General features: G+C 49.6%; 1 protein-coding gene and 1 long non-coding RNA gene across 4 annotated transcripts; one reads left to right on the plus strand and one right to left on the minus strand.

The window, feature by feature from the left end:
• Positions 1-30,474: 30,474 nt before the first annotated feature.
• SINHCAF (SIN3-HDAC complex associated factor) lies at positions 30,475-59,956 on the minus strand. 3 transcript variants are annotated; one of them, XM_008259436.4, is made up of 6 exons: positions 59,825-59,956; positions 45,995-46,140; positions 44,885-44,984; positions 41,785-41,911; positions 36,794-36,944; positions 30,475-32,650 (listed from the first exon to the last, which is right to left on the minus strand). In XM_008259436.4, exons 2-6 carry the CDS (start codon positions 46,120-46,122, stop codon positions 32,488-32,490), a joined length of 669 nt encoding a protein of 222 aa, XP_008257658.1. In that variant the 5' UTR covers positions 46,123-46,140; positions 59,825-59,956; the 3' UTR covers positions 30,475-32,487. The 3 variants fall into 3 exon arrangements, with proteins under 3 accessions (XP_008257658.1, XP_069904615.1, XP_002712726.1); XM_070048514.1 differs by lacking the exon at positions 59,825-59,956 and adding an exon at positions 59,478-59,616; XM_002712680.5 differs by lacking the exon at positions 59,825-59,956 and adding an exon at positions 57,674-58,017.
• Positions 51,670-54,510, plus strand: LOC138843721 (uncharacterized). The gene is made up of 2 exons (XR_011378681.1): positions 51,670-52,486; positions 54,332-54,510. It is a non-coding gene; the product is annotated as an uncharacterized lncRNA (long non-coding RNA).
• Positions 59,957-70,820: the final 10,864 nt, after the last annotated feature.

Below are 70,820 nucleotides of genomic sequence, written 5' to 3' on the forward strand. Positions count from 1 at the left end.
CGGGCAGCCTGTGAGTTCCTTCCTGAGCCGAAGCCGACTCCGACCCACAAGCGGAGACGTGCACGGAAGCTCACAGCAACAGCGTTTCGGGTCCAGTGAGTGGGAGATACTGCTGCATCCTTCACCGGCAGAGCAGGTTAGTGAAACGTGGGTGCACACTAGGTACAGCAGTCAGAATCGACAGATCACGTGCACACCCTGTGACGTGGCTGACTCAAAGCATAGTGCCCGAGAGCAAGGTGCATGAGACGCACATTTTTATTAACATAAATGCATCAGATTAAGCCGCCGCCTGCTACCCTGGCATCCCATAGGAGCACCAGTTCCGGTCCCGGCTGCTCCACTTCCAATCCAGCATCCTGCTGATGTACCTGCAAAGGCAGCAGTAGATGGCCCAAGTGCTTGGGTCCCTACTCCCAACTGGGAGACCTGGATGGAGCTCCAGGCACAGCCATTTGGCTATTTGGGGAGTGAATAAGTGGATGGAAGCATTCTCTCTTTCTAACTCTGCCTTTCAAATAAATAAATAAATCTTAGGAACAAAATAAATAACAAAACAAATAAATCTTAAGGACAAATACATATAAACAAAGACAGCTGTTCTCTAAGAACCACGCACACAAACAAGGAAGCAAAGTCACTTACATAACATCAAATAGATTGGAGTGAATGCTTCTAAGCAGGGAAGGGCATGCATATGGGAAATGGGGTTAATGAGGGATAAATAAAACAGGGGGACCTGGCACTGACGAGTAACGATAATATCCTAGTAATTAAACTCTGTGTTTAGCCCAGTCTTCTGCATCCGAGAGCCGAAATTCAGACAAAACAAAATGAGTGATCCAGAGATCCTAGGAGCTATCATGGGACACCAGCAGCCCAAGGGTGCAGAGTACTGGATTAGATACTGGAGAATGACATTCCCGGAAGTGTCACTACCATCCTTGACTCTGCCTACCCCTCCCCGCCCTTATGGAAACAGACATCCGGCTGCTTCCTCACTGTATCCCAAATGAGTCTCCACTATCTTAGGTGTCCATCATGACACACAGGTGCATTTGTCATGACACCGCTGCTGCACAGGTAGCATGGCCTTGTACTGAGAAGTACGTAACAGGTGGTTGTCCCTCTCTTTGCAATACCACAGCTACACACGCCCGAGGGCACCAGGTTCTTTGTCAGGTTTCTTTGCTCATTTGGATGATCTGAGGCGACTTCTCTATCATGGGAACAGTCCCTGAGCTCTTCAATGTGCATAACAGGGGTGGGCGTTGAGGCACAGCAGCTCAAGCCGCAGGTTTGGATGCCCACATCCCGTCCCAGAGTGCTGGTTTGAGTCCCAGACGCTCTGTTTCTTTCCATTTTTTTTATTTAAAAAAGATTGATTTATTTATTTGAAAGGCAGGGTTACAGAGAGGCAGAGGCAAAGAGAGAGAGAGAGAAAGAGATTCTCCATCCACTGGTTCACTCCCCAAATGGCCACAACATCTGGAGCCGAGCCGATCCAAAGTCAGGAGCCAGGAGTTTCTTCTGGGTCTCCCCTGTGGGTGCAGGGATCTAAGCACTCGGGCCATCCTCCACTGCTTTCCCAGGCCATAGCAGAGAGCTGGATTAGAAGTGGAACAGCTGGGACTCGAACCAGCACCCACATGAGATGCCAGCACTGCAGGTGGCCGTGTTACCAGCTACACTGCAGTGCTAGCCCCTAGATGCTCTGCTTCTGATCCAGCTCCCTGCTGATGCACCTGGAAGCAGCAGCTGATGGCCCAGTGCTTGGGCCCCTGACATTCACCCTAGATCAGAATGCAGCTCCTCATTCCTGGCTTCAGCCTTGCCCAACCCTGGCTGCTGCACGCCTCAGGAGAGTGAACCAGCAGATGGAAGACTTCTCTTCTCTCTCTCTCTGCCTTTCTAATAAACAACCGTTTTTAAAATATTCATAACATGGCCGGCGCTGTGGCATAGTGGGTTAATGCCCTGGCCTGAAGCGCCAGCATCCCATGTGGGTGCTGCATCGAGACGCAGCCTCCACTTCCAATCCAGCTCTCTGCTGTGGCCTGGGAAAGCAGTAGAAGATGGCCCAAGTCCTTGGGCCCCTGCACCCACGTGCGAGACCTGGAAGAAGCTCCTGACTCCTGGCTTCAGATCAGTGCAGCTCCGGCCATTGCGGCAAATTGGGGAGTGAACCAGTGGATGGAAGACCTCTCTCTCTATATATATCTGCCTCTCCTCTCTGTATAACTTTGACTTTCAAATAAAATAAATAAATCTTTTGAAAAAAGAAAAAGAAGAGGAGGTTTAAAAATTGTCAAATGTCTACCTACTTTTCTAGGCAACAAAAGAGACTGGTGTTGGCTGGCACCGCGGCTCACTAGGCTAATCCTCCACCTGCGGCACCGGCACCTCGGGTTCTAGTCCCACTTGGGGCGCCAGATTCTGTCCTGGTTGCCCCTCTTCCAGGCCAGCTCTCTGCTGTGGCCAGGGAGTGCAGTGGAGGATGGCCCAAGTGCTTGGGCCCTGCACCCGCATGGGAGACCAGGAGGAAGCACCTGACTCCTGGCTTCGGATCAGCACAGCGCGCCAGCTGTAGCGGCCATTTCGGGGGTGAACCAATGGAAGGAAGACCTTTCTCTCTGTCTCTCTGTAAAAAAAAAAAAAAAAAAGAGAGAGAGAGAGAGAGAGCTAGATTGGTGAGATTCACTTCATCTTTGGAAAAAGTTTTCAACTGTCCTGTCACCCCCGAACTCTGAGCCTCCATGTGTGAAGCCCTGTGGGCACCACAGGCATTCAGCATCCCAGCCATGCCCTCCCAGGGCTTTCTAAGCTGCTCTTGTCCCAGCGGCTGCCCCCCAGCCATGCTGCTCAGCCGCCCTATGACACTGGCCTTCACCATCTGCCTCGGAATCCATAGCCCCTTTTTCATAATGGTTTCCTGGGGCTGGCATTGTGGAACAGTGGGTAAAGCCATAGCCTGCAGTGCCAGCATCCCATATGTAGATGCTGGTTCCAGTCCAAGCTGCTCCACTTCTGATCCAGCTCCTGGCTAATGCTCATGGGAAGGCAGCAGAGGATGGCCCAAGTGGCTGGGCCTCTGCACCACATGGATCCTGGCTTTGGCCTGGCCCGGCCCCAGCCAGCCATTATGGCCATATGGGGAGTGAACCAGCAGATGGAAGATCGATCTCTCTCTCTCTCTCTCTCTCTCCAACTCTGCCTTCCAAATAAATAAATCTTTGGGAAAAAAAAGGAAGTAAGCATATTGGACTTCCTGCTCTCTGGATCTTATGTTAATCCTTTTCCTGTTAAAAAAATTTTATTTATGTATTTTTTTAAGATTTATTTTATTTATTTGAAAAGACAGAGTTACAGAGAGAGGTTGAGACAGAGAGAGAGGTCTTCCATCTGATGGTTCACTCCCCAGTTGGCCGCAACGGCCGGAGCTGCACCAATCTGAAGCCAGGAGATGGAGCTTCTTCTGGGTCTCCCACATGGGTGCAGGGGCCCAAGGACTTGGGCCATCTTCTACTGCTTTCCCAGGCCATAGCAGAGAGCTGGATCGGAAGAGAAGCAACCAGGACTAGAACCGGCGTCCATATGGGATGCTGACGCTTCAGACCAGGGCGTTAACCCGCTGCGCCACAGCACCGGCCCCTATTTATATATCTTTACATTCCACAAGAGTTTTATACATCTTTTTCAATTAACACACAGTGACTGCGTATTTATGGTGCACAGCATGATATTTGAAGACACTTGTGCAGCCTGCACTCAACAAATCACGGAGACCAGCACCCCAGTGTCACTTCTCCACATCTGAGGTCTTCAGCTCCTCTCTGCTGGTTCTTGAAAAAGTACGTAATGGCTTCTTCTGAGCTGAGCTCACGCCCACTATGCTGTGAACACTCGGGCGCTCGCCTTGGGCCTGTTTTGGTCCCCATTACCCACCTCTGCTCAGCACTGATTTGCGGCCAGCTCAACTTTCTTCTTCTCAGCTCTGACACCTAAGTGAGAACATGCAGGATCTTTGTGTGTGTGGCTTCATTTGGCATAACATCCTCCAGTCCTGCCCATGCCACTGCACTTGGCAGCATGTCATTCCTTTCTTCTGTCTGAATAGTATTGCACACAGTGCGTATGTACATACCACATTCCCTTTCTCCATTCCTCTACAGCGGGCACCAAGGTTGCACCATATCCCAGCTACTGAGAACATGGCTGCTCCAGGATCTCCTTCAGTGTGCGATTTCATGTCCTCCGTCACTCTTTTCTTGAGTTCCTTTTCTGTGACACTTTGAGAAAAGGAACAATAGAGACAAATAATTAGAGATAAAAACTTGCTCTGAACTCACATGTGATCTGTAGAGTGGTCACCGTTTCTCTCTTAGAATCTGTAGGTCCCTGTTTGGTTACTGCCCACTCTCCAGAGACAGGGCTGAGTTATGTGAGCCCCAGTGACTCCAAACCCCTCACATGCTACCAGGAAGTTCCTTGGATTCTCTTTTTATTCCACAGTTCTGACATTGCCAAATGAGTGGCCAGTGTTGTAGTGCAATGGGTAAAGCCACCACCAGCGAAGTTGGCATCCCCATGGGCGCCGGTTCAAGTCCCACGGCTCCACTTCCAATCCAGCTCCCTGAAAATGCACCTAGGAAAGCAGGGAAAGATGGGTCAAGTACTTGGGGCCCTGCCACCCATGTAGGAGACCTAGAAGAAGCTCCTGGCTCCTGGCTACAGCCTGGCCCAGCCCTGGCTGTAGTAGCCATTTGGGGAATGAACCAGTAGATGAAAGATCTATCTCTCCCCATCTCTCTGTAACTCTGCCTTTCAAATAAATAAATCTTTTTTTAAAATATGAGATGCCTTAAAAAATTAGCAGATAAAATGTCAGGTGTTTTCACCAGAAAGAATAGTTAAGTGAGGAGGTAGGTATGACTACTGATGTTGGACATTAAGCAATGTACACATGGATAAAACACCACACAGTACCCTACAAACATGTGCTGTCTTTACATGTTTAAACATTTTTTAATTTAAAAAATGGCATTAAAGAAAAAAGAAAGGTAGTGCCTGGATGTTCTTAGTGGACAGTACCAATCAGAAACTCAATTCTGGGATGAAAAAACAATTCTCTCTCAACAGCTTCCCCCTTGTACTTCTTTTTCTCTTTCTCTTTGGAACCCCTAAAATTCAAATGTTTTATCTTCTGGGCTGATTTTCTAATTTTCTTACCTTTGCTTTCCTATTTTCCTATTGCTGTCTCTTTATCTTTTTCTTCTACATAAAATTTCTTCACTTTTAATTTACAACCCTACATTTTACAAAAGTTTTTCAGATGGATATTTACATATATATTTATACTTATACATTTAAGATGATTTTTTAAAATTAATTTATTTATTTGAAAGAAAGAATTACAGAGAGGCAGAGGCAGAGAGAGAGATCTTCCATCTGCTGATTCAGTCCCCATATGGCCCCAATGGGGAGTGAAGCCCAAGAGCCAGGAGCCTCCTCCGGGTCTCCCACATGGGTGCAGTAGCCCAAGCATTTGGGCCATCTTCTACTGCTTTCTGAGGCCACAACAGAGAGCTGGATCGGAAGTAGAGCAGCTGGAACTTGAACGGGCACCCATATGGGATGCCGGCACTGCAGGTGGCGGCTTTACCCACCATGCCACAGCACTGGCCTGCAAGTCCTCACATTTCTAACAGACAAATTAAAAAGCAATGGCATAACCATGTAAATTGTCAGAATATTTGCATGGCAATAACACAAAATCTTAAAAAAATAAAAAGCCCAAATGAAGATATCATGAGATTCTTTCATATTTATCCCTTCGAAACTAATAGTTGCTATTATCAGAACTTCCTAGCAGTATAACCATATTTGTAGCTCATACACTTACCAAAATTCAGCAGGATAAGGACTGGCATTTAACTTAGTGGTTAAGATGCCCACATGCCACATCAGAACAGCTGGGTTTGATACCTTGCTCTGACGCCTGACTCCCACTTCCTGCAGGCACTGGGAGGCAGCAGTGATGGTTCAAATAGCTGGGTTCCTGAGACCTGGACTGAGTTCCCGACTTCTGCTACAATGGGCATTTGGAGAGCGAACCAGCAGATGAGAGCTCTCTCTGTTTCTCTATCCCCTGCTCAGTGTATATGTGCCTCTCAAGTCCATAAAATTTTTAAAATTTAGTGGGTTAGATTTTTCCAGGCACTATTACTTTCTTTCTTTTTAGATTTTTATTTTATTTATTTGAAATACAGAGTTACAGAGAGAGGTAGAGGCAGAGTGAGAGAGGTCTTCCATCCGCTGGTTCACTCCCAATTGCCCACAATGGCTGGAGCTGCGCTGATCCAAAGCCAGGAGCCGGGAGCTGCTTCCGGTTGTCCCAAGTGGGTGCAAGGGTACAAGGACTCAGGCCATCTTCTACTGCTTTCCCAGGCCACAGCAGAGAGCTGAACAGGAAGTGGAGCAGCCAGGACTAGAACCGGCGGCCATATGGGATGCCGGCACTGCAGGCTGGGGCTTTAACCCGCTGTGCCACAGCACCCGCAGCTACTTTCTTTGCTGATATTCTTCATATGCTGGTTTTTACAGCCACTTCTCTCAGTAACTGATTATTTAGTGAAAACCAGGCACAGAAGAATGTTGCTGTTATTAAGCATTTTGTTGAACAAGGAGGGTTTGGTGCAGGCCTGTGGCATAGTAGTTAGAATGCCCATTGGGGGGCCGGTGCCGTGGCTCACTAGGCTAATCCTCTGCCTTGAAGTGCTGGCACACCAGGTTCTAGTCCCGCCCGGTCAGGGCACTGGATTCTGTCCTGGTTGCCCCTCTTCCAGGCCAGCTCTCTGCTATGGCCCGGGAGTGCAGTGGAGGATGGCCCAAGTGCTTGGGCCCTGCACCCCATGGGAGACCAGGAGAAGCACCTGGCTCCTGCCAGTGGATCAGCGCAGTGCGCCGGCTGCAGCACACTGGCCGCGGCGGCCATTGGAGGGTGAACCAACGGCAAAAGGAAGACCTTTCTCTCTGTCTCTCTCTCTCTCACTGTCCACTCTGTTAAAAAAAAAAATTAAAAAAAATAAATAAATAAAAATAAAAGAAAGAAAAAAAAGAATGCCCATTGGGATGCCCTCATTCCCATATCAGAGTGCCAGGGTTCAAGTCCCTACTTCACTTCCAATCCAGCTTCCTGATAACATGCACCCAGGAAGGCAGTAGTGATGACTCGAATAGTTGGGTCCCTGCCACTGCATAGGAGACCCAGATGGAGTTCCTGCCTCCTGAATTTGGACTGGCTCCAGTCCTAGCTATTGCAGCCATTTCTCTCTCGCTCTCTCGCTCTCTCAATCTCTCTCTCTCTCTCTCTCTCTCTCTCTCTCCCTCTGTTGCTCTGCATTTCAGAGAAATAAAAATAAATTGTGGATTAGACAGTTTGGGTCTGGACTGTATAATTTCATCTTTCCCTCATTCCTGGACACTCCATCATGGTTCTAGAACACATTTCTTGCTAAGGACATCTATGTTCTGGCTAATCTCTTTGGCTGAAGTGCACCATGAAGCTTAGCTTGTTTTAGACTTGCACCAATGGAAAAAAAGCTGCTTGTGAGCTTAATTCGGAGTTGTCGTTCATTTAGAGGAGTTGGTTACTGCGTAATTCGCAGATCGGATACAGTACCCAGTCGCTGAAGTGACTGTGAGCACTTAATGACTCAGATGGAAAAACACAGCCCAGATTCATGAATAAAAGGTAAAGCAGAATTTCATCATTCCTGTGTGATGACAGGACCATCAGGGCAATCTGAAAATTAACTTAATAAGAAACATTGCAAAATTATTTTCAACATCATATGTTAAATTAAGGAACTGCTTTGATTGCTACATGGATAATAGAAAAAGGCAAATTAGTAGGGCTTGTTAAAATTGGGCAAATGCTTTACAAATTGCTTATTGCCTAGTACTATCACAACACAATATTGGCACATTTCACAAGGGTTCAGAGTTCAAGTGGAAATAGATGACAGTTACGTAGACGTTTTGAACAATTTGCTCAAAAATTTCTCTGACTGTGTTTCCTCTTTGTATCTGGAGAGCTAAAAATATGTTGTCCAGAATCCAGTAATTTCCCCAGAACATAACTGGCATTCAGTAAACATGTGTAGAAAGAGGAAAGAAGGAGTGGTGACAGTTTTTTAAAAGACGTTTATTTTAAAGTCAGATTGACAGAGAGAGAGGGAGACAGAGAACAGAGATCTTACAGCCACTGGTTCACCACCCAAAAGGCTGCAATAGTCCATGGTGGGCAGAAGCCAGGAGCCAGAACTCCACCTGGATCTCTCATGTGTGCATATAGGTGGATCCAGCCAACAGTCTAAAACAAAATTCATTTTTGGTTCTTCTTTTCTTCTCAACTCCTCCTCTATATAGATCTGCTTCATGCATATCTGAGTGAGAGTATTTCAGGATTACAACTCCAAGGGGGCTTAAAGCAAAAATAAGCTTGGGTTATTTTAAAATCAGATAGGGGGCCGGCACCACAGCTCACTAGGCTAATCCTCTGCCTGCGGCGCCAGCACACCGGGTTCTAGTCCCAGCTGGGGCGCCGGATTCTGTCCCAGTTGCCCCTCTTCCAGGCCAGCTCTCTGCTGTGGCCAGGGAGTGCAGTGGAGGATGGCCCAAGTGCTTGGGCCCTGCACCCCATGGGAGACCAGGAGGAAGCACCTGGCTCCTGGCTTCAGATCGGCACAGCGCACCAGCCATAGCGACCATTTGTTGGGGGGAACCAACAGAAGGAAGACCTTTCTCTCTGTCTCTCTTTCTCTCTCTGATTGTCTAACTCTGCCTGTCAAAAAAAAAAAAAAAAAAAAAAATCAGGGGGCAGTGGGCATTTGGCACAGCATGTAAGACTCCACATGAGGGCGACATTGTGGTGCAATGGGTTAAGCTGCTTTCTCAGGTACATTGGCAGAGAGCTAGAACAGAAATGGAGCAGCTGGGACTCGGGCCAGTGGCCATATGGGATGCCAAAATCACAGGTGGCAGCTTTACCCACTATGCCACAGTGCCAGGCCCATAGTGATCACTTTCGAAGCTGTACTACTTACACGTCAGAGTCTAAAGAGTGACAGTCATATCCAGTATTAATAGACTAACCAGGAACACGTGTTTGGTGTAGCGGTGAAGTCGCCACTTGGGATACAACATTCCACATCAGAGCGCCTGGATTCAAGTCCTGCCTCTGCTCCTGATTCCAGCTTCCTGCTAACGTGCACCCTGGGAGGCAGCAGTGAAGGCTAAGTGGTCGAGTCCCTGCTGCTCATGTGGAGACCTGGACGGAGTTCTACGGCCCTAGATTTCACTTGGTGCAGCCTCAGCTGTTGTGGCCGTTTGGGGAGTGAACCAGCAGATAGAAAATCTTGATCTGTCTCTATGACTTTCAAGTAAAATGAAATTTGAAAAAAAAAAAATTGTATGGAAAACAATTACATGCAATGTTACATGTACACAACTAGCCAGATTCTTTCTGTGTCTTTACACAAATATCAAGAAGGAAGGAACAGAAAGAACAGGAACGTGGACAAGGAGGGAAAGCCTCCATCCAACCCCAACAAGAGAAGACGGTGCCAGAGACTGGGTCCTTCTGACCCTAAAGGGGGCAAGACTGTTGGCCTTCGGGTGAGAGAACAGAGGGGAAAGCGATCAAGAGGACAGCCGCTCAGCTGAGAGCGTGAGAGGCAGAGGCAGATGAGGATGGGGGTGGGGACCCCAGGAAGCCTGCGGGAGCTGACTTCAGAGGACGGGGACTTCCTGGTTGCTGGGAACAGTGAAGGATACAGGTGGGCTGCGGCCTTGTCCACAGGGGCTCCTCCCCGTCTGACCAGCACAATCCCACACTAGCACCTGCTGCACCGGGAGCCTCCAGAATCCAGAGTGTGCAGCACTCCGGGGGGAAGTGGTGATGAACTCCACACCGGAGGCACAGGGGCTTAGTGGCTCTCAGCATCCCTGTTGCAAACAGCCTCCTGTGCAGACGTGGGCATGGATAAAACGCGGTCTCGGTAACAGAAAACAGGCGGTTGTGCGATACATTTCAAATAAAAACAGAGAACTTGCCCAGAGAAACATGAGACCTTGCTGAGCTGATGCAGTGACCCCTGAGCCAGACACCCAGTCCTTGCATGCCCACAGCCCCGAGATCTCGGCTGCTCATGCCCATGACGGGGCCCACCTGGCCTCCACTGCGAGCAAGTCACCGCCAACAGGAGTCCAGCTCTGCATCAGCGCCTCCTGCCATCACCCCAGCCCCTGAGGCCTCTCGCAGCCACCACAGAGCTTCCCGGTGACCCGGCCACCAGCACAGCCTCTGGGCCTCCTACGGCGCCCCCCTGACGCTGACTGTGGTGTGGCGTTTGCAGCCCTCTCTGCCCCTTCTCTGCACACGGACTCCTCCCTTCACCCTTGGCCGTGGCACTTCCTCCTGCACCACTTCGCTGGAGGTGGCCGGTGCTTTTTCCAATCCTCTAAGAGGAAACCTTGCAGAGTCCCAGGGCCATGTCCTGGGTTCTCGCTGAGGTGTGAGTCCTGCACCACGGAAGAACATTCTCACAAGGACACTCTGCCCCTTCTCCCGTTTCTGTCCTCTGCGAGTCAGCAGTCTCCAGACCCAGCCACACTCGGCACGGCGAGCTCCTGGCGGCACGGACTGACCCGGGCCCACCGTGCCTGCTGGAGCTCATCCCTGAACTCCCTCTGTGCCTGGACCCGTGACCCCAGCCGAGGGATGGGGGGATCGGGAGGCATCCACAGCAGTGCATGGGTTTCCCTGCAGTGCAGATCCTTTGTAGGATAAGCAAGCACACAGGAGGCCCCAGCCTGCACCAGGGAGCAGCAGTCACCCCGCGAGCCAGGAGGGTCAGTGCAAGCGGCTGATAGAGCGAGGACCCAGATGTCGCCATCCAAAGTCTCTTAGTCTTGCTCCTTCCAAACCAGGACCCTGAGCTGGAACCACAGAACCAGCTGGAGGAGAGAACTCAGTGTTCTCCAGAACTTGGCTGCCTGCGTGATGTGTAACAGCTCAGCTTTGCCAGCTCCCAGCTTCGGGAGAGGACACAGCCAGGAGGACCCCCGGGGCCTCACAAGTCCCCTTAGCTGGGTGATCCCACACCTCAACCTTGCATCGTATTTCTCCCAAGCAACAGCCATCCGACTCCAAACTTCCTTCTATTTACTTCATTTCCCCAGAGCTGAGAGGCCACACTTGCCCTCACAGTGGATGCCATCCAGCCCAGCACCTGTCCCAGTGTGCCACCTGGCTGCCTCAGGGAGCTCTGTAGCTGGGATGGCCACTGCAGGAGCTCCCAACTGGGGGACAGTGGCAAGTCCTGCGAGCCACAGGAGGAAGCCACTGCACATGCACTGACCCTGGGGAGAAGAAAGCCCAGTGTTGGGGCCAGGAGAGCAGCACAGCTGGGGTGCATCGGTCATCAGGCAGTCCCTCGGTCCCGGAGGGGGAAGCCGCACCCAGCAGTGTCCACCATACAGGGTGCACCACCTAACTCTCTGAGGCTGCTCCCCGACTGCAAGAATAAGGATGCACGAGCTGCCGCACAGATGAGAGAGCGCACACGCAAGAGCGAGCAGGTCACGGGCTGTGACCAAGCTCTGCTTCCAGCTGAGCTCTGGAGTGTCCTCACTGCCCCCCTCTTCCTGTGCCCCACCCCCACTTCCCATACAGCGATTTCGCTCTGAAGTTCCGCTTTACGGCTTCTCTGAGAAGCTGCAGTTACAGTGTCGAGACACAGCTCATTTATTATGTGTCTTTGGGTTATTGTTCATCGTAAATTAGCCTCTGAAATAGCACCTATAACAAAAGATCCTTTAGTCTATCATCTAAATTCTACAAAGAACAACATTCAATAATTTGTAGTTTTGTTTTCTTTAAAAGTTTACTTATCTGTTTTTATTATTCAAAAGACAAAGTGGCAGAGAGAGGAGAGAGACATATGGGATGCCAGCATCACAGGTGGCAGCTTTACCTGCTGAGCCCCAGTGCCACCCCCACCCTATTTTTAAGCAATTTTTAATTTTTAAGAAGTACAAATTCTTGGGGGGACGTTGTGATGCAGTGGGATGGGCATGGGACACCTGAATCCCATATCTGGAGTGCCTGGAATCAAGTCCTACCTCCACTTCTGATACGCCTTCTTGCTGGTGTGCATCCTGTGAGCAGCATATGATGGTTTAAGTACTTGGGTCCCTACTATCTGCATGGGAGACCTGGATGGAATTCTGGGCTCCCAGTTTCAGCCTGGCCCAGCCCCAGCTGTTGCAGTCATCTAGGGAATTAACCAGCCCAACTCTCTACATATAGTTCTTTCAAGTAAATAAATCTTTTTATTTTATTTTATTTTATTTTATTTTTTGACAGGCAGAGTGGACAGTGAGAGAGAGAGAGACAGAGAGAAAGGTCTTCCTTTTTGCCGTTGGTTCACCCTCCAATGGCCGCCGCGGCCAGTGCATCGCGCTGATCCGATGGCAGGAGCCAGGAGCCAGGTGCTTTTCCTGGTCTCCCATGGGGTGCAGGGCCCAAGCACCTGGGCCATCCTCCACTGCACTCCCTGGCCACAGCAGAGAGCTGGCCTGGAAGAGGGGCAACCAGGACAGAATTCGGCGCCCCAACCAGGACTAGAACCCGGTGTGCCGGCGCTGCTAGGCGGAGGATTAGCCTAGTGAGCCGCGGCACCGGCCAAAGTAAATAAATCTTTGAAAAATTTTTAAATTGCTCTCAAAAGTTTTTACCAGGGGCCAGTCTCTGGCACAGCAGGTTAAAGCCCCATGCTGCAGCGCCAGCATCCCATATGGACGCCGGTTCATGTCCCAGCTGCTCCACTCCCAATCCAGCTCTCTGCTATGGCCAGGGAAAGCAGTGGAAGATGGCCCAAGTCCTTGGGCCCCTGCACCCACGTGGGAGACCTGGAGGAAGCTTCTGGTTCTTGGCTTTGATCAACTCAGCTCTGGCCTTTGTGATCATCTGGGGGATAAACCATCAGATGGAGGACTTCTCTTTCTCTCTCTCTCTCTCTCTGGCTCTACCTCTCCCTGTAACCTTGTATTTCTAATAAATAAAATAAATCTTTTTTTAAAAAAAAGTTTTGGCCAGTTCAGAGTGGGTGTTGTGGTCTAGTGGTCGGGATACCCAGGTCCTGGAGCTCATGGGTTGCTGCCACAGCACCTCCCCTGGTCCCAGCCTCCCACTAATGCAAACCTGGGGAGGCAGAAGCAACAGCTCAAGCAGTCAAGTCGTCGCTACTCATGCAAGCGTTTACGGAGTGAATCAGTAGAAGGTAGCACACTCTCTGTTTCTGTCTGTCTGTCTCTCTCTCAAATAAAAACTTTTTACTGTCACCTATGGTAGTTTCTAAAACTTTTTTTAAAATTTCACCACTTCAGAGGATATTTGGAAATAGATTATGTGATTTTAAGCAATTCTCACCAGATGGAGCTAAGTTTAAATAAACTGTACCACGTAGCCTCAGTTTCTGAGTTGATCAGACCTGTATACACTGTGTGTCTAAATCTCTCTGCTCAGTATGACCATATGGGGTGGGCATTACAGTACAGTGGAGTTAAGACGCCACTTGGGAGACCTGCATCCCATATCAAACTGCCTGGTTCATGTTCTGGCTCCACTTGCTAATGCACACCTTGGAAGGCAACAGGGGGATGGTTCAAGTACTTGGGTCCCTGTCAGTCACATGGAAGACCAGATCAAGCTCTGCTCCCAGCTTCAGCCTAGCCCATTCCTGGCTGTTGTGAGCATTTGAAGAGAGAAACAGTAGATGGAAGATCTCTCTCTGCATCTCATCCAGACTGCTGGAATACTGTATAGGATTTTTATTTCTTTGGCTTTTGGAAGGTTAAAGTGTTTTTCTACCAGCTCCACAGACCCCCTGATCTGGATAAAATCCTGCATTAATTTATATTTCTCTGTGAAGGCCACTTAATCCTTAAACATCTGTAAATGGCATTTGATGGCATTCTGGAAAACCCTGTGGCATTGAGACATCACGTGGCCCCACTTCTTAAGGTCATACCAGTAAATCATCTTTTCAGTTACTAAAGCATTGTAAAACCAATGCAATTAAAACAGGGTAACACGCAAGAAAAGCCTTTCAATGAAGCAGAGAGCACAAAAACAGTCACTAGATTTTTTTTTCCTAAAATGTATTTTATTCACTTGAAGGACAGAGAGAGAGAGTAATTTGCCATCTCTTGGTTCACTTCCCAGTTGGCTGCAACAGCCAGGTCTGAGCCAGGCTGCAATCAGGAGCCTGGAATTCCATCCAGGTCTCCCACATGGGTAGCAGGGTCCTGAGAACTTGGGTAGTCTTTTGCTGCCCTCCCAGGTGTATTAGCAGGGAGCTGGATGGGAAACAGAGCAGCTGAGACTCGACCCAGTATTCATGTGGGATGCCAGTATCACAGGTGGCATCTCCACCGGCTGCACCACAATGCCAACCCCACTTACTAGATTTTGAAACAATACAATACTTATTAATCAATAGGAAACAGAGAAATTGTTCTTTTCAATGTCTATCTAATATCGTAAAAACTGATTAGCTATCTGATGATACGAGACACTAAATAAGTAATTGCAGGTGACTTAAAGATCCAAATATAAAACTAAACCAAAAACTCTCCAGAAATATTTGTCTTCTCTTTGAATAGAAAAGGACTTTCTATTCTTTTTTTTTTTTTAAGAGAGAGAGTTTTTTTATTTATTTAAGAGGCAGAGAGAGAGAGAGAGAGGTCTTCCATCTGCTGGTTCACTTCCCAGCTGGTCACAATGGCCAGAGCGGTGCTGATCCAAAGACAGGAGCCAGGAGCTTCAGTCCAGGTTTCCCGCATGGGTGCAGGGGCCCAAGCACTTGGCCCATCTTCTTCTACTTTCCCAGGCCAGAGCAGAGAGCTGGATCGGAAGTGGAGCAGCTGGGACTCGAACCAGCGCCCGCCCATATGGGATGCCAGCACTGCAGGCGGCAGCTTTACCCGCTATGCCACAGTGCCGGCCCCAGGACTTTCTATTCTTAAACACAAGAGAAGACATCACATTTCACTGACTGCATATAAGTTTAAGACATATAAATGAAAAAAAAAAAAAAAGCAATAGCTAGAGACACCCCTGCAGTCAGCTGTGAGCCGCCATCTTACCACGTCAAGGTAGGAAAGACTGCCCCGTGCCTCACCCTGCCACTTGCACTATTAGTGAGAGGGAATTCCACAGTCACCCACTCACTGTTACTTCAGCCTGGAGAGCTGACTGGGGTCTAAGCAACTGCCGGACAGGGAAGAGGGAAGCCACCCACAAGAGCGCCATACTTGACAACAAAAAGCCAGGCAGCACGCCTCTATTCTGCTCCTACCAGCATCGGAGTCAGAGTTAGGGCAACGCGTGGGGCAAAGGACAGATCCCCTGCATCCTGCACCTGTGGGGGCTTTGAGCATCAGCCCCAGAGCCATGCTCACACCCTCTACAAGATCTGCCGAAGTTGCTGGGGGCTAATGCTAGAAGCAGCCTATTAAAAAAAAAAAAAAAAAATCTGCTCCATGGGGCCGATGCTGTGGCACAGAGGCTTAAAGTCCTGGCCTGAAGCGCCGGCATCCCATATGGGCGCCGGTTCTAGTCCCGGCTGCTCCTTTTCCGATCCAGCTCTCTGCTATGGCCTGGGAAAGCAGTAGAAGATGGCCCAAGTTCTTGGGCCCCTGCACCCATGTGGGAGACCCAGAGGAAGCTCCTGGCTCCTGGCTTCGGATCGGCACAGCTCCAGCAGTTGCAGCCATCTGGACAGTGAACTAGCGGATGAAAGACCTCTCTCTCTCTCTGCCTCTCCTTCTCTCTCTGAGTAACTCTAACGTCTGACTTGCAATCAAAATAAGTAAATCTTAAAAAAAAAAAAAAAAAAAAAAGATCTAATGGGGACCAGCACTCTGATGTAGTGGTATAGTAAGCCAGAACTGTGGAGTAGTGGGCCCAGCCCTTATGGGCACCAATTCATGTCCTCCTCCAATCCAGCTCTCTGCAATGGCCTGGGAAAGCAGTAAAAGATGGCCCCCTGCACCTGCATGGGAGACACCCTAGCTTCTGGCTCCAAGCCACTGATCAGCTCAGCTCTGGCTGTTGCAGCCAAATGGGGAGTGAATCAGCGGATGAAAGACCTTTCTCTGTGTCTCCATCTCTCTGTCTGTAACTCTGCCTCTCAGATAAATAAATAAATAAAATCTTTAAAAAGAAAAAGATCTAATATGCATCTTGAAGACTTAGAAAAACAAGAACAAACCAAACCAAACCCAGAGTCACCAGACCAGAAATAATAAAAATAAGAGCAGAAATAAATGAAATTGAAACTAAAAAACAATACAAAACATCAACAAAACAAAAAGTTGCATTTTTTGAGAAGATAAAACTCTAGCCAGACTAAAGAGGGGAAAAAGAGAAAAAAGTCAAATAAATAAAATTAGAGATGAAAAAGGATACATTACAACCGACACCACTGAAATACAAAGACCATAAGAAACTCTATAAATAACTATATGCAAATAAACTGGAAAACCTAGAAGAAATGTATAAATTCCTAGATTCATACAACCTACCAAGGTTAACTCAAGAGGATAGACAACATAAACAGACCCATAACAAGCAACGCAGTTGAAGCAGTCATCAAAAGTCTTCTATCAAGGCTAAGTGCAGGACCTAATGGTTTTACTAGTGAATTCTACAAAACATCCAAAGAGAAAATAACTCCAATACTTTTCAAAGTATTCCAAAATATTAAACAGGATGGAACTTTGCCAAACTCTTTCTGACACTGGCATCATTTTGGTAGCAAAACTAGACACAACACAAAAAGGAAACTATAGACCTATATCCTTAATGACCATAGATGCAAAGACTCTCAACTAGCAAATCAAATTCAAAACCACATAAAAAGATCATACATCACGATCAAGTAGGATACATCCCATAAATGCAAGCAAGGATGGGTTAACATTTGCAGATCAATAAACGTCATAAATCACAGGAATTGAATGAAGAACAAAAGCCATATGGCAGTCTCAATAGATGCAGAGAAAGCAGTTGATTCAACATACTTTGTGACAAACTCTCCACAAATTAGGTATAGAAGGAACATACCTCTAAAGTATAAAGAATATATATCACAAACCAACAGCAAATATCATACTGAATGGGGAAAAGCTGAAAGCATTTCCTCTCTGATCTGGATCAAGATAAGGATGTCCACTTTCACTACTCTTATTCAATATAGTACTGGAAGTTTTAACGAGTGATTGGGGGCCGGCGCTGCGGCGTAACAGGTAAAGCCATCCCATATGGGCACTGGTTCGAGTCCCAGCTGCTCTGCCCGACCCAGCTCTCTGCTATGGCCTGGGAAAGCAGTAGTGGATAGCCCAAGCACTCGGGGCCCCTGCACCCATGTGGGAGACTGAAAGAACTTCCTGCCTCCTGGCTTTGGATAGGCCCAGCTCCACCGTTATAGCCATTTGGGGAGTGAACCAGTGGATGGAAGACCTCTCTCTCTCTCTCTCTGCCTCTCTATAACTCTGCCTTTCAAATAAATAAATAAATCTTTAAAAAAAAAAAAAAAAGAGAAATTCACTGATTTTGGAAGAACATTACCAAAATAACTTCATTTTCAGTCCAAAACACTGCAAAATCATCTTGCGGAAGGTATAACGTGTATTATGTACACAGGTGAAAAAGAATGACAACCAATATGTTCAGAGTTTCCTGTTGAGTTTTCAACACACAATCACAGGGCCATCCACGTGAGGAAAGGGAGTACTGTGCAATTACCACCCTTCCCAGGCATTCACACTCCTCTCACTGTGTCTGAAAAACTCAGTTACTTGTAACTGAAGGGACCAAATTCTTGCTCCACCACTGAGAAAAGCTACCAATTGTGTGTGTACACCCCAGGGCAGAATGTGCTCATGAGAACTGAAACACCTTCCAGTTGAATCTTTTCTACTCCAGCTAATGGTTATCACACTCTCACAGGGCTTTAAAAGATCTATGGCAGGCCTGGCGCTGTGGCATGGCAGGTAAAGCCACCGCCTGCAATGCCAACATCCCATACAGGCACTGGTTGAAGTCCCGCCTACTCCACTTCTGATCCAGCTTCCTGCTATGGCCTGGTAGATGATGGCTCAAGTTCTTGGGCCCCTGCACCCGTGTGGGGGACCCAGAAGAAGCTCCTGGCTCCTGGCTTCAGATTGGCTCAGCTGCAGCCATTGCAGCCATCTGGGTGTGAACCAGCGGATGGAAGACCTCTCTCCCTCTCTCTCTTTTTCTCTGCCTCTGCCTCTCTATAGCTCTGCCTTTCAAATAAATAAATCTTAAAAAACAACAACAGCAACAACTCTATGGCACAGGCTGTAAAAAGCCAGAACTTAAGCCTACTGACAGAAGCTGGTAATCTACTCACTCTCTCAAGGTGCACTACCTCCTTCAGGTCAACAGGGGCATTGTAAAACCCTGACAGGGTCAGCACAGCTGGAGTAGAAACCTCACCATAGGATCTGCCCAGCCCCCTCAGTGAGCCAGCAGTCCCCTGAGAGCAGGTGTTCTCCTAAGTTCTTGCTAGATTGCTAAAGTGTGCAGGGGGCACTGCTAAGACTAAGCAGTGCTCCCATGGAGGGTGTGTGTGTGTGTGTGTGTGTGTGACAACTACCATAGCAGTCATTAGGTATCCTCATTTTACTTACTTCAGAAAGCATAAAAGGTACTGCAGATGCATCATACGCTTTATTCTGAATGTAAATGACACAGTGATCTTTCAAAAGGTGTATAGCCAAGAAAAAGAAGGATCCGGTGATTTTCCCAAGGACTGAGGGCACAGGTGCAAGCACAGGGATCAAGGGAGGAGCCAGCCACCTAGGCAGCAGCTTTGCTGTCTGCCTGAGGTCATGGCAACTCTGATAACAATCAGGCTTCCAAGGAGGATTTGTTTCCTCACTTGAATTATCTGGTTTGTCTTAGGAGCTATGTAATCACCAGCTTGCCCCTTCATGTTAAAAAGCAACAAGGTAGGGGCCAGCGCCGTGGCATAGAAGGTAAAGCCACCACCCATGGTACCACTTTAGCCCCAGCTCCCTGCTTCTGCTTCAGCTTGGGAGAACAGTGGAGGATGTTCCAAGCACTTGAGCCCCTGCACCCACGTGGGAGACCCAGAAGCTCCTGGCTCCTGGCTTCAGATAGGCCTAGGCCTAGGCCCAGCCATTGTGGCCACTTGGGGAGTGAATCAGCAGATGGAAGCCCTTTCTTTCTGTCTTTTCCTCTCTGTGTGTCTCTAACTCTGCCTCTCAAATAAATAAATAAAAAAATCCTAAAAAAAAAAAAAAAAGTGAACAGGCATTTGATCCAGAGGTTAAAACCCTACCTGGGATGCCTGCATCCCATATTGGAGCGCCTGGGCCTGAATCCTGGCCCCACTCCCAATTCCAGCTTCCTCCTAACACACACCCTCGGAGGCAGCAGTGATGGCTCAGGTACTTGGGTCCCTGCCACCCATGGAGAACTGGACTGAGTTCCCAGATCCTGGCTTCAGCCCAGGCCCAGCCCCAGTCAAAGTAGGTATTTGAGTAGTGAACCAGGAGACGGAAATGTTCTCACTCTCTGCCTTTCAATTTTAAAAGCAAATACATTCTTTAAAAACAAAACAAAAGAGTACTACAAAGAACAAGAAATGTCAACAATTGGTGAACCTGTGTATAGGGTGCAGATATCCATTGTATTAACACAACAACTTTCTGAAGGTTAAATTTTCTGGTCAAAATCAAAAATGTTTTAAAGACAAGAGGAAGACAAATGGAATAAAAATGTTATTTTCTCACATAATTTAGGAAGTGGTAAAAGTACTTAATTTATATTAAAATTTTAATTAATTGAGGATTCTTGCTATAACCTCGTGGGTAACTATCCGAAGAGTAGAGAAAGAGTGAATGACAAGCTGAGCAGTGAGAGGTGGGTAACAACAAGTAATTAAGAAGGCAAGAGGGGCCATTGCTGTGGTGCCGCAGGTTACGCTACCACTTGAAATACTGGCATCCCACATGGGCACTGGTTTGTGTCCCAGCTGCTCCACTTCCTTTTTTTAAAATATTTATTTTAAAAATTTGAAAGCCAGAGTTACACAGAGAGAGGAGAGGCAGAGAGAGACAGAGAGACAGAGAGAGAGACAGAGGTCTTCCATCCACTGGTTCATTCCCCAATTGGCTGCAATGGCCAGAGCTGCGCTGATCTGAAGCCAGGAGTCAGGAGCTTCCTCTGCGTCTTCCCATGCGGGTGCAGGGGCCCAAGAACTTAGGCCATCTTCTACTGCTTTCCTAGGCCACAGCAGAGAGCCAGATTGGAAGTGGAGCAGCTGGGATTCGAACTGGCGCCCACATGGGATGCCAGCACTGCAGGTGGCAGCTTCACCCGCTAAGCCACAGCACCGGCCCCTGCTCCACTTTCAATCCAGCTCCACACTAATGAGCCTGGAAAAGCAGCAAAAGATGCCCTGAGTACATGGGCCCCTCCCAACTGTGCAGGAGTCCCAGAAGGAGTTCCTGGTTTCTCTTTCTCTCTCTCTCTCACTCTGTGCCTTCATATCTGTGCCTTTCAAATAAATAAATTTTTTCTTTAAAAAATAATAGAGTCCGGCCGGTGCCACGGCTCAATACGCTAATCCTTTGCCTGCAGCACCGGCACCCCAGGTTCTAGTCCCGGTCGGGGCGCCGGATTCTGTCCGGTTGCTCCTCTTCCAGGCCAGCTCTTTGCTGTGGCCCGGGAGTACAGTGGAGGATGGCCCAAGTGCTTGGGCCCTACATCCGCATGGGAGACCAGGAGAAGCACCTGGCTCCTGGCTTCGGATCAGCACGGTATGCCAGCCACAGCAGCCATTGGGGGGTGAACCAACAGAAAAAGGGAAAAAGGAAGACCTTTCTCTCTTTCTCTCTCTCTCTCACTGTCCACTCTGCCTGTCAAAAAAAAAAAAATAATAATAATAATAGAGTCAAGGAAAGTGAGGAAAGAACACCCAACAGGTGGCACATAAGATAAAACAGTATGATAGTAGACTTAAATCCAAATACGTTCATAAGTATGTTAATAAACACACACTTGACTAAAATGAAATGGTGGTCAGACTCGGTAAGACACGATTTGCCTTTTTCACCCCATTGACGTTTGCACTGATGGAGGAAGAAGCAACAGTGGCAAAAACCTGTGGCCTCCTTGGCCACTCCAAGGTGAAGGCACCAAATGGGTCACTTTACTCTCCACTGCCCGGCAGCTACAGCAAAGCAAAACAAAACAGAGCAGTCCCTTATGCTAAAGAATGCCTGTGACGATGCGGGATGAACGCACATCACAGTCCTTGGGCCGTCCTCGCTGCCTGCCAGGTGCATTGGCACGGAGCAGGAGACGTGGATGCTAACACAGGAGCTCCATGCTGTGGCCTGAAAGCACACACTGGCTATGGAAGGTACCTTCTCCAGAACATTCTAACTAATACTGTGGGGAAAGTTGGTCAGCACAAATACAGATTCCATAGAAGTCAGAAACCAGGTCACACCAAAACACCCAGGCATTTACCACATTTAAGACAACCAGGCCCAACGTGTGATCTTACAGTGTATTTAACCACATGACAAACACAGTTCTAGTCTCCAACACACACACACACACACACACACCCTCAGACGCACACTACCTGGTCTGGAAAGTCCTGACTGACACTGTGATACAGATAACAGCATTGCAAGAAGAACCTTCACCACAGCTTCCACTAGACTCAAGTAAGGGAACTACAGCAGGTCTGTGCTGAAGGATATACCTGTCATGGGAGGCCCCTCATACTTAGGGTGGCTCCTGCCATACGCATGCAAGGCAGCAGAAGTCGGGGTGGCCAGAGGCTGTCCCTTACAATTCAGACTACCCTCCACGGAGCACCCTTGTAACTGCAGCATGCAGTTAGGGTGAGTTTTCTCTGGTCCAAGACAGTTTTCCCAGGGTAAGTGATTTGCATCTCTGGGTGGAGCTGGAGAGCTGTATCCCTTTCTTCTCAGGGGACTCCGCCCCCACCCTTACCTGTGCTCTGCTCAGTTTTGTTCTTTGACCAACAAGCAAACTGCACAGAATTTGGCTCACTCTCTTCTCTCTCCCCCCTTGAAAGGCAGGACGAGAGAGAGAGAGAGAGAGAGAGAGAGAGAGAGAGAGAGAGAGAGATCTTCCATATGCTGGCTCACTCCCCAAAGGCCACAACAGCCAGGGCTGGGCCAGGCTGAAGCCAGGAGCCGGGAGATCTATCGGAATCTCCCGTGTCGGCACAAGTGCCCACATACTTGGGCCGTCTTCTGCTGCCTTCCCAGGGGCATTAGCAGGGAGCTGAACTGGAAGCAGAGTAGCCGGATCTCAAGCTCGTGCCGGGACACGGGATGCCGCGTTCCAGGCAGCGACAACCTGCTGCTGGCACACTGCCAGCCCTAAGCTAACATGCTTTTGAAGGCCAGTGCCTGCCCAAAATGCTCAGTAAGTCGGATGCCTCCCCTAACGCAGTGCATCTTGCACTTGTTCTGTCTTGGCATTTCTTGCTGTTTCCCAAGACTGCGCAGCTCTTGAAAGCAAAGATGCCCCTCCTCCCCCTCTCTAGGGACTGCTGGGACTTGTGGGTGCCCAAAGGAAGACAGTAAAAGTCCCGAGGTAACTGGCAGGCGCTTCTGCGTCTGTTTTTGCTTCTTTTCCACCTAATAACAGCCCTGGCCGGGGAGGACACCCCAGGCTGACACACACACCACGGCTCCGCCCCTCCCGAGTTCCCAGGGCAGGGTCTTCCCGGAGTTCCCAGGGACGCACACACGTCTGTCCAAACCTTAATGATCTCTCACCACCCAGCAGGCTCCCCTCCCGTGACTTAAGTTTCTGTAGATGTCATGGTAAAACACGCACTACACGGATAGGCGAGGGCCTGCGTTGTGGCTCAGCCAGTTGAGCTGCAGCCTGGGACACCTGCGTCCCACATCGCAGTGCTGGTGCACGTCCTGGCGCCTCTGCATCCGACCCAGCTCCCTGCTGGTGTGCACCCTGGGAAACAGCGAAGGACGGCTCAAGGACCCAAGTCCTTATCCCCCACATGGGACACCCAGATGGAGGTCCTGGCTCCTGGCTTCATCCTGGCCCAGCCCTAGCTGGTGCGGGCGTCTGGGGAGTGAACCACCAGATAGGTCTGTGTGTGTCTCCCTCTCGGTGTGTGTGTCATTCCGCCTTTCACATAAATAAAAGGTTCTTTTCTTTTTAGCAAAGAAAAAGGAGGGTCCCAACCAACCAAAGCCTGCAGTGCCAGCATCCCATATGGATGCTGGTTCGAGTCCTGGCCGCTCCGTTTTCCTTCCGGCTCCCTGCTAATGCGCCTGGGCAAGCAGCAGAACATGGCGGCATTCACAGCCAGATCAATGGGCACGCCGTGGAGGCAGCGCGGGAAACCCTTCGGCCCCAGTCGTTTAACAACGACCCAATCTCCAAATGGTCTGGACAGAAATCCAGGCTTCTGGGAGGGTTCGGAACTGGGGTCGCAGCATCTGTGACATCCCAGAGCTGCAGTCACACTGTGCCCTGGCCAGTGGCCCATGATGGTGTCGCCTGGGAGGAGGAGGAGGAGGAGGAGGAGGAGGAGAAAGAGAAGGAGGCAAGTGCGCTTCCTCCTGACAAACTGGAGTTAGCTGCAGAAGAGGACGTGCTGATTAAGGGCCAAAACTGGGGTTGGCACTCGGCACAGCAGTTAGGACGCCACTCGGGACCCCACATCCCGCGCCACAATGCCTGGTGCGAGTCCCAGCGCCGCTCTGACTCCAGCTTCCTGCTCACGCACACCCTGGGACACAGCAGGAAAGGGAGCAAGTGCTGGGGCCCCTGTCCCCGGTGCGGGAGACCCGGATGGAGATCTGGCTCAGCCCTGGCCGTTGTGGGCATTCCAGAAGCGGACCAGCAGACGGAAACGGGATCTCTGTCGCGTTGTCCTGCTCCCTCTGCATTTCTGCCTCTCAAATACATTACACATTAGTAATAATAATAAATTGTGCCTGTCACGTGGTTAGGAAATATACACAGGAAAAAAAGAAGAAACAGGATTCTCCAAAGTGCTTTAAACAACTTTCTAAAGCTGACGTCGGAGCTGAGGCGATCCTTCTCCTCAGTGTAGACGGAGCCACGCTGACGTGTGAGCTGAGGCGATTATTCTCCTCAGTGTAGACGGAGCCACGCTGACGTGTGAGCTGAGGCGATTATTTTCCTCAGTGTAGACGGAGCCACACTGACGTCGGAGCAGAGGCGATTATTTTCCTCAGTGTAGACGGAGCCACGCACGCGCTGCCGTTCGTGCTGCACACCCGAGCGGCCCGGCAGCCACCCGTGATCTCCGCTTCGGTCCCACCGCGGCGCCGGGGGCGGTTCTGACGCAGCGACTGCGGCCGCGCCGCGTGGGGCGAGCGCCACCTGGTGGAAGTGTGCGCGCACAGCCACAGGACAAGGGGCGCGGCCGGCGGACCAGAGAAGCTGCTGGCTAAAATTAGCAGCAAAAAAAAAAAAAAAAACGAACTACGCAATTTAGAAACCGAAAGTAGCTGCAAAGGGCTGAGTTCTTCCTGACAGTCCTCCAACTCGGAGCTTGAGTTCAAGAAAATGAAGCATGTCTACGTGTATGGAGACAGATTTCTGTCAGCCGGGACTGGCACCCCCAGGAGATGCGTCCGCTCCGCCCCTCACTGCTGGCTTTTCTGCAAAAGAGGAAGCCGGCTAGGACCGGAGCCGCCCGCCGGGCTGTCCAGACGACGGCGAGCCACGCCGCTGCCCACCGTCCTGCAGTTCCCAGAGCAGAAAATGAACTCCCAGAACCAGTGCCAAAGCCAAGGCGCGAATTCAGGTCGTCTTCACCGCTTGTGTTAGCTCTTCAGTGCCCACAGAGGCTGACGGACCGAAGGAACGTATGTTTGGCTCATGGTTTCGGAGGTTCAAGTCCAGTGATTTGAGGTCCGGTGAGGACGCGGGCTGGCAGTGGCCGGCGTGGGCAGAGCAAGGAGCGCAGCCTCAGTAACAAAGCCGCCCCTTCCAAGGGCACGCACCTCCCACCAGACCCACCTCCCAGAAAGACAGTCTAGGCTGTCACCCTCTTCCTGCCTTTAACTTAAGACTTGGGGGGTGGGGGAGTAGCATCCCCGTGCTCCACTTCCAAGCCAGCCCCCTGCTGATGCGACAAGGAAAGCAGAAGATGGCCCCGGGTTTGGGCCCCTGCCACCCACCGGGGAGGTCTGGATGGAGCTCCTGACTCTTGGCCTGGCCTGGTGCTGGCTGCTGTGGCCACTTGGGGAGTGAACCAGCAAATGGAAGCTGTCACTCCACTTCTGAAATAGATAAATCTTATTATTATTATTTTTTTTTTTTTGACAGGCAGAGTGGACAGTGAGAGAGAGAGAGACAGAGAGAAAGGTCTTCCTTTTTCCCTTTTTCTGTTGGTTCACCCTCCAATGGCCGCTACAGCCGGCGCGCTGCGGCCGGCGCACCGCGCTGATCCGATGGCAGGAGCCAGGTGCCTCTCCTGGTCTCCCCTGGGGTGCAGGGCCCAAGCACCTGGGCCATCCTCCACTGCACTCCCGGGCCACAGCAGAGAGCTGGCCTGGAAGAGGGGCAACCGGGACAGAATCCGGCGCCCCAACTGGGACTAGAACCCAGTGTGCCAGCGCCGCTAGGCGGAGGATTAGCCTAGTGAGCCGCAGCGCCGGCCGATAAATCTTATTAAAACAAAACTCCTGCATGAGTCTGGGAGCCCAACCACAGCACTGTGGAACGGGAACCACTGAGAAATCAAGACAGTAAAAGTCACTGGCAATCAAATGGCAGGAACAGAGCACAGCGAGCTTGAAACACCAGGAGTCTCCCATAAAAGGACTTAAGAGATTCCAGCCACCTGCTGAGAGCTATTTACAATACCGAGTAGGCAGAGCCCAAGTGCTCAGGGACTGCTTGAATGAGAAGTTGTTTAAAAACAGCATCACTCCACAATTCTTTTACTCATTTACAAAATAAGGGAGCCCACCTTGTGGCATAGCGGGTTCAGCCACTGCCTGTGATGCCAGCTTCCCACCAGAGCACCAGTTCAAGTCCCACCTGCTCCACTTTCGATCCAGCTCCCTGCTCCTGTGCCTGGGAGAACAGCAGAAAGTGGTCCAAGTGCTTGGGCCTCTGCCACCCACGCGGTTTGTTAACTGCTGCACTAAAGGCTTACCCTGACATTGAGCTTCACACATATGAAGGCAGAGTTAGAGGTCTTCCATCCACCGGTCACTCCCCAGATGGCTTAACCCCACTGTACTACATGCTGGCCCTTCAACTATTTTTCCTTTAAAAGCTCCAAGTCATGGTGGGAGGGGGGCATGGAGCAGGGGAGACTATTCCAGATGGAGAGGAGAAACATGACCAAATGTATACACGAACCGTGACAGCAACCTGGATGAGGGCAAAGGGTTTAAAAGACTAGGGGACAATGTCTTCACACAGATCCATCATATTCCTGGGGGATTAGGAATGATCAACGCATGGCTGGGTAGGCGTCCATGCTCCTGCCTGGGAGATGGATGCCTAAGTTTTGGGAGCGGCAGGTCCAGATGTCACAGCAACAAACTAGAGAAGCACAAAGCAAACTAGAGAAAGTACACGTGGCATGATGTTAGCAGTCTTTGAGTCTCTGTGGAGGCTATTCGCTTATTGTGCTATTCGGTTCTTCTGCCTATTTAAATTTTTTTTTTTACAAATATTCTTTTAAAATTCATCAAGACTTAGCATAAATTCAACTTTCCTATGAACACAATTTCTGAAAATATAACACTATCATCAGCCAACTAATCATATTATTTGTTGTATTCCTGCTACATGAATCCACCCCGTGAACAGATACGAATCCTGTTTTGTTTCTTTTTAAGACTTACTATTATTTGAAAAGCAGAGTGACAGAGGGAGACAGTGATCTTCCATCCATTGGCTCGGGGCTGAGCCAGGCTGAAGTCAGGAGCCAGGAACTTCATCCAGGTTGTCCATGTGGATGGCAGGAACCCAAGTATCTCCCACTGCCTCCCAGGTGCATTAGCAGGAAGCTAGATAAAGTCAAGAAATGAGCACCAGTTCAAGTCCAGGCTGCTCCACTTCCAATCCAGCTCCCTGCTATGGCCTGGGAAGGCAGTAGAAGATGGCCCAAGTCCTTGGGCCCCCACACCTGTGTGGGGGACCAGGAAGAAGCTACTGGCTCCTAGCTTTGGATTGGCTCAGCTCCAGCCATTGCAGCCATTTGGAGAGTAAACCAGAGGATGGAAGACCTCTCTCTGTCTGTCTCTAACTCTGCCTTTCAAATAAAATAAATCTTAAAAAAAAAAAAAAGAGTTGCATCTTTAAAAACAAAAGAAGATGGCACTCCAACTGAGGCAACTCATACAGACACACACATCCCCAGAGGTGGTTCAACCCCATGCAACACAACCACCATTACCAACTCACACCTTCACAGAATCGCTCCTCATGAAACTGCATGTGAACATGTATTTGCGTGCATGTATATCTGTGTGTACATATATGTATGTGGGTATGTGTGTGTTGGGGGAGGTGGTTTTGCAAGGCTTCCCTGAGGGGTGCCTACACTGAAGCCAGGACAGTTGGTGACACCTAGTGCCAGCATGGTGGGCACAAGGGCCCAGGGAGAGAATGTGCGGGACTGGGTGGGCCCGGTGGCGGAGAACAACTATTCCTACTCTGCCCAAGCCCCCAGCCTTCTTACACAGCCTGCTCGTCTCCCAGTCCCACTGACCACCCTCTCCCCACCACCTTGAGACCTAGGACAGCGCAGGACATGGCCGCCTGGTGCTTTCCCAACCTCCTACACCCACCTGCGTATATAGCCCCTGCATTCATATTTCCTCAGATTACCCCGTTTTGGTGAGCTGCCATTTCCGGCCAGCAGCCTGCCATTACAAGCACCTCTAGGGACGCACTGCAGAGACTTAGCAAACACACATACTGCAGAAGTGCATGGAAAACGCAACTCCCAGTGGTGCGAAAGTTCAGACTCACGCAGTGTTTCCGTAACACACATCTCCCATGAACTTCTGAAGAGGTGTTTAGAATGGGAACGGAGGCCTGGGAAGAGGCCCAAGACGAAGCCTGGGCCAACAAGGTTGGGTTAAGAGAACCTGGGGCTGGCCACTTGCCGTAGCTGTTACGTGGCCACTAGAGACACCACCATCCCCTATCTGCGTGCCTGGGTTCACGCTCCAACTCCTGCAGTTCCAGGCCAGCCTCCTGTCGGTGCACACCCTAGGGCACAGCCCATGATGACCCAAGCTGTCCACGAGACCAGGACGGACACTCTGCTTCCTGGATTTAGCCTGGCCCAGACCTGGCTGTCGCGGGCGTTTGCGGAGTGAACCAGCTGATGGAAGCACACTTACCCTTTGCCTTTCTGATAAAATAAAGAAAAAGAGGAAAACTTCGAAACCAGTGTCATCAGTCTACTCCCAGAAAACAAGAGCTGGGAGAGGCTGGAGGAGCAGGCTGAGGTGTGGCAGGAGGCGGGACCAACCCTGGAGTGGCTTATGAAGGTAGCTGGAGGCCAAGAATACACTCTGTACCCTCTGAAAATAAACAAAGAGGTATCACTGTGAAGGCTCCTATTCCCCACCATCAGGGGAAGACCCCGAGATGTCTGAGTCTTCCTTTTAAAGCATCATAAACTAAGTGTGAAACACCCATTCTTCCCGGCAGGTGCAAAAACCCCAGTGCCTGGACGAAGTGACACTAATGTAAGCTGAGCCCGAAGGCAGGACACAACACCCGGGACAATCACTTGCCCTGGCGCAGACCAACACAAAGGGCTGTGACACCATCTTCTCTACACAGGACATTCAAGCTCTTTCCCACCTACGCTTGCAACTCAAGTCTTCCCAAGACCCTCTCCCCAACACGCAGTAAGAATAGTCTCCAACCAGCATCCGGGTACTTGATCCCCAAGCACTTCTGTGGTTACAGTGAGTAACCAAACTCCACCACTTGAGAAATTGCTGGAACCGTCAGGTCCCTTTCTTTGAGAACATGAGCTGTGGAATTAGCTATGATCCAGTTTGGCTCTCTCCTCCCTTCCCAGCTCATGGAACACCACCCACAAACGACACCAGTGCAATGCAAGGTGGAATCTGGGGCACTGGTTAACCATCCCATGGCTGCCTGGGCCACCCGGAGCATGCAGTGGCTTCCGGCTTGGCCCTCATGGAGACCATTTTTCTCTACAAAAACAAAAAATACGTAGCTTTCAGTAGGATCAAAATTCCAGAACAAAACTGACCAAGACAGAGTGCAAGACCCCTGTGCCTGTACACAGCCGGGCTCTCTCAGCCTTCAGAAGAAAAGCAGAAGAGAACCAGGCACTCGCTTCCGGGTGAGATGAGGATGTGGTCAGGATGGTCCTCCAGCAGCATAGACCATGGGGACTGGGCCAGAGGGGCGGCACACGTTGGCTCTAGCCATCACCCAGCCATAAACACAGGTGCTGTCACCTTTCTCACAGCGACTACATTAGGTGCCAGCAGTCATCTGGACTATCAAAGCAAACGTAAGCCCTCACAATACCTACCTCAGCTCAGAGGACCTGCCTTTTAAAGGTAATAAAACAACTTGATTTTAAAACTTGCAACTCTATGAGGTTATTTTCTAAGGTATTACTCCAATGGCTAATAAGGGGCAGATACAGCAATCTGAGAACTCAGGTCCTACCCGCTATGCAGAAAGAACCCCTGCTTCCAATCTTTGTCTCCCAGTCCCAGTGATAAAGACGGTTTGAACAAGCCTGGTTCTAGTCCTGGCTCCTCTGCCTCGGAGCCAGCTTCCTACTTACTAATGCATACCCTTGAGAGGCAACAGGTGACAGCTCAAGTGCTTGGGTTCCTGGTTCCTGGCTTTGGCCTGGCCCAGCTCTAGCTACTGGAGGCATCTGGGGAGTGAACTGGTGGACAAAGGATCTTGTCTGTCTTTGCCTTTCAAATAAAACATGAAAAATAAATAAAATGAAGGTCCCTGAAGTCTCAGTGAGGCTCCCCAGTCTGCCAATAAGAAAATCAAATCCCAGACAACAGCAAATCCACAGCACAGACATTCCCGGGAAGCTTGCTTCATCCTTGTTCAAACTGTCATATCACTGGGCTAACAGCAGTGCACCTTGGGTAAAATGTCCTTTATTCTAAAGTCTTTATTTTCGTGGGCCAAGAGGTTTTTTCCTCTTCCTGGCTTTGATAATACTGAGGACTCAGCTGGATGTTTTGTGAAAGCAAGACCACTGGTTGCTTACCAAAAACCTCTGAGAACAAAGCCATGAGACAGCTCCCTTTTATTTTCTATTAAGACTAAATTTATTCAATACCCTAGTAAAAGTTTTGATTATAAGTATCCAACAGTATAAAAAGTACAAAACAGATCTGTAGATGTCTAATATATTAATACAAAGTGCATGACTACACACAGTACGTCCTACAGGCAGAGAGGGGGCGGGGGAGAAGACGGTGGCTGAGGTCTAGCAATAAATAAATAAATACAGAAGTAGAGATGACCCACGTTATAGTATATTCTACCACCAGTACTGCAACCAACATGTACAAAAAAAGAAAAACAACAAAGCCATTTCGAAGTAACTCAGGATGGAGGATGATAACAGCTGGACCCTTGCGTCCCCTTTTGAGGCAGGGGGAGTCGGGGGTGTGTGGGGTCGGGAGCAGGCAGGCTTTTTCCCACAAGGGAGAAATGCAACCTGTTATGTTCAGACAAGAGCTAGCAGACTACAGGGCTCACTCCTCGGTTAGGCTACCCAAAACCTCAAACTCCAGTTCTAAAATTAAGCGCCAAGTCGCGGCACCGTAAGTGTGATGCTCCTTCTGCAGGGGGGGCGTCCGGACAGGGCTTTTTGTTTTTCCTGGACTTCTAGAAAAGAGGCAATGAGAACACTTTGGCGTGGATACAAGTGAGAAGCTTTAAAACTGAGGATCTCTTGGCCGGCGCCACGGCTCACTAGGCTAATCCTCTGCCTTGCGGTGCCGGCACACCGGGTTCTAGTCCCGGTCGGGGCGCTGGATTCTTTCCCAGTTGCCCCTCTTCCAGGCCAGCTCTCTCCTGTGGCCAGGGAGTGCAGTGGAGGATGGCCCAGGTGCTTGGGCCCTGCACCCCATGGGAGACCAGGATTGGAGGGTGAACCAACGGCAAAAGGAAGACCTTTCTCTCTCTCTCTCTCTCACTGTCCACTCTGCCTGTCAAAAAAAAAAAAAAAAAAAAATTACAAAGACCAGGATCTCACAAGTGGAGGGCCTACGGTCACATCTGGAGATCCAGAAAGCCAGACTAAAAAGTCAAAGCAAAGCCAATCTTAGTATTCACGCACGCCTCTGTCCTTTTACTCAATTTTACGTTAATTATAATGAGAAAAAAAACAAAAAAACCAGAAGCCCTAGGCAGCTACAAGAAGTTAGACGCCGGCTCAACTCTGGAAAAACCTTCGCAAAGGTCACAGGAGATAAAAGCCAGGGGCGAATGGAACGGCCCGGACTGGCAGCGAAGTAGCCCCCAGCCCCCAAGGCGAGCCCCCAGAGCAGCGTGCCTTCCCGCTGTTTCTCAACCAGCTGAGCCTGTTTAACCCGGGATCCGTGTTCCCCGGGGCGGAGCTCTGCCTCCGCTGTGGGACCTCGCGGAAATTAAAACCTGGACAAAACATGAACATGAGGGAGGTGACATGGATGCAACACATACAGCTAAGTGACCTCTCTCTCCGCTGAGAAGTTACCGTCTCCTGCCCGGGACGCGCTCCCGCTTTGTCGTCAGTAGTACGGGTTTGAGCCCCCAGATCCTGGGCCGGACCTCAGGATTCCAGCGCCAGGGGTCGGTCCTGTAACCGGGTTACCACCAATTTGCTGTCGAGAGGGAAAACAAGGGCCGCCAGCCAATGAGAAACTGCCCCAACCACTGCTTCTCAGTACAGAAAGACTACAACTACATACGGCTTATCATACAACAGATCCCATCTCTGTCCCCTGAAATTCCCCTAATTCCATTCATTAGAAGGGGATTTAATTAAAAAAAAAAAAAAAGACTTAAAGAGCACTTTACAGCAGCATTCAGCCTTCCTATGAGATCCTCAGCATCTTCAATATTATGTACACGCATTCTTTCTTTCAGGAAGCGAGACACTGGCTTCAGAACGTGTGGACCTGGGGAAGAACCCATTCAGAACTAGTCTAGGAATTGTCTTTTGGCAGAATAGCAGGTATCCGAGTGAAAACGTTAAGAGGGTCAGTTTGTCGCTTCGTGGTCTTCGCAGAATCTCTGCTGCTCTGCCGCCGGGCCGTGGGCGGCGGTCACCACTCCTGAGGGGCCCTGGGCAGCGGCTCGGGGCCCTGGGGCGCCGGCGAGGGCTCAGCGGCCGGCTTCTTGCTGTTGCAGCAAGGCTTGAAGAGGTGCGTGTCGATGAGCACTTCCCCAAAACGCCCCTTGTAGATGATCCCACAGCAGATCTTCTGCCTAAGAGGAGGGAAAGAGACGCAGACACATCAACAAGGGGGCCAGGGGAAACAGCATCTCCTCCTCCTCCTCCTCCTCGTAACCCGACCAGCGGGAGCATGGCGTCCCAGTCCTCCCACCCTACCCCTGTCAGCCAGGGGACGGGGGCCTCCCAGACCCCCTCCAGGCCTGCCCTGGAGTCATCTCCAGGAGGAAGGAGGACGGAGAGAGTTTGACACACAGCAGCCATCTTCAGCTGCCACTCAAGCTGTTAACTTTTCTCCAAAACTCACCAACTCCTACAGAAAACCAGCCCCCCAGGAACAGGTGGACCCAGCAGGTCGCTTTACTGTGCTTAAACACTGAGTAAACAAAAATGTTTTTTTCTAAGCTGCAGAGCTGGGATACAGGAACACCTTCAACATGACTGGAAGATGGCAACCATTTACCAACACGGTTCTAAGTGTTTTCACCCAGAACCAACAGCAATCTCTTCATTGCACACCTTATCTCCAACAGCTATGAACAGATTTTATTTCAGTTTTCACCAATCTAGTGGGTATAAAACCACATCTCACGGATATACTAATGAAATCAACCTTGATCCCTTTTTTTTTTTTTTTTTTTGACAGGCAGAGTGGACAGTGAGAGACAAAGAGAAAAGTCTTCCTTTGCCGTTGGTTCACCCTCCAATGGCCGCCACGGCCAGCACACCGCGCTCATCCGAAGCCAGGAGCCAGGTGCTTCTCCTGGTCTCCCATGGGGTGCAGGGCCCAAGCACTTGGGCCATCCTCCACTGCACTCCTGGGCCACAGCAGAGAGCTAGCCTGGAAGAGGGGCAACCGGGACAGAATCAGCGCCCCGACCGGGACTAGAACCCCATGTGCTGGCACCGCAGGCGGAGGATTAGCCTATTGAGCCACAGCGCCAGCCCCTTGATCCCTTTTACTCTTCGTCATAAGAAATCTTTTTGGCACTGGTGATGTGGCATAGCTCCACTTCCAATCCAGCTCCCTGCAAGTGCTTGGGTGTCGCTCCCCCTCTTCACGGAGGAACGACACAGGACCCTGCGCTTTTCTTTTGTCTGCTGCTCAGCCCTTCCCGGGTTTGCTGCTGTCCCTCCACCTCCGTGGAGGGGCGGGCCCCCCTGCCACTTTTCCCACTTCCGCGGGGGAGCGGCACACCGCCGGCCGGCTCTCTCGGGGGCTGCTCGGATGTTCCTCTTAGATGTTCCCGGTGCATGTTGTCTCTCTCCTCCTTTATAGTCCTCTTCCACCAATCCCAACTCTGCTACCCACACGCCGAGTACGCTGCTCTCCTCCAATCAGGAGCAGGATCAGCTCCTGCAGGTTATTGGTCAAACTGGAGGCAGCTGCGTAGAAGCTGTTTACTCCTCTCCCAGCGCCATATTGTGGGAGAGCAGATGCATAGAATAAGTCTTAATTCCAGTAACTTAGTCTAGTCCGAGTTGCTCCCCACACTTGGGCCCCTGTACCCACATGGGAGACCCGGAGAAAGCTCTGGATCCTAGCTTCGGTCTAGCCCCAGCTCTTGTAGCCATGTGGGGAGTGAACCAGCAGATGGAAGATCTCTCTGTCTCCCTCTCCCTCTCCCTCTCCCTCTGTAACTTTGCCTTTCAAATAAATAAAAAATCCTTTCCTATCCAAAAGCCACTTTCGATATTCCAGCATCCATAATTGACGTGTGTTTGGGATCCAAGCTTAACTTTCCCATATACATGACTACGTTGTAGCCAACACCCTAACAGCACTTACTGCTTGTCCATGTCCCCTCATTGGTCCCCACGTGGCAAGTATGTCCACACTCAGGCTCTGCACTCTGTTCCAATGGCGTCTTTTCCAATTTCTAGCCCCAAACCACACTGTATTGATTACCATGGCTTCGTATGTCATGATCTCCCTTAGGGCAGACATATTTACACCTTTCTTACTCTGCTGAAGACCACGTGGGCCCTTTGCTCTTCTACACAGATCTTAAATCCAGCTCACAGAGTTCCCCAAATACGCTGCAGTTTCGGCTGCAATTACCAGTTTACGAGATCCATCAACGTGCTGGCCCTCGCAATTTGTGGGCATTTTCAAATGTCATCCAATAACGTATGGTTTCCAAATCTCTCCATAAGGAGCCCCGGACATTCCTCACTGTGTTATTTCATATCCTGTAACGCTATGTAAGGTATGTTCTAACGCTAAACTATATGGGGTTTAAACCCTGCTCTACTTCCGTGTAACTGACACGTGAGACACACATGTAGACATGTGCAGACACTAGACAGACGACTCCCTTTGTGCCTGTTCCCACAGAATGCTTCACAGAGGTTGTAAGGATGACCTGAATCAGTACGGCGCACTGTGTGCGAGGCCCTGGCCTAAGAGGTCACACTGCTTACTGTCACCAACACCACCAGACAGAACCTCCTGCCTAACAATGAGGACAAGCAGTGCAGTGAACACATGTCCATCTGTTCCTGATCTTACAATGCTTTCAGCTCATCACAACTACATCGGATGCTGACTTTTTCCTTTTGTTTGTTTTTTTGGTAAGCAGCCCCCTTTACCAACCATCATGCAGTAAATTTCCCATCCGACATTCTGAGGATTAACCCACTCCCAGGGTGCAGTTTTGGTGGTAGGCCTGGGGTCTCTGGCCCCTCGCTCACGGTCTGGAAAAGCCAGTGCTGCTCCCGTCCGGGACTCACTTTCCATTGTACCCTCAACGTTACAGCTCGATTTTTCTGGTCAGACCTTCCTCAGAAATCAACTCTTCCCTTCAGTGATTTTCTCCACTGTTTATCAACCCTTCTGTTCCATTTATTTCTACTCCTATCTTTAGGATTTCCTTGTTCTAATGTCTCTCTGTTGGGCTTTCTCAACCTCCATTATTAGACAGTTATCAGTTCAACTGTTTTAGTCTTTCTTTCAGAAGTGCATTAAAGGCAATAAAGTTTGCTTCGTCTACCTTTTCAGCTTCGGTCCACACATTTTAATTTGTGGTATTTTTCAGTTAGTATTCAGTTATAAATATTTCCTAGTTCTGGCCCAGTGCTGTGGAATCCAATATTGGTGGCAGTTGGAGTCCCAGCTGCTCCACTTCTGATCCAGCTCTCTGCTGACTGCCTGGGAAAAGCAGTGGAAGACGGCCCAAGTGCTTGAGCCCCCACACGCACGTGAGAGACCTTAAAGAAGCTCCTGACTCAGGCCTGGCCCAGCTCCGGCCATTGCAGCCATTTGGGAATGAGCCAGCGAATAGAAGACCTCTCTCTCTGTATCTCCCTCTCTGTGACTCTGCATCTCAAATAAATAAATCATTTTTTTAAAATTTCCTAATTTATGTACCTTTTACAAATATATATGATACTGGCTATGTAGGTGTGGTTTACCTAAACATGCACTATTTTACTTATCCTGCTCTTCCTCTTCGAGTATCAATCTGGGATCTCTTTCCTCCTGCTTCTTCACAGAAAGTCAACTTAGAGCAAACTCACTCTTCTGTTACAGTGTCTTATGCACTTGTACATAAAAGACATTCTGCTACATCTGTAATTCAGGTGGAGAGTTTATTGCTTCTTGGTCCACCACAGATACTAATCTTTTGCTTTCTGCCTTCCTTTGCTCCTAGCTTTGGGTATTTGTTGCTCCTTAGAAAATAATGTATTTTCTCATTGCTTACACACCTGTTTATGTAGTTCCACTATGATGTATCTTTGGTTGAGATTATTATTATTATCTTATTTTTAATTTCTTCGTCTTCCTAGGTCTAAAACCCAGAAAATCCTTACCCACTTTCTCTTTGACAACATTGTCCCTTTTCTACACTCTCCTTGTGGACTCTGGGGCCACTTATTTGGCCTCCACATCTTACTGGGACCCTCACTCATCAAATGAGCACTTTCATCTTTTTACAGTTGGAAAGCGACTGTCAATATCTACTCTACCCCATTACAAGAAATGAGGAACGGGAGGGGGCAGTTTTTAGTTTAAATGCATGGGAGTAAGATGAACACACAAAACCCCAACCCTGCTTCACCCACGTCCAACAACGTGTGCTACAGCTGTTTACCAAATGCCATTAACTGCTAAGTGAGACGCTGCTGCCTGTCACCAAGATGGCTCACTGATCAGAGATACTTTCTGTAGCTTTTACCTTTTCCAGTAGGTGAGATCTAAAAAGGAGAAGACCGGTGTTCTGCTGGAGCCGGAAGCCATCTCTGTATCTGAGCCGTCATCTGACTGGTTACTGTAACAAGGGGACTGAGCTGGAGAGGCACTTGAGGTGGTGCTGTGAGCGTCCGAATCTGCAGTAAAGACAAAGGCACAATTTCATTACCTGTAACTGGACTTGCAGACGTTCCTCAACTGTCAGTGGAGTTCCATGCCGACAAACCCAGCCTACAGTGCAAACGTCCCAAGTCAGAAACGAACGCAACAGCAGGTGCTGTGGCGCAGAGGCATAAGCGACCACTTGCAAGGCCAACACCCCTTACTGGAGTCACAGTTCCAGTCTCGGTTACTCGGCTTCCAATCTAGCTTCCTGAAAATGTGTAGAAGAGGCAGCAGAAGATGGCCCAAGGGCTGGGGCCCCTGCTACCATGTGGGAGACCAAGACAGAGTTCCTCGTTTCTGGCTAGAGCCTGTTCCAGCTCCAGGGACGTGAACCACAGGATGGAAGATCTCTGAAGCTTTGTCTTCCAAATAAATAAATAAATATTTTTTTATTTGACAGGCAGAGTTAGACAATGAGAGAGAGAGAGAGACAGAAAGGTCTTCCCTCCGTTGGATCACCCCCCAAACAGCTGCTACAGCTGGCACGCTGCACCGATTCAAAGCCAGGAGGCAGGCGCTTCCTCCTGGTCTCCCATGGGGTGCAGGGCCCAAGCACTTGGGTCATCCTCCACTGCACTCCCGGGCCACAGCAGAGAACTGGACCGGGAGAGGAACAACCGGGACTAGAACCCGGCACCCATATGGGATGCCGGCAGTGCAGGCGGACGATTAACCAAGTGAGATACAGCGCCAATCCCAATAAATAAACATTTTTTAAAAGAATGCATACAGTATACTACATAATATCATAGCTCGATGACCCTCATAATCGATTACATGGCTGGCCTGGAGCTGTGAGTTACTGCTGCTGCCCAGTAGGGAGAGAGGGAAAACCACTAGCCTAGAAAACCCTAAAATTCAAAAGTAGAAGTTTATCACTTTCACATCACAATGTCTAACAATCTTACATTGAGAGCCTCCTGCAATCCTCAGCAGAAGACTGTGAAGAAACCGGTAAAACGAAGAAAAAGCAAAACAGAACCTTCTGTTCACTACTGAGATTTGAAGATGTTTATTCTAAAATACTTTGTTTTTTTAAAGATTTATTTATTGGTGCCGGCTACAGGTAAAGCCGCTGCCTGTAGTGCCGACATCCCATATGGATGCCAGTTTGGGTCCCAGCTACTCCACTTCCTATCCAGCTCTCTGCTGTGGCCTGGGAAAGCAGCAGAGAATGGCCCAAGTGCTTGGGCCCCTGCACCCGTGTAGGAGACCCAGAAGAAGCTCCAAGATCCTGCCTTCAGATCAGCAGAGCTCCAGCCATTGCAGCCATTTGGGGAGCTAACCAGTGGATGGAAGACCTCTCTTTCTCTTTTTTAAAAAAGGAAAGATTTATTTATTTATTTGAAAGGCAGAGTTGGAGAGAGAGACAGAAGACAGAGATCCTCCATCTGCTGGTTTACTCCCCACATGGTCTCAATAGCCAGCGCTGGGCCCATGGGAAGCTAGGAGCCAGGAGCTTCTTTTGGTCTTCTACTGCTTTCCCAGGCACAACTACAGGAAGCTGAATCAAAAGTGGAGCAGCTGGGACTCAAACTGGAGCCCATATGGGGTGCTGGTGCCGCAGGGGGCTGCTTTACCCGTCACACCACAGCACCAGCCCCATCTAAATTACTTTTAAGACAGAATGAGGATTTCCACTTACAAGAAGATACAGCAGACCTATTCTCTCCTATTCCTGCTTATACAATGAAAACCCTGCACACAGCATGCAAAGCAAACGGAAGACTCAAAGATGATGACCGCCCGGAACCCGAGACCCAAGGAATGACACGGTACTTGGTTTTCCTGGATTTTCTTTTGGTCTTTTTGAAGATGACATAGCAACAACACAGAAATATAGTATGACAAGGAGGAAGGAAGGAAACGCCAGTAAAAGCCAGCTTTCCCCTAGCCAAAGGGCAGTCTAACAAGATGTGGCGCTTTATTAGACAGTAACCTTACTGCCCCAGACAACACCACACCTGACTCATCCCAGGAGCCACGAATCCACCCTCAACACTGTTAGCAGGCACCTCCATCAAGGTGGTATTGAAAGAAGTCTAGGGGCCGGTGCTGAGGCGCAGTGGGTTAATCCTCTACCTGTGGTGCTGGCATCCCATATAGGCACTGGTTCTAATCCTGGCTTCTCCTCTTCTGATCCAGCTCTCTGCTAATGACCAGGGAAAGCAGTGGAAGATGGCCCATTGGTCCCCCTGCACCCATGTGGCTAGCCGAGGAAGCTCCTGGCTCCTGATCAGCCAGCTCCAGCTGTTACAGCCATTTGGAGAATAAACCAGCAGATGGAAGACCTCTCTCTCCATCTTGCTCTCTCATTGTCTGTAACTCTACCTCTCAAATAAATAAATAAATAAAATGTTTAGAAAAAGAAAAGAAAGAAAAGGAAGAAGCCTAGAGCAGGGCCAGTGGGAGGATGGTCACCCTCACCGTGTAGGAGCCAGAACTGCACCCCCAACTGGCACCCTTCCCACGTGAGCGGAGGCTGAGTCAGGAATCTGACTCAATGAGGCAAGGGGAAGCTGGCTGTACCCTCAGTCTTCCCTGGCTGTAGCAGTGTCCCAAAATCCCGAATGACAACAGAGGGTTTGAATTAGATCCAGAGTACCACACCATAATTGCTACATGTCCACATGGCAATCAAAAATCACATCCTGGGGCTGGAGTTGTGGCATAGTGGGTAAAGCTACTGCCTGTGTGACACATGCATCCCAAATGGCCACTAGTTTGAATCCCGGTTTCTCCACTTTTGACCCAGCTCCCTGCTAATGAACCAGGGAAAACAATAGCAGACGGCCCAAGTGCTTGGGCCCCTGCACTCATTTAGAAAACTTCAGAAGAAGCTGCTGGGACTGGCCCAGCTCCAGACTTCTGGGGAGAGTGAACCAGGAGATGGAAGATCTGTCTGTCTCTGCCTCTCTCTTGCTTTAAAACTCCACCTTCCAATTAACTTTTAAAAACATTAAAAAACAAAACAAAACAAACAAACAAAACCCGCATCCTACTCAAACCAAGGTGCAGCCAGGATTTTTCTAAAGGAAACAGCGAGTTCGCGCCAACACCCAGAGGACAGACATGGGAGTTATGACAGCGGTTAAGCAGCCGTGACGGAGATCACTCAAAAAGTGATAGAAACAAACAAAAACACAGTTTCCAACAAGAAATTGGAGTTTTTAGTAAAAATGAGCAGAAACTACAAAGAAGCAACAAATGGGAAATGCAGCAAACACACTCAACTGCGGAGCAGAGAGAACAGAAATGACCCACTGTGCCCAACACAGAGACAGCACAGGACCAGAGCCAGGGCAGCGCCAGGCGCCGGCACAGCGGCAGGAGGCTGCATTCGTGTCCCTGCAGGCACAGAGGGAGAGGGGAAAGAGGGACAGGCGGAAAAGCACTCACACACAAGCTGAAAATCCCCCGACTGGCCAAGAGACAGGACCCTAATAGAGTCAACGGGCCGAGCAAATGGACCGGCACGGCAGCGCAGCTGGGTTAAGTCACCTGTCGAGTCACAGCTGCTTCACTTCGGGTCTAGCTCCCTGCCGCTGTGCCTGGGAAAGCAGAGGAAGACGCACCCACGTGGGAGACCCAGAAGAAGTGCCTGGATCCTGGCTTCAAACCAGCCCAGCTCTGGCCATTGCAGCCATTTGGGGAGTGAACCAGTGGATGGAAAATCTCTGTCTCCATGTCTTTCTCTCTCTCTCTCCTTGTGTAACCCTGCCTTTTAAATAAATAAATAAATAAATCTTTACACAGCGAGTTACACAGCAAGAGGAGAAGGCGGGGGTGTGTGTGTGTCTTCCATCGGATGGTTCATTCCCCACATGGCCACGACGGCTGGAATTGTGCCGATCCGAAGCCAGGAGCCAGGAGCCAGGAACCTCTTCCCGGTCTCCCACAGTGCACCTGGGAAAACTGTTTCAGTCTCAGCCTACAAAGTCCACACATTATCAAAGGGACAGCTTTGCAGCTGCAACCAACACACAGCACTACTTTACCATAAAAATCTCAAAGTACACCAGACATATTCCTCAGATAAGGCAAAGTCAGCCAGACACTACTTTCCTGAAAATTCCGGGAAAAGGTGAGAACATATGAATAATGATCCCTCAACTTCTCCAATGTTCATTAAAATATCTTCTAGGGAGGGAGGGAGGGAGAGACAGAGGTCCTCCATCCACTGGTTCACTCTCTAGATGGTTGCAATGGCCAGAACTGCACTGCTCAGAGGCCAGAAGCCAGCAGCCAGGAGCTTCTTCCAGGTCTCCCACGTGGGTGCAGGGGCCCAAGGACTTGGGCCATCTTCTATTACTTTCCCAAGCTACAGCAGAGAGCTGGATTGGAAGTGGAGCAGCCACGATTCGAACCGTTACCCACACGGGATGCCGGCACTGCAGGCATTAGCTGTACCCTTTACACCACAGCGCCGGCCCCACAATTACTCTTAAGTACTCAAGTTCTGGGGCAGCACTGTGACACAGCAAGCTACACTGCTGCTTGGGAAGCAAAACAGAGTGCCTAGCTGGAGTCCCGGCTGCTCCCCTTCTGATCCAGCTTTCTGCTAATGCACCTGGGAAGGCAGCAAATGGCCCAAATACTTGGGTTTCTGCCACCTGCATGAGACCCCAATAGGAAATTCAATCTGGCCCAGCACAGGCTGTTGTGACATTTGGAGAGTGAATGAGCAAATGGAAGAAAGACAGATCATACAGATAAACAGACAGAGCTCTCCTTTTCTGTCATTCTAACTTTCAAATAAATAAAATAAAACAAGGGGGAAAAAAAGTTCCATAGCTCCAGAACTGAACTTACTGTGACGTTTAAATTCCTTCTGCAACTTGCTAATCTGGTTGCTTTTCATCCTGCTTCCAGACAGAGTCTTCACTTTCTTTGGTTTCAGTGTGGTCTTCAGACTGGGCCCTGCCCTTGCATCTACCACCTGGAGAGAAAACAATGGTTATTAACACCATTTTAAAAATGACATTCATGTACGTAGGAGCCACAGTATCATACTCACAGCGTCAAAAGGTCTGTGCACTTTTTATCATCACATGGTATGAAAAATAAATATTATTTATCTAGTGAAGCTTTTTTAAAAAAAAAAAAAGATTTGTTTATTTGAAAGGCATAATTACAGAGAGGCAGAGAGAGACAGAGAGGTCTTCCATCTGCTGGTTCACTCCCTAGATGGATGCAATGACCAGAGCTGCACCCATCTGAAGCCAGGAACCAGTAGCTTCCTCCCAGTCTCCCACTCAAGTGCAGGGGCCCAAGGACTTGGGCCATCTTCTACTACTTTCCCAGGCCACAGCAGAGAGCTGGATCAGAAGTGGAGCAGCTCAGACTCCAACCGGTGCCTATATGGGATGCCAGCACTGCAGGTGGCGGCTTCACTCACTACACCACAGTGTTGACCCTTAGTGGGGCTTTTTAACTCTTTGAAGAAGAATACGCTGAAAAAAATCTAAATAGATTTCTATATGGGAAATCATGACTGCGAGTTTACAACAATCAACCCACCAAAGCTAACATTTCTGCAGGATGTTTCACAGTTGGCAAAACAAAAACTTTCGTATACTTTTGATTTCACTTTTACTATACAGTGGTTCAGGGGACTATTTAGGTTTTCCCAATCTTAGACTGTAACCAAAGCAAAAGTAAATTCTGTATCTTGCCTTATTTCCCTAAGCTGGTGAGGAGAGAAAGCAGGCAGGAGACAAGCCAACCCAAGGTTTTCATTCCCTGTGCTCTCTTCAGACCACACCTTAACCTCGCGGGTCTGCTCTGCGAGGGTAGGAACAGACTCGCGGGTCCGGCCCAGCCAATGACCTATAGCCCTGGGATAGTGCTGCTTGTCAGACATTCATTCTCTTTTCCTACTCGCAGACTTTTAACCCTTCTCCAGAGAAGGTATTAAAGAAAAACTCATTTTTAATATTTCAGGGGCAGGACAGTGGTGCCACTCCACAGCTTACAACGCCTGTGTCCATTTAGGAGCGCCCTGCAAGTCCCAGCTAGTCTACTTCTCATCTAGCTTCCTGCAAACGTGCCTGCGAAGGCAGCAGATGACGGCCCACACACTTAAGCCCTCCACCCATGTGGGAGACCAGGATGGAGCTCCTGCCTCCTGGCTTTGGCCTGGCCCACCGTGGCTGATGTGGCCATTTAGGCAGGGAACCAGTGCATGAGTATCTCTGTCTCTGTCTCTGCCTTTTAGACATTTTTTAATTATTTCAGGAGGAACTTGAGGGACAAAGCAAAGTCAAAAGGAAACACCTTTCCGTGTCAGTTTGTTCTCAACTAGAGGTAAATACAGAGAACTGCTTCCACCCAATGGCTGTGTGTTACACTGTGTAGACAGCACCTCATTCACTTCTCAACAGCACTATCAGAGAGCTCCTATCTTCACACTCCATAAACAAATATAACCTGCCCAAAGCTCACACCAGTAAGTCACAAAGGAAGCTTCAAACCCGAGTCTGGCTGTAACACCCACTTGTTCACTAATAACCTGAGTTCAAAGTCATGGATCACTAAGAGAAAGAAGGGGGTCCGGCGCGGTAGCACAACGGGTAAAGCCTCCTCCTTTAGTGCGGGCATCCCACATGGGTACTGGTTCGAGTCCCAGCTGCTCCACTTCCAATTCAGCTCTCTGCTGTAGCCTAGGAAGGCAGTGGAAGATGGCCCAAGTCCTTGAGCCCCTGCACCTACTTGGGAGACCCAAAAGAAGCTCCTGGCTCCTTTTTCTTTTTTTCTTTTTTTTTTTTTTTTTTTTTTGACAGGCAGAGTGGACAGTGAGAGAGAGAGACAGAGAGAAAGGTCTTCCTTTGCCGTTGGTTCACCCTCCAATGGCCGCCGCAGTCGGCGCGCTGCGGCCGGCGCACCGCGCTGATCCGATGGCAGGAGCCAGGAGCCAGGAGCCAGGTGCTTTTCCTGGTCTCCCATGGGGTACAGGGTCCAAGCACCTGGGCCATCCTCCACTGCACTCCCTGGCCACAGCAGAGAGCTGGCCTGGAAGAGGGGCAACCGGGACAGAATCTGGCGCCCCGACCGGGACTAGAACCCGGTGTGCCAGCGCCGCTAGGCGGAGGATTAGCCTAGTGAGCCGCGGCGCCGGCCCGTTCCTGGCTCCTAGCTTCGGATCAGCGCAGCTCCGGCCTTTATGGCCATCTGGGGAGTGAACCAGTGGATGGAAGACCTCTCTCTCTCTCTCTGCCTCTCCTCTCTGTGTAACTCTTTCAGGTAAATAAATCAATCTTTAAAAAAAAAAAAAGAGAGAGAGAAGGAGGAATCCACGTCCAACTCTGGGGATGGCAGCACTGAATCTAAAACTAAGTAAGTGTACCCTGGGGATCTCAAAATGGGGTCCTGCACACAGCCTTAGGCGATGTCCACTGGGTACTCAGCCCCAAACCTGCCAAAATGCAAAGTGATTGTATCTGAGAAGCTACAAGTGTTTTTTATTTTTTTCATATTCCTCCAGCCTAAAAATATATTTCTTCCTAAATCAGGGGAAAGTTAATGTTAGTTTAAATGCATCAGACGTGGAGGCCAGTGTTGTGGTGTAGTGTAAAGCCACCACCTGAGACACAAGCATCCCTTACAAGCACCAGTGTGAATCCCGGCTGCTCCACTTCCCATCCAGCTCGCTGCTAATGCACCTGGGAAAGCGACAGAAGATGGCCCATGTGCTTGGGCCCCTGCACCCATGTGGGAGACCTGGAAGAAACTCCAGGCCCTCAGCTTCGGTCTGGCACAGACGTAGCTGTTGTGGTCATTTGGAAAGTGAGCCAGCAAATGGAAGACTTTCTCTCTCTAACTCTGCCTTTCAAATAAAAAATAAATAAATAAATCTTCTAAAAAATATGTATGTATCAGATATATAACTGAGAAAGAAGCAAAATGAACTAACGTGATTCCAGTTTTTTTTGGATCCTGCCGGTAGCTTCTTCCATCTTTTCACCAGCAGGACGCAGGCGTTGCAGATGTCTCCGGAACGCGTCTCATGCAACCTGGCGAGAAACAACCCCACCTGTATGAGTCTCTTTACCCCAAAGAACTCATGTGAGCACACGTCTCCACAGCTGATCGCTCGGGATGATACAGTCCCAGCGATTCCGCAGTGTATCTCAGAAATATATTTAAATTCTAGAGCCAAAGAACCAACTCTCTGTACTGCAGTTTGCTCATTTAAAATAAACGCTGTTTAAACTCCACCAATAAAACTTAAGAGATGCATGGTTTTAGACAATGCTGTTTAATTCACCTGTCTTGAAATACTGATAACTCTCATTATGTGTAAGACTAGAAATCAAGACGACTAAAAGAAAAACATAATTTATAACAGCACAGTCAGCGTAGCTTCTTTCTAACAACCTTCAAAACAACAGAAGTCCAGGATGCACAATTAACCATCTACAACATTTCAGAAGGCAAAAAGCATACAGTTAATTTCTAAAAGAGGAAACAGTTCAACATTTAACACCTTATTTTATACAAGTATTTGCTGGAAAGTAAATTCCATTTTATCAAGCAGAGGATTATCATCCAAAGATGAACTAAGAATAAAATTCTGAAACAAAAGCTAACCAACCCTGACAAGTTCCAAGGCAGAACATTAAGTCTTGGTACAACCACCTTCCTCAGCAGGTGGGGTTAAAACACATTTCCATCATTGAGGGAAAAAATCAGTGAAGACAGAAGGATACAGAGGACCACTACCACGAGAGAACGAAGGTAACTTCTAAAAATCCCTCTATACACCTGCATGCTAACAACAAAAGGGCTGTCCAGTTACAACTTTCAGGGGCTTCACAGTAAACTTGGTCGTGGTTTGTCGCCTGGACAACAGCAGCGTGTCATGTTGTTGAATTCACTCTAAGAGCGGAGGGCTTAATACCCGGGATTGGAACACGTGACTTAAGCAGCACCTCGCTTCAAGGCTCTGCTCGGCGGTGTTTCCTACACTGCCATTTTTTATTTTGTTCGCTCTAAGAACGGTACAAACGTTGAATGATCTTACCCAAAACAGCTCTGGAAGTCCTTCTCGTAGCGCTTACTGTCGGTGAAGCGGGAGCTAGAGGACTTGGCCCGGCAGATGCAGCAGCCCTCTATGCTCCGGTACATCTTTGGCTTGTGGAAACCAAACATCTTCGCTTCTGGCCAGGTCTGGAAAGACAAGGCAACAGACACAGCTCTGCCGAGGCCCTCACAAGAAACCATCCGGGGAGCCTGTGCTGCTCCACCCCGGGCCCACCCAGCGCCGTCAGACAGCAGGACTCTGTGGAAGATGGCCTGGACCCGCCTCCGCTCCTGGCGCTGGCACGGCAAGTGTATGACACACAGAAGAGCTCAGGTGTTCAGGGAGGCCCCCCGCTCTCAGCACTCCCCCACCCCTGCCCAGCAAACATCCTTTCTGAAAATGAGGAAGGGGAGGCTGGTTGGTTTGTTGGCAGGGAGCCAAGCACTTGAGCCATCATCTGCTGCCTCCCAGGGTCCACGTGAGAAGGAAGCTGGAATCGGGAGTGGATCAAGGATTGGAACCCAGGCACTTGCGTACAGGATATGCTACAAGCTCTCCTGATAATCCTGTAAAATGATGAAATCATTTAGGATGTATCCTGAAATCTGAGACAAGGCATACCTTTTCTTCTTGCATCTTTGAAAGTGACCCCCCCCCACGCCCATCCCTGGATGGTAAGTACGCAAGCAGCTCAAGAGCTACCAACCACACACGACCTCACCCCCTGGGAAAACCAGAGGGGGTTTCTCCTGTGAAAAGTGGGAAGTGCTAAGCAGTCAGGCTCAATTCTGAATTGAAACTGCTCAAAGGAGGATGTAAATTTCATAAAAACCCAGGGTTAGATCTTTAAAACAGTAATTTTGTAAGTCACTAAGACAAAAATAAGCCTATGCCACCTGGCCGCTGCCGTGAGTTGTGCAGGTTTCTGAAAATCCTCTATGAGGCTTTGAGCCCAAGAGAGCTTGATGGAGATAAATGTCCAAGAAACATAGAATGAGATTAACTAAATTCCCTGCTCAAAAGAAAAACAAAACAAAAACCACATGGAGGAAGAAAGAAACTGCTCTACGTTTGGTTGCAAAAATGCAGCTGCCAATAAATCAGTATCTTAGCAGAAATAAATTTGGAATATCCAAACCAAAGGCCAATTTCACCAGAACATCTAGATGAAGAGATGATGACAAGGCATTGAAAACAAAAATAAAAACACCCAATGGACAAGTTCAGAGTTGTTGTGTGTATCAAGGACCAACTACAAATTATCACAAAAATATCAGTCACAAAACATCAGCAAGAGAAAATTATTAACACTGCTTACCGTCATGACCATAGTCAAGAGTTAAAAATCACAGAACACCATCCTTTTAAAGTTGTTATAGGGGCTGGCATCATGGTGCAGCGGGTTAAGCCCCAGCTTGGCAACACTGGCGTCCCCTATCAGAGCGCCAGCTGGCTGGAATTCTGGCTGCTCCACTTCCCATCCAGATCTCTGCATATATGCTTGGGAAGGCAACAAAAAATGACCCCAAAAGCTTGGGTCCCTGCCACCCATACAAGAGGCCTGGATGTACTTCCTGGCTCCTGGCTCCTAGCATTGCCTGGCCCAGCCCTGGCCATTGCAGCCACCTGGGGAGTGAACCAGCAGATAGAAGACCTCTCTGTCTCTCCCTCTTCGTAACTCTCTCAAAATAAATAAATAAATGTTTAAAAAAGTGACAGAAAATATTTAAATTTTTATTAACAAATAATTTGCCAAAAACCGAAGCATTCCTTTTAAACTTGTATATATCTGCATGTATTTGAGAGGCAGAGAGAAAAGGAGTAAACGTGGTCCCCTCTCTGCTGGTTCACTCCCCAGATGCTTGCACCTGCTCCCAATCCAGTTCTCCCACTTAGCCGGCAGGGACAGGAAAGCAGAGGACTGGAACCCAGGCGCTAGGAACTGGGATGCCAGCATCCCAAGGCAGTCTTGAGGTCTGTTTACAACGTTCATCCAGGGCTCCTCTTCCAAGTGCTTGTTGGCCAGGGAGGGCGGAAGGCAGCAGAAGCAGGGTAGAGGCCACTGATGCACTTCAGTAAGAGAACAACCGTACCTGATGACCCTTTCAGTCACAAGGCTGGGGACTGGGTTTTCCTGAGGCAGCAAGGCACGCTACAGGAATACACTCTTAGGAAAGGCCGCCTGGACTACGAGGCGGACTCCTTTCCTCAGCCCAACAACAAACTCATGTGGCAACTGCGAAGAACATGGTCACGTGTTGCTTTGGGAAAGAACAATGTCAAGTGACAGGATTACAGAAACGAGAACCTGCAGGGCTGCTGCTGTCCTCTGCGTGGGCAAAACCTTGTCATCTTCTCGGAGGCCCCTCACCCGCAGGCCAGAGTGCACAGACGCTCTCGGAAACCCCGCCTCCCTCAGCAAGGGCAAAGGAAGCACGGCAAAAGGGGCCAGTCCACTGCGTTAATAACCAGACCAAATCCTATTAGGACAGATCCTGCCTGTGCCCCCGCCCCCACCAGCACGCACGGGAACAGCACGGCTCACAGATCACCTCTGGGACACGCGCTGGACTCGGGGACCATCGCTCTGAGCCAGGGACCACACAACTGCAGCTGCACGCGGGAGCTTCCTTTTTTAACCCATGGCTGTTTCCAGTCCAGTGTCCATCGCCAGGGATTTCCTGTTGGTGGCGACCTCACACATCTTACTTACTAGCCCCTGCCAAGAGGTTCCACTCTGCCTAAGAGGAACAGGGGCAACAGCCTGTTGTCTCCTGAGAGTTAACCCTTCCCTGTGCAGCTGTGACCTCACTCTTGCTCCAACAAAATTCTTGCCGAACAGCCGGGAGGGGAGGGGCAGGGGCATCTGAATCTCGAAGCTCCCCCTGCTCTTCTGGCGCAGGGAGGTGGCACAGAGCAGAAGCACAGGACCCGCTTAATGCATGACGACATAACAAAGCTATTAAACCCTCCCTGGCTCGCCCTGCACTACTTGAGCAGCACCTGGGAATCGGCAGCAAATCCACAGGGCTTTCATCTGGGGAGTTTGTTTACAGCCACCCAGTTAAGCCACAGTTAGTATTTAACCATTTTCAATTTGGGGAGCCCTGAAATTAACTGCAAACATTTTCACTAAACCTACAGAAAGGTGGGGCGCAGTGAGCTGGCGCTGTGGCAGAGCAGGTAAAGCCACCTCTGACACCAGCATCCCATCGGGGCGCAGGTTCAAGTCCCAGTTGCTCCACTTCACATCCAGTTCCTTGCTAGTGGCCTGAAAAAAGATGATGACCCAGGTGTTTGGGCCCCTGCCACCCATGTGGGAGACCTGCAAGAAGCTCCTGGTTCCTGGCTTGGGCCTGGCCCAGTCCCAGCTGTTGAGTGGTTGAATGGATCAGTGCATGGCAGATCTCTCGTTCTCTTTCTCCCTCTCTCTCTGTAATGCTGATTTTCAAATAAATCAATAAATCCTAAAAAGAGAGCAAACAAAATCCTAGCTAAACTCTAGAAGAAAAGCAGGAACACAAAATGGCCTCTGAAACCAAATCACCCTAACGCATCCAAGGAGATGGTTGGCCACTGCACACTTGAGTAGAACTGGCGATTCCTGCGATTCCGAGCAAGCTGACGGCCTGTCCTGGTGCCACGCTCGTGCACTATTTAAATGATTCCTGCAAGACCCTCTGGTCTTTACCATCTTTACACCCAAACTGTATCTTTTAATTCCGTCTTTTGTGAACGTGGAGCTGCCTGTGACTCCTGCACCGACTCTAAGCATCCCATCATGCCGCACCCTGGGCTTTTTCTCACTAGATGGACGCCAAGGCCATCTGCTTCCTCACTGAGGAACGGTTACAGCTGAGAGCAGACTGCACACGGTCTCACCCCTAAGCGTGTGTTGAGGGAGAGCCCAAGAAAATGAAGCTTTAGATGAAGCCAGAAATCAGCAGGACTTCAGACGCTGATTAGAAACCATCTAAAATCACATGGCGGTGCTGGTTCAAACACTTTCTGAATACACGAGAAGCCACTGAGTTGTACACACTGCAAGAGAGCATTTTGTGGTATGTGAATGACATCTCAATAAGCTTGCTTCAAAGATACAATAAAAATGACTGGGTTAGGCATTCTGTCTTCCTCACCTTTGTAATCTCAGCATCTAGGGCAGTACAAGGCTCCTAGGTGCTCGACAAGCATGGCGATTAAGCTTCTAAAAAATGTTATTGTGTGTACAGCTCTGTGTCATTTCCCAAAACACTTTCACTAACAGTATTCCTTTGGCTACTGTCAGCCAATACCCATGTATTTTTAAATAATGTTAATGGTTACAAATAAATCAGCCATGCTAGAATTACATTTCTGACCAACATAATCAAATCTCACAAAATTAAAAAATTAAGGCTAGTAGCTAGATCAGCCAATGTAGGAAGAGAAATAACTATATGAACAAAACAGACCAAAAAAGGGGGGTGGGAGATAGTGGAGGGGGGGTGAAGTTTTTAAAGTGTAACAAATTAATTCTCAAGGTCTATTTTGGCTGATTTGTTGGTTTCTTCTACTTTGAAGCTGGGAGTTTCATATAAATCTAATGATCAATTTAATGCAGGCATGGGGACTGTAACCTTGGTGTTACAGGTCAAGACAGGATGAGGTAACCACTGAGTATCAACAACACAAAAGGGCCAATTCTAATCTAACCTAATGAGACTGCGAAGCCCAGGACCAAGCGTGATGTCCAGTTTCACTGAGTGCAATACAATGTAAGAAAGAAAAAGTTGTCACAGCAACAGACAATATTTAAGAAAAGTTTTCTCATCAACCTCTTAGAAATCTTAACAATTTGCAAAGTTTAAGCTCCAACTAGGAAACAGTAGGAAGAATACTGAAATGGAAATGTGCGCCCTTTGTAATAAGGAATTGGGTGTGAAGGTGAAGAATTCAGTTGTCCTTTGAATCCTACAAGGATGTTAATTCAACATCTTTGCAAACAGGAATCTTAAGATAAAGTTGACATCCATTAGGCCCATTTGGCTGGTATGTAAGCTCTACAGGATACAGTTACTCAAGACAATAACCTTCCTTTGGCTTTTTAATGTTTAGAAGTTAAGGCTTTCTTAACAGTCAAGAAACATGTCTTTCAAAACTCAAAAATGTCAGTGAATGGAGTAGATGGAAGAAAACGGAGAGGCAAGTAAGACTGGTAAATCACAAGTTAACCATGTAACTTGTGCTAAATCAAAAGTTAACCATGCAACTTGTCCATGCCATTTTGGGAACTGAAATTCTGCCAGACACAAATTAGGGAAATCACCTTCCATACGGATATACTTTTAGTTTTCAGTAGACCAAAACCCTACAGCTTCTAATCATTTTTTTTCCCTAAAACTCCACTGATGGAGACCTTTAAAAAAAAAAATCACAAGATATTGGCAGCGCCCTATACTGTCTGTGATTTTCAGACTGATTAAACTATGGTATCTGCACACTACAGCCCCTAAAAAGAACGCAGCATGCCTATGACATGTGTGTGGCAAGGGAACCCTATTCAAGATCTCTTGTTCTGTGACACAGGCAAGTTGAATAAGTTTCCCAGTACAGTCCCACGCAGTACATTTTTAAAATGAGACCTTAAACGTACAAACTTTTTAAAAATAGGTGTATAAAAATAGTAAATGGCTGCCTGTGCAGAGTGCAAGCAGGAGGGAGCTTACTTTCACTTTACTGCCTCTAGCAGAGCCGGTTTTTTTCGTTAACCAAGCGCATCACACCCCAATAACCTTGATTACCATCACACACCTTCATCTTTCTGAGGAGGAGCCCGGAAAAAGCCCCGCATTTGAATAAACTTCCTGCAAGACACACAGATGGGGAGACCCGCATTAGAAAAACCCACTGCACTGGAGTGAAATCAACAGACACAGCAGAATGCAAAGGAAACTGTAAAGTGGGGAGGAAGCGGCTCTGACCAAAGACAAAAGGAACCAAGCAACCAAAGACAACTTTGAAGTGAAGGAGATGCATTTTAGAGGCGGCCCTTCAGCGACAGGAGGATGAGAAAGGAAGAGAAGCAACACGCAAAGACACTTGTGATCTGAGCGTGGGGACAGCTGAGTCTGCTGTAACTGCTAGCCAGCGACAGGCTCTCTAATCACACAGAAGCACCGGAGCCAGTAAACGGACAGCGTAACTGGAGCAACGCGCTTCACAAAGGGTCAACAGGACCAAGGGTTTTGTATTCCCCTGCTGCTGGGCCCCTTGGCTGCAGAATTCAGCGACACATGTTCCATCAGTGCTTAAGGAAAGCCACGGGGCAATAAAACATTATTATTTCCGCTCACCTGCTTCCAGATAGCAGCCTACTTCCCAGCATCAAAGGCTCTGAATTTATTTCATCACTTCCAAGGAGCAAAGTTTAATGGGTCTAGAAGACAGAGAAAGGGGCAGCCGACCCAACAGCTACTCCAAGTATGCACTCTCTCTCTAAGAAATGGCATGGTAAGACACCTGTAACTTGCTCTCTATGCAAGCTATTCTTCTTATTTGACAGGAAACAGGTCAAACTCTGAAATCTGCTAAAGCAATACAGGTGAAAACAGAACTCACGAGCCCAGTCTCTGGGTTTTAGATAGTGGAAAAACAACAACACTGGGTGTGCCAATTCTAGATTAAAAGCAAGTCTAGTGGGCAGAAAGTTGCAAAAGGTTAGAGACACAGTATTAGCTTTTAAGGGATGATTATTACTTAGAAAATGTAACTCCAGTGAGTCTGGGGAAAAACGCACTACAAAGACAACTTGGGGTGTACTTCTGCTTCTGTCTTTACATCTGACTAGGAAGTCACTTCTAATTTCATTTGCCTCTCTGTAACATCATGGTGAAATCTCACTTCTACTTTCCAGGGACGCTGTAAAGCAGGAATAAGAAAACTATATTCTTGTTTCCTTTACGTTGTAGGACTTACGCATTACAGGAAGATAAGCTGTGTCCCAGGATACATCCAACAAATTCAACCGAGGGTAGAATCCAGAATTTTCAAAGTTTTCTTTTAAGCTCAGGTCCGTGGGAAAAGGGGAACTTGGTCTTTTCAGGGAGATTTCATGGTCATAAAACAAGCCTACATTTCTTTCTATGAAGCTGCCCTCCCATTGCCAAGCTTGATAAAAATGTTAAGGGGCAAGCACTTAACCTACAGTTAAGACATTGGTCCCATATGCCTGAACCTGGTTCCAGGCTCTGGCTCCTGACTCCACCTCACTGCTCACGCAGACGCTAGGAGGCAGGAGTCGGGGCCCAAGTCACTGAGTTCCTACCACAGCATGGGAGACCTGGGTTCCCAGTTGCTGGGCTTCAGTGCCCAGCGTGGCTGGCATTTGGAGGGTAAACCAGATGATTGGACTTCTCCCTGTATCTCTCTGCCTCTCAAATAAACAAACAAACAAACAAAAGTTTAAGTTAGGAAAAAGAGTGTGGGAGCACACAACGCCACGCAACCTGACCCAAACCTCAGAAGCACTCCTCAACCCTTCTGCCTGTCCCTCCTCCCAACTCTTCTGTAACGCACAGCACAGAGGGAGCAAGGCAGGCACTGGGCCCTGACATTCCTTCCTACCAGCACGTCTTTCCCCCTTTCTCTTTGTTCCTCTCTCATGTCAGGGATGGTTTCAATCCCTGTTTTGGAGCACTCCACCCTCAGGAAGTCACTGATAGTTCCCAATATTCAGCTCCTGATCCAACCTCTCTACATTCGCATTAGGATCAACATGGCAAACTGACCACCAATCCATTCTGCCCTTCGAAGGTGCTAAATTAGCTACTATTCCAAGCCTCATCCTGTGGTTACCTATCTTGGTTACCCTACACGCAGGTACACAAGAAAATCTGGAATTCAACTGCTCCTCACAGCTCCCCATCAGGCTCGTAATGAGGTCCTGATTCTGCTGCTGCCTCCCATCCTGCTCCACGGCTGGGCTGGCTGTCCATCACCAGCACTGAGGCTCTTGTTAGAAATTCATTCCTGACTTCCCTGCATCCCTAAAGCTCAAATGTTAATCATCCTGACTTCAGGATAGGATCTGAACTCCCAGGCAGGGAATTCAAAGCTTTCCAAGATGTAGCCCTGCCTACCAGCTGTTCCCAACTTGGAATTCTGATGTTCCAGGAGTGACAGACCTACAGCCAGTCGGAGACAGCTTCCCCTCCATCCCATCAACTTAGGAAATTCTCTTAAAAATTACTTCTTTTGGAGCCGGGGCTGTGGTGTAGCAGGTAAAGTAGCCGCCTGCAGCGCAGGCACCCCATATGGGCGCTGGTTCATGTCCTTGATGCTCCTCTTTCTATCCAGCTCTCTGCTACAGCCCAGGTCCTTGGGCCCCTGCACCCGCGTGGGAGACCTGGAAGAAGCTTCTGGCTTCAAAACAGCTCAGCTCTGACTGTTGCAGCCATATGGGGAGTCAACCAGTAGATGGAAGACCTTTCTATCTCTCCCTCTGTCTGTAACTCTGCCTCTCAAATAAATAAAAATCAATTCTTGTAACAAAATGCTTTTGTGACTTTAGAACACCTAGCACACAAGATTGCAACCTACTTGTTTACTGTATTATCTCTTCTACTCAACAGTAAACGCTGCGGGGCAGGCACTAAGTCTTCCCTTACCACCAGGTGCTGAGCGCACGTGGTGCACTCCAACAGGTGGAAAGCGCTAACTACCCCAAGAGTGGGGCGGCCAAGATGAACTGAGCAGTAGAGGAAGGTGAGGGCATGGAATGGAAAACGGTGTTTGTCATAAAAATGTGAATTAAAATATCGAGGGTCTGAAAGCAGTCTTATTTCTTTAATACTTAGTCTACAGCCTTTTTAGAAAAAAAAAAAAAACCTGCAAGGTTTAAAGATTTCCAGGAAATGTGAACCAAATGAACTACTTTAATTAAAGAAGATTAATGGTAAACAATTTTCTTAATTGGTAGAGAAGGAGGGGTAGACTGGAAGTGCAAAGCCTCCCGATAAGAGCTACTTCCACCCAGCATATCAGCACTAACTAGATTTAGCCAAATCAAACTTTCAATAGGACATTATCAGAAATGGATTATTTTAGCTCAATTGCAACTTTTGTACTTGAACGTGTAACAGCAAATATGTGCATGATTTTAGTATTTCCTGTGCATAAAGAAAATTTCCCTACCTTAAAACTTTTTTTTTTTATTTTTGGGAGAGTAGAGGCATTCCAAGATTATTTCTGTAATAGGAAAATCTTAGTAGCAGACTCAAAAGAAAACCTGGAAGGACCAGCACTGCAGCATGGGATAGGTTAAAACGCCAACAACCCCCATCTGAAAGCCTAAAGTCCGGCTGCCCTCCATTTGTGAACCAGCTCCCTGCTGATGCGACTGGGAAAGCAGTGGGAGACTGCCCACTCAGGCTCAGCCACCCATGTGGGAGGCCCAGTTCCAGGCTCCTCTCTTGGGCCTGGCCCAGCCCTGGCTGTTGGGACCATTTGAAGAGACAACCAGTGGATGGAAGATTCCCCTTTCTCTGTCACTCTGCCTTTCAACCAGATAAATAAATCTTTAATAAAAAAGAAAAAGAGGGAGAACCAAAACATTAAAAAATATTCTCAACTTAAAACCCTCTGGAGTCAAAACTAAGCATGGGAAACACCGGACACTCGCATACACAAGAGAAAGCAGGAAGAAAGAAAATGACATTCTCCAGGTTTTCACAGGGCTGTGTGGTGTAACAGTTCAATCCGAATTGGAAAGGCAACCAGTCTTCCCGGGAGGTGCTGAAGGTGGGGGAAGGGACCATTCCTTCCACTGAAGGCGAGAGCCTTGGGTCATCTCCTGTGAAGGGTCAGTTTCCCAGCCGGGTGGTGACACTGCTTTATTATCCACAACCTCTGAGACAAGTGCTCTCGCCATTGCAGAGGTGAGAGGACCGGGCCACAAATCTAGGATCATCACTGCCTTGCAACCTCCTCAACAACAAACCTCCTCCCACACCCGGGTTCCCTTTGTCCTGGGCCAAGCAGGTCCCCACAATTTCTTAGAGAAAAAAAAGAAAATGACAAATATGTATTTTTAAAGCAATCTGCCATGTGCCTGGCATGGCAAACTAATATATTTCCCTAAATAACAGCTTCCTTAAGTTAGTTTAGGTTTCAAATAATTTTAAACTTTCACCAATGAAAAACTTTTCTTTTACAAGTAAAAGCATTCTCAAAACATTCTTCTGACATGAACATGACTGAGTTTGAGTCCACTGAATCAGGTTTTCCCAGCTTTAGCGGGGAAAAGATCCTGGTTTTAGACACAAAGAATTAGAAAAACTGAAAAAGCAGCCCCGCAGCCTGCTTTCTACGAAGGTTCTAGAACACACTTAGCACCTACAGAACTTCTCACCCCAACCTTCCACAGAGTAATACCAACAGAAGGCAGTGACGACCGGGTTCTTTCCTTCCCCTAACTCATTCACCTCACATCTGATGTGCAGATCAGATTATTGAAACAAAAACCATTACACTCTATTCGCTAAACTAAAACTTCCCCACATACTGAAATTCTAGCTGTAACTTGGCTTTAAAATAGGAAGAACTTGTCAAGGAATGTCAGCGTACTTGCAAAGCACGTCATATGCATTTCAGACATGACACAGAAATAACTGACCAAAAGAAAGTCAAGGTAATCACACTCCACGTTCTTCATTTTCTTAACATGCTCACTGCATTCACTTAAGAAATCTAACAGTATTGATTGCCTTTCAGTATTATGAATTTGGTCGACCAAAACTTGGGAAAAACGTAATTCTTTAACAACCAAACAATCAAAACAAAAAATGTATCTGAACTTGTGTGGACTTTTGGGAGTGTGTGGGCAGGGCATTCAAGGTTATTATTTTCCAGTCATGACCACTTCTAACCTTCAACAAGACCCAAACGCAGCAGAAATGAGGAGAGCAGCAACAGATCCGGAGCTGCTGCTTATCGGACGTCTAGACTGCAGGCAAACCCCGGATTCCAAAGAAGCATCCATGTGTCAAACCGGCATAATTTCTGAGCTATGCCTGGGGCCGCATACCAATAAAAAAAAAAGTTGGCTTGAAAAGAAAAGCGAGGAGGGGTCAGCAGAAGGTCAAGCCCGGTTCACAAGAACCGGAGAGGAGACGGGGCAGGTTGCAGAGCCTCGACCATGTCATCCTCCCCAAAACCCTGGCTTCCCTCAAGGTCACCCCAAGACAAGGCAGCGAGCCACCGCGATACCCTCCCGGCCAGAGAAGATGCCGCGGTCCCTCATCGTTCCCAAAACACTTGAAATGCCAGCAGGCTCTTCTCGGAACTCCACCATCAACTCTGGGACTTGCATTTAATTCCGTTTGGGGCAACGGCACGTGCTGGTCCTGCAAGGCGCATCAGGAAAAGGCTTCAGGGGCACCCTCCGGTCCAAAAGCAGGTGCTTTTTTTTTTTTTCTTTTCATTATGAAAAGCGGAGCAGTGAGTTTCCTGACCCCCTCCTCAGTGGGGACACAGCACAGGGGCGAGGAGGCAACTGTCCGGCGGACAGTCGCTGCTCACCTCCCGGGTGGCTGCGGGAGCCGGAGGTGAGCGCGTGAACGGAACAACAAAGGAGCCGAGTGGGAGCGGATCCCGGGCGCCGGCACGGACCCCGCACCACCCACGGGCCCCGAAACCTACCTCGCCGGCCGCCTCCCACGCGTCCACACACAAAGAGCCCGCGGCGCGCTCGCTTCGCCCCCGCGCCTCACTTCCCCCGCCGCGCCGCGGGGAGCCCCGAAACTTCCCCTCCGCGCCTTTCCGGGCGGCGTCGGGGCTGCGTCCCCGGGACGTGCGGGGGCCCGGACGGTGCGGGGGGCAGACGCCCGCGCGCCGCGGCCCCGGCGCTCCCCCTCACGCTGCGGGTCCACCTCGGGCACGCGGCGGCCGCCGGCGGATGTGCCGGTCAGCAAGACGGCCGCGGCCCGGGGCGAAGTTCCTGCGGGGCCCGGGGCGGCCGCCGGGGAGCCGCGTCCCTCGCCGCCGCCCCCCTCACCTGCGCCGGAACCACGGGCCCCCCGCGCCCGCCCTCCGGCCCGCCCGGCGCGGCGCCTCCCGCAGGCCGCGCCTCCCGCACGCCGCGCTGCCGGGGCTTGTTCCTCCTCATGGCTTTGCCCTGACGTAATTCAAACATGGCAACAGTTCGACTTCAAAGGCGAAGCCACAGACCTCCCAGACGCAGGCTCCCGGGCCGCGGCTAACGGGCCGAGAGGTCCGGGCTGCGCCCTCCGGCCCCCGGCGCAGGGCCCGGCGCGCGGGGGGCTGCCGCCGCCGCCGCCGCCTCCCCCGGCCGCCCGCTCGCCCGCCCGCGCCGCGCCGGGGCGGGGAAGCACGCCGCCTCCGGTGCTCCAGCATGGCACCGCGCACGAGCCGCGCCGCCAAAGTTTCCCCGCGAGGGGCTGAGGGACAAAAGCCCTCCCGAAACTCGCCCGAACTTAGGGGGCCGCGCCCCGCACGGGCCTCGGCGCCGGCGCCCGCGGCGGGGCCCGCACGGGCACATGCAGCCCTTTGTTTTCCGTCCAGCCGGGCGCTGCCTACGTGCGGCATCAGATGTCGGAGCGCCAGTCGGGGGCCGGGCGCGGGGCCGCCACGCCGGGGCAGGGGCCCATCCCACCAACCAAAGTTTTTGCAGCGCCCTGGAGGAGAAACGCCCCGGATCGCGCACCCCCGGCACGGGCGGAGGGCGAGTTGGCGACTTTCGCTCTGCTTTTTAAACTGGCAGGACGCCATCATCGGCGGATCACATTGTCCTGCGGGGCCGGGGGCTGCCCGACGGGTCGCCGCTCCGGAGCAGCGGGGCAACCCGCAGCACGTGGTCTGTCACCGAGGCCACAAAAAGCAGTGCCCCCCCACCCCCAGCCCGCGTCCCCCCACGAGCGGCGCCGCCGCTGCCTGCCTCCTACCCCCCCCCACCCGGCCGCCCCCGGCTCGGCTCCCCGGGCCATCTTGGACCGCAGACGGCGCCCGCGCCACGCCGCGGCGCCCACACCTACGCCACAGGTGAACGCACGGGTGGCACAACTTGGGGCTGCGCGGGCACCGCCCCGGGGCGACGGGCGCGTGGGAGCCGGGCCGTCTTCGGGCGACCGCGTGTGGCTCATTGTCGCGGCCGCATCCCTCCGGACTTGGGCGGACCGCGCCGTGCCGCGTGCGCCCCGGAGGCGCCCGGCGCTGCACCCAGAGGCCCATTTAAACCCCCCTCGCGGAAGCGGAAGGCAACTTAGTTTTGGGGCGGATGGCGCTCATTGTCCACCCTTCGGCGAGACACGCGAGAGGGGCTGCCATGGGCTACACCACGAGGTGCGGCGCCGGAGTGTCCCCCCCCCACCTCCGCCACCGGCCAGCGTCCACGCGGACGCACCGGCCCCTGCCGCCCCGCAAGTCCCTTTCCGCCCGGGCCTTGCAGCCTCCGGGGCACGCTGCGGCGGAGAAAAGTCATTGTCACCTTCAACGTGGATCCCTCAACTCCGCGACTCCCCGGTCATTTCCAGGCTCCGCGCACTCCCCCCACCCCAGGACTTTCGGTTTGCCTCAGATACCCGCCCCGGTGGGGGAAGCAGGCACCCGAGACGCGTGTATACAAAAGGACCCGGGGGCTGGCGATCGCGGAAACGGGGCGCCCGGCATGCCACCTCCCAGACAAAACTTCCTGTGTGTGCGTGTGCGGTGAGCGTGTCGGCTGTGTGTGCAAGGACGGGGAGGTGGGTGAGCTGGAGACAGAGGACACCCCACTCGGAAATCAAAGCCTCGGCACGCAGTCCTGCAGCCCAGCGACCGTCAGAGTTCGCTCACCTTCCCGAGGCAGCCGTTCCACGCGCGATCAGGCTCCCGAGGTGCGCGGTGCACGCAGGCCGGCCCCCTCCAGGCACTCCGTCCTCCTCCTCCGCCGCCGCCGCCGCCGCCTTGTCTAGAAAGATTGTCTCCTGCAGTTCTGCAGTTGCTACCGCGGCCCGGGAAGGTGTAGATTCCGCTTTCGTTCTGCGCACGCGCGCTCCCGGGGCAAGAAATTCTCTTGAATCGGGCTCATTTGCATGCGGGCGCGCGCGCGTCGCGGGCGGGGCGGGGAGGAGGCGAGGCGGCCGCGCGCGCTCCCGGGGCCTCTATTGTCCTTTTAAGGGGAGAAGCGCCGCGGCGCGGGAAACGCGGCGGCCCGCGGGCGGCGGGGGCGGGGCCTGCTTACTACGGCAACGTCGCGTAAACAAACGCCCGCGGCGGGACGCGGTGGACCCGTGGGCCGCGGCGGGGGTGGGCGTGGGGAGCGCGGAGTGTTGGAGGCCGGTTTTGCTGGCACCTGTGACTTGCGACAGCGCGCGGGCAGAGTGCACACGCTGCCTCGGTTTGGCTGCAAGTTGCGTGTTCGCAGCTTTTTGGAAACGCGTGCGCGAGTCCCCCGGAGCCCGCAGGGAGCCCGTGTCCGCGCGGTCACGCTTGGACTGCGCGTGTGGCCGCCGGCTCCCGCTGGCCCCTCTCCCCCAGGGTAGCCCACGCACCCCAACTCGTGCAACTCGGAGACCACGCCACGAACGGGCGTGCTCGTATGGGGACGCAGCCGGGGACGCGCAGGCTCTGTGCACCCGCACCCACGCCCGGAGGATCCCCTCGCGGAAGTCACCTTGCTCCGGTGCGCGGGGCACCTGCCCCAGGCCGCGGGAGGCTGCGGGGAAAGGCTGTTCGTCCCAGAAACGGCATTCTAGTCCCCAGCCGCAGACGTGAGACGGTCAGCCGTGCCGGCCAGTGTCCACGCGCGGAGTTAGGTCGATACTTGGGAAACGCGGGTGTGACACAGCCAGTGCCTGCCGCCGACGCGGAAGCGCCCGAGCCCCCGCGGCTGCTTCTTCCTCAGGTCCTGCACCTGCAAGCGGAGCTCCCGCAGGGCCCACGCCTCGCCCAGGAGAGGGGCTCCCTCGCGGCGACTGGCTTCCCTGCTCCAGGGCCTGGGTCCGTCCGTGGGCAGTGGGCAGTGTGCTCCTGCGGACCGCAGCTCGATCGCGGGCTCCCGCAGCCTCGCAGCCTGATAGATGACCTAAGTCACTCTGCACGTGCAGGGTCAGCTTGACCCACAGGAAGCAGCCCTCATCCTAACCGAGTGACCAGGACTGGTCGCAGGAACTTCATGGACAACCTGGACCCCAGGGGGAAGTCTGTGCCTCCCTCGTTTTGAAGACAGTTTTAAAAGTTGTCCTTGGCGGTCTCAGATACTGACTCGGTTTATGAAAAACCCTCCAAAATTAACTTCTAATTATTACATGCCTCTGAAAATGTGAAAGTTCCAAGTAGATTTTTTTTTTCTGGTGGAAGAAAAGTAGTTTATTCTGCTACGCAGAGAACAAGAAGTCGGGCAGCTATTGTTCAATACCAGAATCCCAAAAAATAATTTGTAAACTTCAATTACTGTGTAATGGACATGGAACACAAAGGACCTTAAATGTCTTTGTCTTGAAAGTTGATGTAAACATGTACATAGTAATCCAGGGTTGCAGCACGCTTGAAGGTGCAGGCAGTGCAGGATATACGGCTCCTGGAAGCTACATAGCTACTGAGCTACTATCATGTATCAAGACTTCCTGTGCTCGCCCCACAGAGGTCAAGAAGTAATCTGGGGAGGTTTTGTAGGAAGGGCAGTAGCAAAATCCTTAAAGAGAAATTTGAATTCCTTAGAGTCTTGGCTTTTTTTTTTTTTTTTAACCACCACGTGCTATTTTTGAGAAACCAGGTGCATTCCAAAGGTTCTTTTGTTCATTTTGTTGCTTGAACATGTTGTTACGGCTGGCCCTACCTAGGGCCAATAGCTTATTAATGGACTACTTTAAAATAGTATTACCTAAATAGCTCTTTTTCATCCAAAGGAAAAGAGTGATACAGAGAAACAAGGGAAGAAATAGAAATTACACTGAATTACAACATACCAGGAAAATAACTGGGTTTTTGTTTTGTTTTGCTTGTAAGATTTATTTCTTTGAATGTCAGAGTGACACAAAGAGGAGATATACCATCTGCAGGTTCACTCTCCAAATGGCTGCAACAGCCAAGACTAGGCTAAGCCGGGCCCAAGCCAGGAGGCACGAACTCCATCCAAGTCTCCTACGTGGGTAGCAGGCGCCCAAGAATTTGAGCCATCATCTGCTCCCTCCTGAGCTCACTGGCAGGAAGGTGGATCTGTAGCAGAGTGGCCAGGACTCCAGCCAGACACTCCAGTATGGCACGCAGGCGGCACGAGCAGCACGTCAACTCACTGTGCTGCAACGTCTGAGAATTCTTTTAATGCCTTTAATGCTATGTTGAACTCATGAGTTCTCAAAAGTTTTGAAAAATATATCTTGCAATAAGATAGCCTCATAGCCAGACACTGTAGGTAAGCCGACTGCTTTGATTACAATGGATTATCCCACTCTGGAATTACTTCCATGCACTTGGCAAACATTTACTGGTCACGGCTGTGGGCCCGATCCTGGGGTCACTTCAGAACGAGAGGGGCTCTAGCCACCTCACTACTATGTTTCCTCGTAATTCTATTAAAAGATTTTTTTTTTTTTTGTAGAACAGATTGCCTTCTTTAAAAAAAAAAAAAAGATTTATTTATTTGAAAGAGTCACAGAGAGAAGCCAAGCCAAAGCCAGGAGCTTCTTCCAGGTCTCTCAAGTCAGTGGCAAGAGCCCGAGCACTTGGGCCATCTTCTAGTTTCTCCCAGGCCATTAACAGGGAGCTGAATCCGAAGTGGGGCAGCCAGGACACAAACTGGTGCCAGTATGGGATAACGGAATCTCAGGCAGCAGCCCCTGGTTTGTCTTTTGAGAATTAATGATGACTATTAACTTTAGAGTTTATTACAGTATTCTTAGTGGATGCTTATATATAAGTGACCGAAAGGACAATTCTTACTTGGTAATGAAGAATATTTTCAACAGTTCAGTGATGTTTGTATTGACAGTTCCAACTCCTGCTTGTTACTTAGTATTTATTTACCATTTATTTGAGAGGTAGAGCTATAGACAGTGAGAGAGAGAGAGAGAGAGAGAGAGAGAGAGAGAGAAAGGTCTTCCATCTGTTGATTTACTCCCCAAATGGCCTCAACGGCTGGAGCTGAGCCAATCCAAGGCCAGAAGCCAGGAGCTTCTTCCGGGTCTCCCACGTGGCTACAGGGACCCAAGCACTTGGGCCATCTTCTACTGCTTTCCCAGGCCACAGCAGAGAGCTGGATCAGAAGTGGAGCAGCCAGGACTCCAGCAGTTATCCATCCATAAGGTATGCCGGCACTGCAGGTGGCGGCTTTTACCCACTACACCACAGCGCTGGCCCCCCTGCTAAGGTTTGAGTGTGCCCCCTAAAATTTCCGTGCTGGAAATTTATCCACCAGTGCAATGTGTGGACCTTTTAATGGGGGGGGGGGGGTCAGGTCAGGAGAGCTGTGAGTGCAGGAGTGGAGTTAGAAAGGGAGGTACTCAGCCTCTCTCCCCTCTCATGCCTGCTCTCACCAGTGGTGCCTTGCACCAGGCTACGAGGCAGAAGAAGGCACCCACCAGATGTGAGCCCCTTAGTCGTGGCCTCCCAGCCTTCAGAACCAGGAGCTAATGCATTTCTGTTCATTACCCAGCCTCAGGTATTCTGTTACAGCAGACAAAACAGACAAAGAGGCTGCCTTAGTGGGCAGTAGCTATAACAACCAAGAGCTCTTTTCCTCACACCAAAACAAGTACAGTATTTTGTTACTTATTTGTTTAAATCCCTTTGAAGTTCAAATAGCAAGTGGTTAGAGCAAGTCAGATAATTTTACGTTGTAAGATATAGAATTGGCTATGCCATCTAAGACACCCTAATCCTCCCACAAGCATTGACAGCTGCCAGGAAAAAGGTATCGATTACTTCGTTGAAGTTAGCTTTTCAAATTTCTGAACGTAAAGACTAAACAGTGTCACAGACTTAGAAAGACAAATCTCTGATTTTATAAAAATTTTAAGCTTGCTTCTAAAAACAAAATTAGGAGTGGTCTTTGTGGGGTAAGGGTTAAGCTGCAGTTGGGGACCCTTGCATCCCATAGTGGCGTGCCTGGTTGGAGTCCTGGCTACCTCCAGCTAAGGCCATGGGAGCAGTGCATGATGGCTCAAGTACTGGGGCCCTGCCACCCATGTGGGAGGCCAGGGTAGAATTCCTGGCTCCTGGTTTGACTGGCCCTGTCCTAGCTATTGCAACCATTTGGGAAGTAAACTGCATACAGAAGCTCTCTCTAATTCTGCCTTTCAAATAAATCAATCAATCTTTTTTTTTTTTAAAAAAAAGAATCCTTCAATTAGAGGATGGAATTCAAAGTTTATATCAAATAATTTTTAATCATGGACTAATGGAGCAGAGAGGAAAATACTTGAAAGATTAATAAATTTCATTACATGAAAATTTAAAATCTGTATATGGGGAAAAAATAGAGATAATTTCTCTTTAAAAATATTGATAAATGTATTTATTTTCTGTGTGTGTGTTTGTATTTCTAAATAAACTCTGCTGGGCTACTTAACATTAAAAAATATATATATTGATTTATTTATTTGAAAGACATAGAGACAAATCTATCTGCTGGCTCCTTCCCCAAATGCATACAAGGGTGTGGGTTACTGAAGACCATCCAGGAAGTCAGCTACCTGAGCCTGCACGCTGCCTCCCAGAGTGCAGGAAGCTACGATCAGAAGTAAAACCAGGACTGGAACCCAGGAACCCAGATACGTGACACAGGCACCCAAGGCAGCAGATGAATTGCTGAGCCGAAGGTGTGCCCCAAATTCACTGCTTTTTGTCCAGATGTGATCACTAACCATTTCTCACAATATCTAGGGTTGATGACCATGTATGAAAAAATAAGTTCTTAGGCTTTATTTTGGGAGTATCAATTATTTGTCCCTTTAGATAGCAATTTAATGCTACCTATCAAAATTTAAACTGCCTGTACTTCCACAAGAACAAAGGCATATAGGAATATTCACCCCGGAGCTGGCGCTGGCCGCCCTGGCCTGAAGCACCGGCATCCCATATGGGCACCGGTTCCAGGCCCGGCTGCTCCACTTCCAGTCCAGCTCTCTGCTATGGCCTGGGAAAGCAGTAGAAGATGGCCCAAGTCCTGGGGCCCCTGTACCCACGTGGAAGACCCGGAAGAAGCTCCTGTCTCCTGGCTTCAGATCAGTGCAGCTCCAGCCGTTGTGGTCAATTAGGAAGTGAACCAGTGGATGGAAGACCTTTCTCTCTCTCTCTCTCTCTCTCTCTCTCTCTCTCTCTGCCTCTCTTCTCTGTGTGTAACTCTGACTTTCAAATAAATAAATAAATCTTTGAAAAAAAAAAAGAATATTCACCCCAGCAAGACTCAAAATATAAGTAAAAAATGGAAATAATCCAAGTGTCTATCAATATGGAACTGGTTCAATTAAGTGATGGAACATCCAAGAAATAGAATTCTGTACTGCAGTTACAAAGACTGTGTCTGCTCCCTACTTATCAATAGAGGTATTAACAATATGCTGAGTGAATGCAGAGTAATGTACAGAATAGCAGGTAAGGTACGATTTCATTTGAGGGGCAAAAAAAGCAATGACTGTATACTCATTTTTAGACTCATATTTACACATACACACACAATATGTAGGGTCTTGAAAAAATTCATGGAAAATGTGCATCACAAAAAAATTTTGCATGGATTTCAGGACTGTTTTGCACCGTAATAAGTTTGTACTAACTTGTTATACCGAAAAAGGATCTAGTCTGAGGCACTAGGAAAAACAGGAGAGGCAGGAATCTGGTGCAGAGGTTAAGATGTCTGTGACACAGCAGATGAAGCTCCACTTCCACTCCAGGCCCAAATCCTTGGGCCCCTCCACTCATGCGGGAGCCCAGAAGAAACGCCTAGCTCCCGGCTCCTGCCACTGAGGCCTTCTGAGGAGTGAACCAGTAGATGCAAGATCTCTCTCTCTCTCTAACTCTGCCTTTCAAATAAATATATCTTTAAAAAGAGACACAATTTGGGATGCCATATTGGATTGCCCTGGGGGTTGGAGTGCTGGCTCTGTCTGCAACTTTCTGCAATGCATCACTTGGGAGGCAGCAAGATGGCTCAAGAACCTGAGTCCCTGCCTCTCACATGGGAGACCCAGGCCAAGCCCCCAGTTTCCGGTTCCTGACTTCGGCATGGCCCAGCCCCGGCTGTTGTGGCATTTAGGGGAGCGAATCAGCAAATGTAATGTCTGTCTTTGTCTCTCTGCTTTCAAATAAAATGAAAATGAAGGGAAAAAAAAAAAAGACATGCTTCTGAAAAGGGTTCCTAGAGAGCATCAAGAATTCTGCTAAAATTGAAACAAAAACAAACACAGAATTTATGGTAACGCTTGGGTGCCACGATGATGAAATCACTGAGACGTCATGAAAATTTGTGGGGACAATGCCCCCAGAGAAAGCAGATTTTTAGTGGGTAACCTGTCTTAAGAAGGAGTAAGGGGTAGGTGTTTGGCATAGAGGTTAAGATGTGGCTGGGGATGCCCACACCCCCTACGAGAGCGCCTGGGCTCAGATGCAGGCTCTGCCCCTCATTCTGCATCCCGTGGCGATGTGTTGTACTGGGTACCTGCCACCCCCTGGTAGATGCTGATGAAGTTCCTGGCTTCAGCCTGGCCCAGTCCCATCGGGTATGGGTACCCACCAGGTGAACCACTGAATGGGAGCTCTCCTCTGGCTGTCTCTCTGTCTCTCTACCTTCCAAATAAATTAAAGAAATAAATTACAATTTACAAAAAGAAGGGACAAAATTACGTTTGAGACAAAGCCTGCAGTAGCAGACCACATCAGTTTCTGAGGAAAAAAATGAATCTCATTCATGCTCGGACTGAAGTGGCCTGAGAGATTAACAGCAGAAACAACACCAACACCCAAGACTTCTCAACTGGTTCCGCCGACAAAATTCTGAAAGATTCAAGGGGAACAAATTTTCTGTACAATGGTTGCCAAAACGTATGCACCCAGTTCAGGTGCAGACAAGAGCAGGGCTTGCAATGCGGGTTTTTGGTAGGGGAGATCGGGATCCCGAAGCATGTCACCCAAGAACCAGAACAGAAGACGAACGCACAGCTTTACCGCCGTGATGCTGAGGACAGCACACCCAAAGCAAGGCGACCGAGAAGGGGAAGTGGAGCAGCCGAGGGAAGAAGTGGGGCCGGGTTTCTGGGATGCTCGGGGCATTTTGCTTGTTGACTTGCTGAAGGAACAAGAAATGATGACACTACTTATCGGCAGAGTATTCTGAGAAAGCTGGCCAACGCTTTAGGAGAAAAATGCCCGAGAAAGCCTGACTGGAGAGCCCAGCTCTGCCACAGTGCCCGTGCTCACTGCCCACCAAACCAGAGCACTTCCGTGGGAGTGTTTTAATGGGAAATCATCGGACACACACCCTACAGCCTGCGTGTTGCTCCCTCTGACTTCTTTTTCGTTTCTTAATCTTTAAAAAAAAAAATTATAAATAGCTCACATCGGGGCTGGCGCTGTGGCACAGTAGGTTAAGTTCCCACCTGCTGCACAGCATCCCATATGGGAACCAGTTCAATTTCTGGCTGCTCCACTTCCGATCCAGCTCTCTGCTAATGGCCTGGGAAAGTAGCAGAAGACGGCCCAAGTACTTGGCCCCATGGGAGACCCAGAGAAGGCTCCTGGCTCCTGATCAGCCCAGCTCTGGCCACTGCAGCCATGTGTGGAGTAAACCAGCGGATGGAGGATCTCTCTCCGTGTCTCTCTCTCTCTCTGTAACTCTACCTCTCAAATAAATAAATACATATATCTTTAAAAAAAAAAAGAGCTCACATTTTACTTTTATTAATAACTTAAAAGATTGCAGGCTGCACTGACCTTGTTGAATTCCCAGGATAAACTACATGGCTGGTTTCATTTTCATTACTTCTAAAAGTATCTTGAATTTGATAGAGCTGATGTTGAGAAATAAAGTTTATATTTTTATTTTAAACTTTTAGCTCAATTTTCCCACAAACTTTATGAAATTCCCTTGCGTGTGTCTATATATATATGTGTGTGTGTATATATATATATATGAGATACGTGCATAAAAATGTCACAGAAGTTAACCAGAGTGGGACCAGCATTGCTGCACTTGCAATGCCAACATCTCTGACCAGAGTGCCGGCTTGAGTCCTGGTTGTTCTTCTGATCCAACTCCCTGCTAATGTACCTGAGAAGGCAGCAGGTGATGGCCCAAGGACTTGGACCCCAGCCACCCACATGGGAGACCCTGATGGAATTCCTGTCTCCTGGTTTTGGCCTGGCCCAACCTTGGCTGCTTTGGGCATTCTGGAAGTAAGTCAAAAGATAGAAGATTCTCTCTCACTCCTGATTTTTTGCTCTTTATCACTCTGCTTTTTGAATAAGTAAATAAATTAAAAAAAAAAAAAAAAAAACGAGGGGGAGGAGGGGCCGGCGCTGGTACAGTAGGCTAAGCCTCTGCCTGTGGAGCCAGCGTCCCATATGGGCACTGGTTCATGTGCAGGCTGCTCTGCTCCTCTTCCCATCCAGCTCTCTGCTGTGGCCTGGGAAAGCAGTGGAAGATGGCCCAAGTGCTTGGGCCCCTGCACCTGCGATGGAGACCCAGCAGAAGCTCCTGGCTTCAGATCGACCCACCTTAGGCCGTTGTGGCCTTCTGGGGAGTGAACTAGTGGGTGGAAGACCTTTCCCTCTGTCTCTCCTTCTTTCTGTCTGTAACTGCCTCTCAAATAAATAAATCTAAACAAACAAACAAACAAACAACAACAACAAAAAAAACCACAGTACTAATAACACATAGCCGTTCTCAGGCACTCACCTGGGTAAAGGAGACATGGTTAAATGCACCAAGAAGGTCAGAATCCTTGATAAACTTGGACCTTCTATGGAGCTTCCCTCTGGAAAATGAAACCAGCAGCAGAGCAAGTACACTGGCTCCTTCTGCGGGGCAACACCAAGGTGAAGAGCAAGCTCCGGGATCTGGCACTGTGCGCCCGCCTGAAAACTGGAGCCGCTGGTGCCTGGGCCCCCAACACCACTCTGCCCTCACAGCGACGTCTGCAGTAGGAAGACCAGCACAACCTCCACCACTGGAGGCAACGCTAGCTGATAATGAACAGGTTAATATAAAAAACACGCACACACAAGACACATGTGGCACATTAGGAATGCGCACAACATTACTTCAGAAGTGTGTCTGTATTAGTTTAACAAGTGAATTATTACAGTAACTGTTAGTTTCTTGAACCCAAGATTCACATTTGGTTTGTCTATAAAACTTTGAAAGTATATTAGACAGTACCGGGCTCACATAGATGGTACCTACCTGGTTAGAGTCCTGGCTACTCCCTCTCCCCCTCCCTCTCTCATGTTGTCTTTCAGATAAAATAGACATTTTAAATTTTAATTTACTTAGCTGAAAGGTAGAGATACAGAGAAGGAAGTGTTACCAGAGAATGGCCGGGTCCTTGTCTTCGTGCAAGAAAGAATTCAGGCGTGAGACAGAGTAGTGGAAAGTAAAGTAGCAAGGTGTATTAGGGTAGGGACATCCGCACGAATGGATGAATGGATGAGCGCCTCTCCAGACAGAACCTGAGAGAGAGTGCCCAGACGCTCAGACTCCAGGAGAGCGAGGTTACATGGTTGAGTGGAGAATGCAGGCGGCTCAGCAGAGAGGCAGAGGGCTGAGTGCACAGTCTGGTTGAAGCCAGGGGTTTTTAAGGGGATGGGTCCTTCCTCCCACCTCTGCTCATCCTGAAACAAAGGACTTTTTGGATGTAAATACGAAAAATTCCCCCCTGAAGTTATCAGGCAGGAGGAAGGCTGGGCGGGACCCCTAGAAGATCTGTAGGATGTTTGAAGTGCAGATCCTGGGCTGCACCTGGAAGGTTATCAGGCAGAAGGGGCAGGATGACTTTGAGATGCATTTGCTGGGCCTAGATGTCAACTCTTTAGGCCTTTGTCACACACAGATAAGTTCTATCTGACTTCCTACTTAACAGGAGAGAGGGGGAAAGAGAGAGGAAGAGAGAGAGAATCTTTCCTCTACTGTTTCACTCCCCAGATGGCCACAACAACCTGGGCTGGGCCAGGCTGAAGCCAGGAGCCAGGAGATTCCTCCAGGTCTCCTATGTGGGTGCAGGCACCCAAGTACTTGCGCCATCTTCCACTGCCTTCCCAGGCACATTAGCAGGAAGTTGGATTGGAAGTGGAGCAGCTGGGACTCCAACCAGCGCGCATGTGGGATGCCGACACTGCAGGTGGAGGTTTAACCATCTACACCACAGAGCCAGCCCCACTAAATAGACATTAGGAAAGGAAGCCTATCCCTGCAGACTCTCCTCTACCTGGCTGCTCATCTCTGAGACTTTAGATCCCACCTGTTAGGAAAAGAGGCGCCGAACAGAGACCAGGCAGAATACAAGTCTACAGCCAGACTGCATTTACTCAGAGAAAATAAATCTACAGAGATGGGTGACCAACTGCTGGAGGGCAGGAGGCCCCGGCAGGTGGCCCGGACCGGAAGGTGGGCTAGGCGTTGGGGTGGGGGTAGGAGGCAGCAGGCAGAGGCGAATTCCTCAGAACTGGTCTTTCTGAACCACCTGGCCTCTGAAGCTGGGGAAGAATGCGGGGGCGGGGTGTGAAGACAATAGGGTGTGAGACAGAACTGAGATGCAGAGGCAAGGAATAAATTCCGATGTTTATCTGTCTTTTGGGCAACCAGGAGAATGGCTGAGGCTTATGCCTTTGTTCCATCACCACCTTTCCTCCAAGGCCT

This window comes from Oryctolagus cuniculus, chromosome 9 (genome assembly GCF_964237555.1).
Source record: "Oryctolagus cuniculus chromosome 9, mOryCun1.1, whole genome shotgun sequence".
NCBI classification, from domain to species: domain Eukaryota; kingdom Metazoa; phylum Chordata; class Mammalia; order Lagomorpha; family Leporidae; genus Oryctolagus; species Oryctolagus cuniculus.

Excerpts from the sequence above, each read along its gene's own strand:
- SINHCAF (XM_008259436.4), bottom strand. The coding sequence starts at position 46,122 with ATGTTTGGTTTCCACAAGCCAAAGATGTACCGGAGCATAGAGGGCTGC. Across the intron at positions 44,985-45,994 it reads GACTTCCAGAGCTGTTTTGG|GTTGCATGAGACGCGTTCCG; the intron begins GTAAGATCATTC and ends GTTTCTCGCCAG. Across the intron at positions 32,651-36,793 it reads GATCTCACCTACTGGAAAAG|GCAGAAGATCTGCTGTGGGA; the intron begins GTAAAAGCTACA and ends CCCTCCTCTTAG.